At 43.1% G+C, this 72,089-nt stretch overlaps 1 long non-coding RNA gene across 1 annotated transcript; it reads right to left on the bottom strand.

The window, feature by feature from the left end:
- Positions 1-22,852: 22,852 nt before the first annotated feature.
- Positions 22,853-35,652, bottom strand: LOC132516171 (uncharacterized). Its single transcript, XR_009539277.1, has 3 exons — positions 35,330-35,652; positions 30,703-30,869; positions 22,853-24,388 (listed from the first exon to the last, which is right to left on the bottom strand). It is a non-coding gene; the product is annotated as an uncharacterized LOC132516171 (long non-coding RNA).
- Positions 35,653-72,089: the final 36,437 nt, after the last annotated feature.

Below are 72,089 nucleotides of genomic sequence, written 5' to 3'. Positions count from 1 at the left end.
TTGTAAAGTCTATTTTGTCTGATATGAGAATTGCTACTCCAGCTTTCTTTTGGTTTCCATTTGCATGGAATATCTTTTTCCGTCCCCTTACTTTCAGTCCGTATGTGTCTCTAGGTCTGAAGTGGGTCTCTCGTAGACAGCATATATATGGGTCTTGTTTTTGTATCCATTCAGCCAATCTGTGTCTTTTGGTGGGAGCATTTAGTCCATTTACATTTCAGGTAATTATCGATATGTATGTTCCTATTCCGATTTTCTTAATTGTTTTGGGTTCGTTATTGTAGGTCTTTTCCTTCTCTTGTGTTTCTTACCTAGAGAAGTTACCTAAAGAAGTTCCTTTAGCAGTTGTTGTAAAGCTGGTTTGGTGGTGCTGAACTCTCTCAGCTTTTGCTTGTCTGTAAAGATTTAAATTTCTCCATCAAATCTGAATGAGATCCTTGCTTGGTAGAGTAATCTTGATTACAGGTTTTTCTCTTTCATCACTTTAAATAGGTCCTGCCAGTCCCTTCTGGGTTGCAGAGTTCCTGCTGAAAGATCAGCTGTTAACCTTACGGGGATTCCCTTGTGTGTTATTTGTTGTTTTTCCCTTGCTGCTTTTAATATATTTTCTTTGTATTTAATTTTTGATAGTTTGATTAATATGTGTCTTGGCATATTTCTCCTTGGATTTATGCTGTATGGGACTCTCTGTGCTTCCTGGACTTGATTAACTATTTCCTTCCCCATATTAGGGAAGTTTTCAAGTATAATCTCTTCAAATATTTTCTCAGTCCCTTTCTTTTTCTCTTCTCTTTCTGGAACCCCTATAATTCGAATGTTGGTGCATTTAATGTTGTCCCAGAGGTCTCTGAGACTGTCCTCAGTTCTTTTCATTCTTTTTTCCTTATTCTGCTCTTCAGTAGTAATTTCCAGTATTTTATCTTCCAGGTCACTTATCCGTTCTTCTGCCTCAGTTATTCTGCTATTGATCCCATCTAGAGTATTTTTAATTTCATTTTTTGTGTTGTTCATCGTTGTTTGTTTCATCTTTATTTCTTCTAGGTCCTTGTTAAATGTTTCTTGTATTTTGTGTATTCTATTTCCAAGATTTTGGATCATCTTTACTATCATTATTCTGAATTCTTTTTCAGGTAGTCTGCCTATTTCCTCTTCATTTGTTAGGTGGTGGGTTTTTATCTTGCTCCTTCATCTGCTGTGTGTTTTTCTGTCTTCTCATTTTGCTTATCTTACTGTGTTTGGGGTCTCCTTTTCGCAGGCTGCAGGTTCGTAGTTCCTGTTGTGTTTGGTGTCTGTCTCCAGTGGCTAAGGTTGGTTCAGTGGGTTGTGTAGGTTTCCTGGTGCAGGGGACTAGTGCCTGTGTTCTGGTGGATGAGGCTGCATCTTGTCTTTCTGGTGGGCAGTTCCATGTCTGGTGGTGTGTTTTGGGGTGTCTGTGGACTTATTATGATTTTAGGCAGCCTCTCTGCTAATGGGTGGGGTTGTGTTCCTGTCTTGCTAGATGTTTGGCATAGGGTGTCAAGCACTGTAGCTTGCTGGTCGTTGAGTGAAGTTGGGTGCCGGTGTTGATATGGAGATGTCTGGGAGATTTTTGCCATTTGATATTATATGGAGCTGGGAGGTCTTTTGTGGACCAGTGTCCTGAGGTTGGCTCTCCCACCTCAGAGGCACAGCCCTGACTCCTGGTTGCAACACCAAGAGCCTTTCATCCACACGGCTCAGAATAAAAGGGAGAAAAAGTAGAAAGAAAGAAAGAAAGAAAGAAAGAAAGAAAGAAAGAAAGAAAGAAAGAAAGAAAGAAAGAAAGAAAGAAAGAAAGAAAGAAAGAAAGGAAGGAAGGAAGGAAGGAAGGAAGGAAGGAAGGAAGGAGGGAATGAAGGAAAGAAATAAAATAAAATAAAATACAGTAAGATAAAATAAAATAAAGTTATTAAAATAAAAAGATAATTATTAAGAAAAAAGATTTTTTTAATGGAAAGAAAACAGGAAAAAAACAACAAAAAACAGACAAAAAACCAAAAAAAACACAACAACCCCAAAAAACAAAAACAAAACAAAACAAAAAACAACAACAAAAAAACCCGGACGGATAGAACCCTAGGACAAATGGTGGAAGCAAAGGTATACAGACAAAATCTCACACAGAAGCCTACACATATACACTCACAAAAAGAGGAAAAGGGGAAAAAATAATAAATCTTGCTCTCAAAGTCCACCTCCTTAATTTGGGATGATTCGTTGTCTATTCAGTTATTCCACAGATGCAGGGTACATCAAGTTGATCGTGGAACTTTAATCTGCTGCTTCTGAGGCTGCTGGGAGAGAGTTCCCTTTCTCTTCTTTGTTCTCACAGCTCCTGGGGCTCAGCTTTGGATTTGGCCCCGCCTCTATGTGTAGGTCGCCAGAGGGCGTCTGTTCTTCGCTCAGACAGGACGGGGTTAAAGGAGCAGCTGCTTCGGGGACTCTGGCTCCCTCAGGCCGGGGGGAGGGAGGGGTACGGAGTGTGGGGCGAGCCTGCGACAGCATAGGCCAGCGTGACGTTGCAACAGCCTGAGGTGAGCCGTGCGTTCTCCCGGGGAAGTTGTCCCTGTATCCCCCCGGGACCCTGGCAGTGGCGGGCTGCACAACCTCCCCGGAAGGGAGGTGAGGATAGTGACCTGTGCTCGTACACAGGCTTCTTGGTGGTGGAGCAGCAGCCTTAGCGTCTCATGCCCGTCTCTGGGGTCCGCGCTTTTAGCCACGGCTCACACCCGTCTCTGGAGCTCCTTTAAGCAGCGCTCTTAATCCCCTCTCCTCGCGCACCAGGAAACAAAGAGGGAAGAAAAAGTCTCTTGCCTCTTCGGCAACTCCAGACTTTTCTCGGACTCCCTCCAGGCTAGCCGTGGTGCACTAGCCCCCTGCAGGCTGTGTTCACGCCGCCAACCCCAGTCCTATCCCTGCGCTCCAACCGAAGCCCGAGCCTCAGCTCCCAGCCCCGCCCGCCCCAGCGGGTGAGAAGACAAGCCTCTTGGGCTGGTGAGTGCCGGTCGGCACCGATCCTCTGTGCGGGAATCTCTCTGCTTTCCCCCCCGCACCCCTGTTGCTGTACTCTCCCCCGTGGCTCTGAAGCTTTCCCCCTCTGCCACCTGCAGTCTCCGCCCGTGAAGGGGCTTCTAGTATGTGGGAACCTTTCCTCCTTCACAGCTCCCTCCCACTGGTGCAGGTCCCGTACCTATCGTTTTGTCTCTGTTTATTCTTTTTTCTTTTGCCCTACCCAGGTACGTGGGGACTTTCTTGCCTTTTGGGAGGTCTGAGGTCTTCTGCCAGCGTTCAGTCGGTGTTCTGTAGGAGTTGTTCCACGTATAGATGTATTTCTGGTGTATCTGTGGGGAGGAAGGTGATCTCCGTGTCTTACTCTTCCGCCATCTTCCCCTCGTCCTTGAATGCAGAACTTTATTTACTGTTCTGCTGTTTGATCTTAAGCCTAATGTGTAAGATCACTGGGCCTGGGATGAGTCTTATATCTCCACCACTTCTAGCTTTACAACCTTAGATTAGCTAATTACCTCTTGGAGTCTCAGTCTCCTCAACTGTAAAATGGGGACAATCATAGCCTTTTCATAGAGTTGATAGTGAAAACTAATGAGATGGAAATCATATTTATGAGTACTTTAGCACAGTGCTTGATATGTTACCTAAATGCTAAGTATTTATCACTTGCTTATTATTATTATTACTGCAGGCAGATCTTCTCCATTATAAACCATGGTTCAGTGAACATCATGTGGGCTTTTCCAAGATTGGGGATGATTTCTTCAGAACAGATTCCCAGAAGCACAATGACTGGGTTAGACATTTATGACTCTAGATTCATGTTTGGAAGGTGACCATTCAATAACTGATCCCAGGTGGAGTGTGAGCTCTGTGGTCAGTATCAAGGCAGGATAATCCCATGAATGAATATTTTAATGCCATATAGGGCCCTGTGGATGCATCTACAGCATAATTAGCCATCATGCCCCTTGACTCTGAATCACCCTGAGCAATGCGGAATGATGGACTTGTACTCTTTAGGCAGACCAGGGGCACACAGCTGGGGCCTCAATGTCCAAATGGTCAAATTGTGCTTCCAAATGTGTTGTGTTTTGTTGACACAGTGTGTAAAAATAGAATTTGAATGTCTTTCTTTGGCCACAGGCTCTCCCTTTCTCCATGGGCTCTCCCTCTCTCTGTTTTCTTCTGTGATATGACTTCATACAGTGGGGCTGTCCACGAGCCCCTGTGACCTGCAGGGCAAGAACTGTGCCTTGTTGCCTGTGGTATCCCAGTGTCCATCCTGGAGCCTGGCAGAGCAGAGGGTTTCTAAATATGACTTTGCCAAAGAATCTGGGAGAAAGTGGCCAAACTACACACACACACACACACACACACACACATGCACGCACGCACGCACACACACACATACACACACATACAGTTCTCCTGCCTCCCTCTATGGACCCTGGCCAGGCATTTTTTTCCTCTTCAAGTCTCAGTTTTCTCATCTGTAAAATAAAGGAATTTAACTAGATGTCCTCAAATATTTCCTCTGGTTATAGAAGTCTATGTGCCTGCTACATAATTATAATGATAAATTCCTACTTTGTGCCAGGAGCTAAGAAACATTCCTTCCTCTTCCTTCAAGGAGTTTACTACCAAGTTAGGAAATGTATTACGGCTAATGATTTTATGTGCATAAATGCCAAAATAATTGGCGCTGGGCTTTATGTGATTAAATCTCCAAAGAACAGAGAGGATGTGTAGTAGGTGTGATTCATTTATATGCTAAGCATTGACAAAGCACAAACGGTCTATGAACCAGGTTCTGTCCCAGGCGTTAGGCTGACACAAAGTCAAAGAAATTGGCTATGGGGCACTAGCCGGAACTAAAAACCAGCAGGGTGATCTTGGGAAAATTATTTAATCCCCTTTAGTTTCACTTGCATATATGTAAAATTGGGATTAAATAAAGAGTTATGGATAGAATTTGGTGATTTAGTCAGTTTGAAAAATACTAGATGAATTGAAGGTGAGAAACCAGTACGAGTTGCCATTATTACAAATTTTGTTTGCCTATTGATTTTCCATGCTTAGCGTTAAGGGGTGCAGGGCAGGGCCTTTGGCACACTAGTCTTTGGTCTGGTGGTCTCTCTGAGTCCAGCGTGATTCTTCCAATCCATGCAGTAGTCAGAGTGAGCTCCCCAAATCTCATCTGACCATGTCATTTCCTGCTAAAATCCCATAGGACATGTAATTAGACTATAGGAGAAGGGCCAGGGGCTTCAGTTTGATCTATAATGTTTTATATTTTCAGCTAGGTAGTAGGTTCATAAATATTATTTATACCAGTTATACTTTGTGTCTGCCTAAAATATATTTTCTTTAATTAAAAATGCATGAGGAGGGAGTACCAAGGCCACCGTGCTCATTGATTGTGTCCTGACATCCTGCAAGCTGTCTGGAAGCAGACACAGCATCCTCCAGGGTGGCAGGAACAGGAGGGCTCTGAATCAATTTTTCAGGTCATTTGAGACTTTAAGAACACACAATTTTCCAGAAAGAAATCAAAAGTGTGTTCATGAATTGGGGTCTTTCTTTTCCATACAGCGTTTGTTGGTTTTCTAAGGGAGAAAGAAAACAAGTGGAAAAAAGTGGGAAAATTCCCCAAATGCATGCAGTCACAGCAAAGGAGAAAATGGTTCTCATTGCCCAACTTCTGCCTGAAATGCAGAGGAAGGTCCTGATTGTCTACCAGGCCCCAGGGTCCGTTCTAATTTATTGAGGGAAGGACCCAGGAGGTAAATCTCGATGTCCTCCTCTAAGCAACCTAAAATTAACTAAACTAAACTACTAAAATTAACTAAACTACCAGCTAATGAATGGAGGTGATTTTCCCAGGGTTACGAGCCCCTGCCCTCCTCTCACACCCAGCATCACCCAAGTCACTGCCACTCTAAGAGGCTGAGTGGCACATCTTGAATGTAGCATTCAGGAAGGCCTTCCTGGATGGGGTAGGATGCCTGTTTTATGCCCTGTTAATTACTGCAACAATTTATAAAATTCACACAAACAGAAAGCCCTTACAGAGATAGTGTTTCAAATGGTATTTACCTGTAACAGAATCCCCTCTGTTTGTAATTCCTGGATTTATGAGCTGTTGCACAACAAAATGGAACCATCCCTCGTCCCCCTGGTGGGCACTGGCTATGGGACCTCAAATAGGCCATGGAGACAGAAACCTACTCAGGCTTGGACTGAGACACTGCCATCCCAGACCCACCTCCAGTCCATGGCACTCCTCAGTTTCATGGCCCATGAACTTGGGAAGTGGAGGTTGGACCTCATCAGGTAAGTTTTCTTGCAGAGAAGCTTGGTGTCTCAGAGCTGGAAGGGCCTCAGGCATGAGTTAGTCCAACTGTGTATCCATCATAGGAGTCCTCCTACAACTTCTCTCTCTCTGTTTGCATACTCCAGTGACAGGGAGCTCCTTACCTGACACAGCAGCACAGACTATTGTCTTTGGTCTCTAGTCTTTTCTCTTTTTTATCCTCCCCAACCTTCCCCTTGGCCATAAGAGTGATTTTCCTAAAATTCATATCTGATCTTGTGCTCCTGCTTAAAATCCCTCCATGTCTTCCCTTTGCTTTTGAGATAAGTCCCAACTCTGTAACAAAGCCTGCGAGTTCCTGCCTGGGGTGGTGCCTGTCCTCTCATCTATCTTCATCTGCAGTGGCCCCGTTCCTTCTCTCAGCAAAGCCAAGTGACTTTCAGTTATCCCCTTGCATTAAAAGCCCACAGCAAGGGCTTCCCTGGTGGCACAGTGGTTAAGAATCCACCTGCCAATGCAGGGACATGGGTTTGAGCCCTGGTCCGGGAAGATCCCACATGCCGCAGAGCAACTAAGCTAGTGCGTCACAACTACTGAGCCTGCAATCTAGAGCCCGCGAGCCACAACTACCGAAGCCCGCATGACAGAACTACTGAAGCCCGCGCGCCTAGAGCCCATGCTCCACAACAAGAGAAGCCACCGCAATGGGAAGCCCGCGCACCACAACGAAGAGGAGCCCCCGCTCGCAACAACCAGAGAAAGCCCGCATGCAGCAATGAAGACCCAACACAGCCAAAAAAAAAAAAAAAAAACCCCACAGCAAGACCTATAAAACAAAAAGGCCAAGGACTTAACTTTGGGGCAGCAGGTGAGAGTGTGTTAGTGGAGCTGGGAGATGGTGCTTTCTCCAGCATCCAGTGTGGGGATGAGGCCATCGGAGCCCTACACAGGGAAAAGAGGAGGCTCGCAGCTCCAGAGAAGAAAGGGAAGTAGGACCGTGGCAAGAAAAGGCAGAATTAGAGGCGAGTCAGAGACCTTAGAGTAGGAGAAAGGCCTGCAGTTCTCTCTCTGTGGTGACTCTGAGCCCTGTGATGTGTGCAGTGTGGAAAGGAGCTGTCCCCTCTCCCCTGCCCCGGCCTTGAGGCCGAGGAGAGGGACCTCCAGCTCAGCTCTGCTCTCCTTTTATCTGCACGGCAGGGCTGGCTTTCAGTGAGTTTCCAGCCTCAGGGAAGACCATCCATCTATGCAAAGGTTCTAACTTTATGAGTCTTGGACACAGAGTTGCTTTCGTTTTCTCCTCGGTGTCAGAATATGTGTCCTCTGTGAGATCCGTGGGAGAGGTTCAGCTTTGCATCCTCTGATGCTGAGGATGGTTTATAGAGCAGTTACAACCTGGGGACACTGTGTACTTGGACTTTCCAAAGTGCTGGTTTTAATGCTCATTTGCTAATTTCTTTTAAGGGAAGAATTGTTTTGCGTAGAGATCTAAAGAAAAGAGCATGAACTTCAGTCCATTCCGTTTCAGCTGTTCTACTTACTGGATGTGTGGCCACAAGCAAAATACTTCCTCTCTCTTCGTCTTGTCTGTAGTTTCTGAAAGAAAATGAGGTCGTTGCTTGGAAGGGCTTTTGGAGATGTTCAAGCTTCAGAAGCAGAGACTTGATTCTGTCATTTCCTCATCTATAAGATGGAGTTCATACTAACACCTACCTCTCAGAGTTGCTCTGCGTAAGAATGAACATAATCTGTGTTGTTATAAATATTATAAGGATGAGGCTTCTGCATTTTCCATCAAACCACATTGTAAGGAGAAACTGGGAAGAAAAGTTCTAATCTACTTAAGTTGAGGTGTGGGAAAGGGAGACTTAGGATGTTTTTGGCTGTAAGTAAAGAAGACCTGACTCAAATGACAAGAAATGACAAGAAAATTTGTCATTTCATATTTTGGGACATTAGAACTATGGGCGGTTCTGGGCTTAGTGGGTTGAATTGTTTGATGATATTGTCAAAGACCCCGAGCTGAGTCTCAGTGGTCCCAATAGCATACTCTCCTGTTTCATTGTCTTCTCCCCTAAACACAGAGCCACGAGATACCTGATCAGAAAGGTATGAGAGCAAGGAAAGAGCGGGCACTGGCTATGGGCAGATATCCAGCAGTGTCTGCCCCAGAAAGGAACCCATACGTACCACACATCCAGCAGGAGGGTGGGTTGACTCAAGGTCATGACTATTTCAGAAGTAGTTCAGCCTTTGTGTAAATACTTCCTGCCTCTGTATAGGCAACATTGTATGCAGGGAGCAGTATGGCATCTTTAGACCCAACTTACCCTGGGCTCAAATTTGGCTCCACCTGGACCAGACATGAGAGCTTGGGCAGATATTTGATGGATCTGTGGTTAAGTCAGTCAAGGGAATGCAAATCAAAACCATGATGAGATACCCCTGAATACCCACCCACAAGAATGACTAAAATTAAAGACACTTTAATTTTAGGATTTGGGACAGCTAAAACACTCATACATTGCTGGTGAGAGTATAAATTAATATATACCCTACGACTGATCCAGCATTTTGTTTCAGGTTATTTTTCTAACAGAAACAAGTGGTTATGTCCATCAAAAGACATCTATAAGAATGTTCATAGCAGCATTATTCATAATAGTGCAGTCTGGAATCCACCCTAATGTCCATCAACAAAAGAATGGAGAAATACGTTGAAGAATGATGGACATGGTCGTGTGCTGCCCAGATTCCCCTTCAAAGCGGGACTTGTTGCTTTTGGGAGTGTTGCTGGCAGAGAACCTTCAGGCTGTCAACGGCTTCCAGCATTGCCCCGATTGCCAAAAGTCGCCTTTCCCGAGGCTGCCCTTCCTGGGGCAGCCGACACACACATCCACATATCCATACAGCTAAGATCATTTTAGCTTCAGGGCTCCCTGTGGGGTTGGCTGAGACAGTGCTTGGCTGTGCACAGAGCTCTGGACTTCTCCCTATTGCTGGTCCTCTTCCCTGACCCTCAGTTCCACAGCTGTCATCCCAAGGGCACTTTCTAGTGACTATACTGCGTGCTAATAATCTCTGTCTCAGATTTGGTGTCACAGAGAACGAACCTGCAGTGTATGGTGAATTCATACAATAGAATACGGTACAGCAATAAAAAGAACAAACTATAACACAGGCAACACGTGAATGTCGGATGGGAGAAGCCAGGTATGAAAGGGTATACACTATAGAATTCCATTTGAATAAAAGTGAAAAACGGCAAAATAAATTCATGGTGAAAGAGGTCAGAATAATGGTGACCCCTGGTATTAGGTACCCTTGTGTGGTACTGGAAATAGTCTATATCTTGATTCAGAAGGTGGTTATACATAGATACACATTTATACATATATATGTATATATATGTTTGTATTTAACATTAATTGACCTGTACACTTTGATTTGTGTACTTTACTGCATTGTTTTGCTTCAGTAAAAATAATAAAATATAAAATAATAAAAAAGACTCTAATGAAATTGCCTGTGCCTCCTGCTATAGTCTGTAGCTTCCTGAGGGCAGAGACTCTGCCTGGCCCAGAGTGGCTATTCAGTTAACAGTTTTTGACAGAATCAAAATGGTAGACCAATATCTTCCCAGTTTACCATTGATTTGTTGGGTGGACTTGGGAAAGTCTCTCTGCTCTATGGACCTCATTTTACAAGAAAGGAAACCAAGGCAAATAGCAAACTCTAATTCACAGGCGTACCGTGTAAATCCGATGAGCTACCTGGTGCAAAGACGCTTTGTAAACTGCAAACTTCTTCATGAGAGTTAGTACCAAGCTTCTGAAGTTGGACTGACAGAGGTAAAAAATAATCTCCACAGCTATTCTGTGTGATCTGGGGGACATTACTTAGCACCTTTGTGCCTTAGTTTTGTTTGTTTTTTTTTTTGTCTTAGTGAAATGGGGTGAAAAAATGTACCTACCTTGCTGGGTGATTGGGATAACTGAGATACTCTGAGTCACTTAGACTAGCAGCTGACACTCAGTAAGTTCTCAAAGGCTAACAGTGTTATAAGGAATTTTCCCTGGGGTAGCCTCTTTCTGGTAAAGCCTTCCTTTCCTTCCCTTTCCCCACTCGGCTTTCTTTTCTTTATCTCTTCTCTGGAGCTCACTAGCATCCTGGGATCCAATCATTTATGGCCTTAAAGAATGAGTTTCCTCAAAGGGCAACTGGCCTCCTACAAGGGAGACTACCCCACTAGGCAGCCCCACACTTCTGAAGTCAGGAAGTCTGAGTGTCATTTTTTCCACCAGAGGAGGAAAAGACATGTTAGTGGGCTCCTTGTGAAATAATCTGGGCTTCTTGACCATGGCAGCCTGGGAAGGGGGGCTGCACATGGTGAGGGGCTGGAATGGGGCTTGCCTGTGAAAACTTCTCCAGGACTGTTGAGGGCTGGAGGGCAGAACATGATCCCAGAGCAGACTCTTTCTCCCTGCAGGCTAGGCTGGGACAAGGGACCAAAGATGGAGTCAGATTCTGACTAACAGCAAAACAGCAGGCGTGACGTGGGCAGAGAGAGGAGCATTCGACAGAAGCTGGACCCCCAGCTCTCCCGATCACTAGCTATGTGACCTCAGCTTGTCACTGATCTCTGGATTTCAGTAAAACAAGAGATAGGACTAGAGAATCTGTAAGGGCTCATTCAAATCTGAATTTTGGGATTCTAAGAACTGGGGCTTGGTCAGTAGACTCAGATGAACTGAAATTTAAAAATCCATGTCTATCATTTTGGCAGCCCTGTTTTCTTGGGAAAATGATTATCACTTTTTGTCCCTTTGGGTTTTATCTGTGCTTGGTGGGTAATAGAGGTTTGCAGTAAGTACTAGTCCTTGTGATGGTTAATTTTATGTGGCAACATGATTGGGCCACAGGATGCCAAGATATTGAATATTTAGTGAAACATTGTGCTGTCTGTGAGGGGGTTTTGGATGAGATTAACATTTAAATTGGTGGACTTAGTAAAGCAGATTGCCCTCCCTAATGAGAGGGGGCTCGTCCAATCAGTTGAAGGCCTGAGTAAAACAAAAAGCCTGAGTAAGAGAGAACTCCTCCTGCCTGGCAGCCTTTGAGTTGGGACGTTGTTTTTTTTTTGTACCTTTAAGCTCAGGACTGAAATATCACCTCTACCGGGGTCTTGAGCCTGCATGTTTGGACTGAATCCAGACCCTGAGCTCTCCTGGGTCTCAGGCCTTTAGACTCAAACTAGAACTACACCATTAGCTCTTCTGGGCCTCCAGCTGGCCAACTGCAGACCTTGGGACTTGTCAGCCTTCGGAATGTGTGAGCCAATTCCTTAAAATAAATCACACACCCACACCCATATCCACACCCACAAACGCACACACGTCCTGTTGGTTCTCTTTCTCTAGAGAACCCTGACTAAGACGGTTTCCTTCCCATCTGCCTTGTCAGTTTTTCAGGGAAATCTTCATATTTTTCTTTCATACATCTTTTAGTTCTTACTATCCACTCCCAAGTAAGACAGTGGCTATTTGCAGAGAGCATAATGTCACAGCAATAGAATGCATTCCATGTGTCTTATGTTGTGTCCACTTTTATTATTTCAAGAGTTTTTCTACTTTATTTAATCGTAGGGACACAATGACCTGGGGAGATAAATAAAGCAGAAACTGTTCCCTTCCTTTTTACTTTAGCAGTGTTAAGGTATAGTTGACCTACAAGGATCTACACCTATTTAAGCGTACAATTTTGATATATGCACCTACATGTGAATATAAAGAACACACATCACAGTCAATATAAGGAACATACCCATCCCCCCCCCAAAGTTTCCTCATGCTTCATTGTAATCCATTCCCATCCCCCACCCCATCCCATGCCCAAATGATCACAATTGATCTGTTTCCTTTTTTATAATCACTGAGAAAACTGAAGACCAGAAGGTGATATGTCCTGCCTGTGTCAGGGTTAATATCCAGTCTCCTGACTCTTGGCCCAGTATTCATTCTAGAAGACTATCATCAATCATCCTCAGAAGAAAAGGAGAGGGAACCATGTACTGAGCACCCACCACATGCTAAGTCCCACAGTAGGTGCTTTATATTGTGGCTACGTAAATACAGTAGCCTGAGTATTCCTTTGGCTTTAGTGGCCTCCTCTCTGATGAGTGTTCTCCATCCCTGAGTTCTCACTAAGCGCACATATCCAAGCATGAGCTTCGATATGTCTCTCCTCTGGAGGTTTAGTAAGCTGGTTAAGTTCAGCTCAAACTGAACTCACCTAAACATAGCTTTATTTACAACCTACCTGCCCCTAGTTCACCATATGTTGTCTCTGATTCTTCTACTCAAGTGCACAAGTCAGAAATTTTGAGTCAACGTTGATTCCCCCCTTCCCTTCACCTGGGACCACTGCCACCGCTTGGTCAAGCCACCATCATGTCCAACTTGCTGTCCCTGCTTTCATTCTTGCCCTGCCCTCTACAATTCTTTCTCCAAGCATCAGCCAGTGATCTTCTTAAAGCAAATCAGATCATGACACTCCCCTTCCTAAAACTCCCCAATGGCTTCCCAACACATTTGGAATAACTGTACCTTTTCACTCAGCCTCTTGAAGTCTTACCAGATCTGTCCCTTTTGTGAACTGGTGTTGCACCGCCAACCCTGACCCCTGGACAAGCACACGAGCTCCAGCTGCTCTGACCTTCCTTTTAATGATTGACCATATCAAGCTTATCACTGTCTTAACTTCTCTGCCTAGAACATCATGCTCTCCTCAGCTAAACATGGATACTTTCTATTCTTTCCTAAGGTGTCAGCCAAGGAAAAGAAATGGTAGTCTTCACCATCTGAAATTTTCTTGTTGTTTGTTTGATAACCTGTCCATTGCTTGCCTTTCTTCTTGAGAATGAGAGTAGGAACCTTGTCTGTTTTTACTTACTGATGTATCCCCAACACCTAGAAAAATATCTGGCATATTCTAAATGCTTAATACCTATTTGTTGAATAAATGATCAAAAAATAGGCATCTTAATCATAGTAATTGTTAACCATCTTTACAGTTAAATATTTCTCCATTGCTATGTAAAAATTCAATAACTCTTCCTAATTCTTTCCACCCCTCAATGTTTTACTTGGCCCTGTGCTCTCCACAGTGATGAAACCTTTAAACGTTTTAACTTATTTATTTTCCTAGTCCCTCATGAAACCTTTCCCCCTATACTGCCAACCCCTACCTCTTGAGTTCTGCTGAGTAAATTCAGCACTTTCATTCTATGATCCCATACTTTCTTACAATATGCCTCTTCTGTTTCAATAATCCTCACTTAACTCATATGGCAATTCCCAGTCAAGCATTCATCATTTTTTTTCAGATTTAACTCTAAGATACTCTAAGATTCATTGCTCAATACTCTTTCTTATACTTGTCATCCTCTCCATCTTGAGACTTTCGTTTTAATTTAATTTTCATTTGGTTAGGGTTAGAATCTTTCTCAAGTGATTTTCTTAGCTAGGGACATAATTTTTTTTTTTTTTAGGCACATAACTCTTTGACTTCTTTAATGTTTGATAATTTCTTTCAATAACAATAGCAACAAGAGGAATACTATATTTGTAGTAGTTCATGCTGTTCCCGGGCGAAGCAGGTATGACAGAGAATGGTCAAGGGCCTTGTCTTCATGGAGCTTACATTTTTTTCTCTGGCCTTTGCACCAGTGGAATAGACCCGTTTATGCTGCAGGAATTAACACCCCTGCCCCCTTCCCCCAACCTCAAAGGCTTAAAAAAAACCTGTCTCCTTTTTGCTCATGCAAAGTTTGCTGCTGGTCCCAGGGAACTTGCTAGGGAGCTTGTCTACCACGTGAAGGCTCTGTGTTTTAAGTCTATATAAATAGAAGCTGCTCAGATCCCAGCAGCAATGGAGAGAGTGCTGGAAAGTCTCATACCACAATTAAATGCTTCTGCCCAGAAGGGACACACTCATTTTCATTGGCTGAAGGATGTCACCATGCCAAACTGCAAATGGAGCAGAGTCATGCCAAGACCTCTATGTGCCTGGAAGGCAGAGAACTGGAAATACTTGTGAGCACCATCAGTATCTAACTCAGCCTCCACTTAAAATTGGTGTTTTGGCAGAATATGGAATTGAAGTGCAATTTTTTTCCTCTCAATGATCTAAAAATTATGGTTCATTGTCTTCTATTACCAATGAGGCATATAGAAAGTTAGATTTTTTGTGTGTGTATTTACCTTTCTATCTATCTATCTATCTATCTATCTATCATCTATCTATCCATCTATATATCTATCTACCATTCATCTATCTACCTACCAATCTACCTGTATATCTGTGCTAGTTGAGGTCCGCTAAGATGACGCAAAGATAGGATTAGATAAATAAGAGAATTATTGGGACAAGAGGAGGTGAAAGCCAGGAGAAACTTTGACCACAGTGGAGGTCTGAAACCTGTGAAAGCAGAATGGTAAAGAAGGAAGGTTAAGTAAGGCAAGAGTTTTCTCTGATAGCAGCACAGCTCTAAGAAAGGTTTGGCCAGGCCTCTCAGGAGTCTTTAAAGCAAAGTTGTCCCTGGGAGGCGTCTCGCATCTCTCAGGCATGGGCCTGCCCTAGGAGCCCTGCATGCTTAGTCACTGGCTGGGAACTGTCTGCAGGAAGCAAGGCCTCGGCATGAACTTGGTGGTAGTTTCAGAGGGGCTGCAGATGGGGCCATCAGTTAATTAGGTTCCCTGCAGTTGGAGATCTGAGAGGCACATCTTCATGGCTGCCACAAGAAGATTATAAATATTTTTTTCTTTTTCTGGAGTTCAGTACTTTTGCCAGGGTATGTCTAGGTGCATGTCACTTAAGATTACTCCTGCTCAAGACAAATTCCATATGAAGTTTCCTATCTTTCCTCCTCTCAGTGAAATTTTCTTTAATTCTGTCTCCATTGTTAATTCTCCCTCCCTTTCTTGCTCCCCTTTTGGACCTCTATTCTTACATAATATATCTCCTGCTTATGTCTTTCATGTCTCTTACCTTCTCACTTATGGTCTTCAATTTATGTTGTTTTTGCTCTGTATTGTGGATTGCTTCTTATATTTAATTTTCCAAAATGCTATATTTTAAAAAAATTAACACTTAGTTTTAAATTTTTTCTATTGAATTTTAAAATTTAGAAATCATGTGTCTAGTACTAAAGGGTATTTTTGTACTTTCACAATATCTCGTTAAGAATCCTAACTATACCTTGCCTCCTTAAAAACCACCTGTTGGGAATGGTCTCCCTCCTTCACTGGCTTTTGATCCCTTTAATAATATCTGGTCTGTAAATGCTTGTTTTGGAGGGTATGCACGCAAAGCATTGGGGGGGGGCATCTTTTGGGCCAAGGGGGGTTAATAGGCAGTGGAAGATAGGGAGAAGTTTCTTTTCCAGTATGTTGTTAATGACAGATTTATTAAGATGGGGTAAGGAAGGGAGGCCTCTTTGATCTAATGTCCCAGTGGAAATGGGATGTCCTCATCCCATACTCCCCTCTGACACAGCCACCTCTGAGAATAGGTGACCTCCCCTAGAGCTACATAGAGATAGCTAGAGGAATGGTACCTCTCCCTGATCCTAGAGGATTCATCAGGCTTTCTTCCTATGGCCTCATAATTGAAGTCTTCACTGCAGATTATTCTAGGAAGACAGGCCTCTTTTCAGGTGGGGTTTTGGGTCCTTCCCTTGATATTACAATAAATGAATCCCTCATCCTAAGTCTTCTTTCCTAGTATTTGAGGTGTCAGCCATATCTGGCTTCTCCTCTAGGCTACTACAACCAGCCAAGTTTATTTTCGTGACTGATTTATCCCAGCGAGTTGGAACAGTGAAGCGATCCTGAGCACATACTCAGGTCATTATTCTGTGGAATCCCCCAAGAATTTTCCCTCAAATCTTCCCTCCCATCTTCTTATCTTCCCAAGCCTCTCTTCTTTATTTATATTGGCATGCCAACCTGTTCCCCCCAAAGAAGTCTTACAAAAGGGGGAACAATAGTTTGAATTTGCCACTGTTACCATACTTTTACTTTCCTACAGGTCAGATATCCTATCTGGTGTTGGCAATTTTCTGTTGTAAGTCTAAGGTTATCATTCGAGGGCTAGCTAAGGGAGTTGGTACCAAGTCTCTCATCATTGGAGTAGCCCCCGAAACAAAGATGGGCAGGTAAGCATAGTGGGAGAATGTATCTCTGGTGAGGGGAGTGGGTTGGGACATTTTGTAGTTGTTTGTGATAGTAGTAGTCTCATCATGAGAGGATACCTTTGAAATGCCTTTGTTGTTTAAGTTTCTTTCCTGATGACTGGCAATGTTGCCAGTGTTTCCAACCAAGAGGTATAGAAGGCAAGAATCACGTGCCAAGCTCTGTGAAAGCTATTTTATATATGTTGACTCATTCACTCCTACCACACCTCTGTGTTTTTATCCTCATTTTACAAATGGGCAAGTGGGACTCAAAGAGAAGAGATAAATGAGATGGCAGAATTGGTACGTGAATATGGTCAGGGTGATTCCAATGTCCATATGCATGCTCTATGCCACTAATCCATGCTGTACTCAATTTTGAGTTGACTTTTGAAAGGTGAACCAAGATTTCAAGAGTGAAGAAGGAAAGGGAGGGTGATCAGTTTGAGACACCAGACCACAAACAAGCAGGAGTCAGGTGTGAATGGGAAATGGGAAAGGGTCCCATGTGATTGGATTGTAAACTACAGGAGGGTTGTTATGGGAGAGGTGAGATTTGAAAGAGAGGTTAATGCCAGATGGTGAAGGATCCCATCGCTTCCAAGCTGGGAGAGATTAGGCAAATTTCTTCACCTCTCTGAGCTTTAGTCTTCTGATCTGGAAATGCCTTTCCTGATTGCATCTCTGTGTGTGTGTGTGTGTGTGTGTGTGTGTTCATGCACTCCCGTGTGTGTATGCTTATGAAGCACCTAGTAAGTGCTTAATGAAAGTTAATCCTCCCTTGCTTTTTGGGACTTGGCAGCTGGCTGGAGGGGGTTAGAGATGGGAGGAGTGGAGGGCTGGCAATGCTTAGCACCTCTGGAGGCCCTAGGTTTCTTCCAATCCCAACAACCTCTTCACATTTGAGAAATCAGTCTCAGGCCCATTTGGTGTTAATTACAGCAACCCAGGCTTCTCTGTGTGAAGGAAACAGGCCCTCATTTCTCTCATTAAAGTAAAATATGACCCATTTTTATGCCTGCGTATTTTGTTGCCGAGATTACGAGAATCATCCTTTCTGTTTATACGGAATGGAGAAATGTTACACCAGGAGGGCGGCCGGGGGCCCTGAGTCTGGGGAATAGAAAGCAGATGTTGTCCTCACTGTGATTTTCCCTTCCACCCTCAGCTTCCCTCTCCTCCCCTCTGCCTCTTCTCCTGCTTAGAAGCATAATCCTCATTTCAGATCAACATGAGGTAAGCGGACTCTAGGAGAATAAGCTCACATTTATAGAGCTCTTTACCAGGTGCCAAGCTCTATAAACAAGTTTCCCCTTTAATTCTCCCCAGAAGCTTCAGGGGTGGTTGGTATTAATCTTTTTTCAGCCCCAGTTCCCTCAAACCAGAAATGCCCAAAGTCTTCCCAGTGCCCCACGATGTGGGGAAAAACGAACCCTGCTGATCACAGATGCAATTACAGACCTTGTGCATGACCTTTCAGTCCACAGAGCTTTCACACACATCTCCTGGTAGAGCTCATCACAGGTAAAGGTGACTGGGGGTTGGAAGGTTCAGGGATTCGTACAAGGTCAAGATAAGTAGTGAGCAATGGGGACTCAGAAAGATTTTAGGCAGAGAATCGACAATGTGAGTTGTATGATTTTGAAGGAAAGCTCTGGTAACAATCTGGGGAATGGCTGGGAGGGAAGTGAGAATCTCTGTGGTCCATATGATCTCCATCACAGGTATTCAGCAATACTATTGAAGCAGGGCAGCAGCAAAAGACAATATGTAAGTGAATGAGCATGAATGATAAAACTTTATTTACAAAAACAAAAAGTGGCCGCCATCTTGCTCTATGGGAATGTACTCTTGTTGGACATATTATTTACTACTGATTAGACCCAGGCTCTGTGCAATTCTTTGTTGATTTGTGGATTTTTGTCTGCCAGAGATAAAGTAATTTATGTCTGATAGAAAAAATAATTCCAAAGGTTCCGCTTTCATTGTCCTGAAGGACATTAATTAGTTTTGTATCTACAAGAAATCTTATTCCAATATTCTCTCTGCAGCACTTATGTAATATCAATACTCAGCTCTTCAAATATTCTCCAAACCAGCTTTACTATCAGGTTCCCTTATTAATGAGTTCAATAAATCTTGAACACATGTTAACTTTATGTTAGCATGACAGTCATTTTTAATATTTTTAAAAATTAATTAATTAATTATTTTTGGCTGCGTTGGGTCTTCATTGCTGCGCACGGTCTTTCTCTAGTTATGGCGAGCGGGGGCTACTCTCATTGCGGTGTGCAGGCTTCTCATTGCGGTGGCTTCTCTTGTTGCGGAGCACTGGCTCTAGGCGTGCGGGCTTCAGTAGTTGTGGTACGCGGTCTCAGTAGCTGTGGTGCACGGGCTTAGTTGCTCCACGGCATGTGGGACCTTCCTGGACCAGGGCTCAAACCTGTGTCTCCTGAACTGGCAGGTGGATTCTTAACCACTGTGCTGCCAGGGAAGCCTGACAATCATTTTTATTTTAACTTTCTGAAAATTTTACTGCACTTTAACAGAGGAGAGATTCAGGATAAGGCTGTAGTCCAGAAAAGATACAGAGAATACAGAGATGTTAGGGATTTTTAAGAGGCATCAGTGGTAGGACTTGATGACTGATGATATGAAAGAGTGAAAAAGGGGAGAGAGAATGAATGGTTCCCAAGGTTAGCTTGATGTGGCAACGTTAATGGCAGTGCCCTTCACAGAGCTGGGAATACCATTGCTGACTAGTCTCAGAAGCCTTGGAAAGTTACATGGTCGGCAATGCATCTAGGAGGCGATGGGCAAATGGCAAAGAACCAGGGCAACCTCTAAGTCTCCTCATCCTCACTGTCTTGTTAGAAATTCAAATACTAATCTGGATAGGTTAGTATTTGGCAACCTGACGTGAGCATTCAAATAGATCATTTCCTGGAGTTTTGAGGTGCCTTTGGGTATTGCAGGAGTAGTTTTTAAGGAAGTACCTTGAGTACTGCTTAGGGGGAGAGGGGTCAGAAAGAGGAAAGCACTGGCATCGGTGTCCCTTTCCAAGTGGGGCTGTGTGGTTGGAGGATGCAAAGCCCCAGCAGAGGGCTCAGCCCTGTGCTCTGTGCTTGGTGAAGACAGATGTCCTAGCCCTCATGAGGCTTACATTGGAATCGGGGGAAGATATTACACTGTATTATAACTGCCTTTTCCTCATTTCTGGGAATTTATCTTCTAGATGTACTGCACACTTGCAATACAGAAGATATACAATCTGCATTTTCATCAGTGGGGACTGATTAAGTAAATTCCATACAATAGAATGCTAGGCTATGGTGGGAAAGAATAAGGAAGTGCTGTACATACTGATAAGAAATGATGTCCAAGGCAGGGTGTGACGTGGCCAGAGCCAGGTGAGAAATGAGTATGGAGTGTGTTACTTTTCATGTTAGAAAGGGGGGAAAGTAAGAATACATATTTTTGTTTGCCTGAAGTAACTCTAGAAGGATGCCCAAGGAACAAATGAATGTGATGACCTCTTGAGGTGAGGGAATGTGGGTGAATGGGGTGGGGCTAGAAGCCAGGTTTTCACCATTTTATGTTGTTTTGAACTTTGAATTTAGAAAAATTACCAATTATCTGTGAAGTGAAATGATACGGGAAGTGTAGGCTACCTGTAGGAGGAGCATATAACCCAGTGTGAGGTAACAGGGAAGGCCCCCTGGAGGAGGTGACATTTAATCTGATCAGTTGGAGTTGGTCGGCAGTGGGGAGGGGAGGAAGGCTTCAGTCAAAGGGAACAGCGTAGGTGAAGAGCTTAAGGGGAGAGAGTGTGAGCAGTCAAGGAACCTAAATCTGTCATGGCTGAAGGGAAACTTGAAGGCTTGACATTAATGTTGGTGGAGAGGGCTGACGTTTATTAAGGGCGAACTTCAGGTTTACCCTCAACAACACGTGCCATGGGCTTCCTACACACCAGGCAACTTACCTAACCCACCGCCTGCATCCTCTCATCCAGTCCTCACATGCTCATCCCTACTTTCCAGGTGAGAAACAGAAGCTCTGAAATTTCAGTATCTTTCCTTGGGTCATGCAATCACTGAGTGGTGGATGGTAATCCAGACCGCCTGCTCCGCTGTTTTGTCATCTGTTAAATGAGGACATTGACCTCATAGATGAGACGAAAGGCATGGGAATCACATGGCTCAGAGCCTGACACATTACAGAGATGCCCCTAATCTCACCTACTGCTAATTGGTCCCGCCCTCCACCGCCCCAAGTCCAGGCAGATCACTCTAACCGCTCAGGACAGCCTGCTGGAAAGGGCTGAATCAGAGAGAAAATAGAACTCAAAATAGGCAGTTGAAATTCTTTACTACGAGAGTAAAAACAATTATTCTAAAGAAACGAGCGGGGGAGCCTTACTAAACCCAGATCTCCTAAGTATAAGATTCTCAACCCCCTCTCTTTTCACAGCCTGGGGAAGGTCATTGAATAGCAGTGACGCTGAGCAGAGTTGCCACGAGCGCTGGCGTCCTGCCAAGCACCCTGCAGGCTTCATCCCCACGTGGTCTCAGCTGCTCCTTGCTGCAGCTGGCCCAGGTATGAGTCGTTATCCCCATATGACAGACAAGGAAGCAGAGGCTGAAGGTTAGCTTGCCCAAGGTCATGCAGGTATAAGCGTTAGACCGGGCTTGAACCCTGGTCTCTGATGGATGACAAGTTTTTTGTATTCTAACATAAAACCAGGTAATTAGGGCACAGTATGAAGAGAGCTATGATTCAACCTAAGTCTTTGGTTCAGTAAGCCTGCAGAGGAGGGTCCTGGAACCTTCTAGAAGGATGATGAGGTGTCCTTTAGTTGGAGTCCTGAAGAATAAGAAGGAGCTGTCCAGGTGGAGAGGAGACGGAAGGTGCTCCAGGTAGAAGGACCAGCATGGACAAGAGCTGGGAGGGACAGAGGTCTGTGGCTCATGTCGAACGTAAGGGGTCTAGGATGGCAGCAGGAGAGAGTGTGAGGGAGAGGGCAGGCAGACCGTTAGCAACTAGACCTGATTTCATATACGAAACAAACTTTATCTTTTCCCTGGGCAAGTCCATTGTCTCCCTCTAATCTAAAAATCAGAAGAGAGAGGCCACTGAAAAGTGTTTTCCCATTTGAACCAGCTTTGCCGTTGAAAGGACCCAGCTGGCCGGTGGCTCAGGGAGGATCATGTATCCCATCTGGACGGCCTCCAAAGAGGGGTCTTCTGAGGAGGCTGAGTGTGGCCCGCCCCTCCTTGCCTGTGAAATCACCCGCCCCATCCGCTCTCTCATTGGTTCCTTGTCCAGTCGCTGCCCCCATGCCTCGTCAAATAGCCTGGGCTCTAGGAGGAGGGCCCACCACACCGCTGCAGGGACCCCTGGTGCCCCGTGCTGACAACGCAGAGCTGGACTCCATCTGCTCTGATGATTGGGGGACAGATAAGGGCCGTTAACACCTTTCTTAATTACAGAACCCCAAAGCAGCCTGTTAGTCCCCGGCAGGCAGAGCTGGGAGGAAACGCGGAGATCCAGGCTTCATCCTATCTTATTTATTTTATTTAAATAAGTCAACATGTGAGCCCTTGGAAGAGGGCTGAGCACATAGCAAGTGCCGGGCGAGCCTTTGCTATTGTTGTTATTAGTGCTGTCATATTTGTAGGCAGAGAGGGGACTTGCCCAGTTACATGGCCAGTGTCAGGCTGAACTGGGATGGGTCCAGGCCCGGTCTCTTTCCAAGGCATCTTGCTGCCCTGGGGAGGGCTCTGAGGGCTTTCTTTCTATCCAGTGACTGATGTTTTGAGCTTTGATTTAGGATCAGTTCTAAGACACAATAGAAAGCTTATTATTGGGCTTCCTGGTGGTGCAGTGGTTAAGAATCCGCCTGCCAATGCAGGGGACACGGGTTCGAGCCCTGGTCTGGGAAGATCCCACATGCCGTGGAGCAACTAAGCCCGTGCGCCACGACTACCAAGCCTGCGCTCTAGAGCTTGCAAGCCACAACTACTGAGCTCTTGTGCCACAGCTACTGAAGCCTGCATGCCTAGAGCCTGTGCTCTGCAACAAGAGAAGCCATCGCAATGAGAAGTCTGCTCACCACAACGAAAAGCAGACCCCGCTCTCGCTGCAACTAGAGAAAGCCCGCATGCAGCAATGAAGACCCAACGCAGCCAAAAATAAATAAACAATAAATTTTAAAAAAAGCTTATTATCTGAGGAGAATGAGTGACAAAGGCTGTCCTTCTTCATACAAATATCTCTTTATTTGATCTCATCCCCATACAGCACTGTACAATAGGTATCTTCATGTTATGGATGGGAAATACACATGAGTATATACATGCCACACCTGGAGGCCTGCTCTCAGAAGATGCTCAATACATTTTAATTCCCTCAGTCCTCTGGGCGGGCGTAGTGACTAATGGAGATGTCTGCGTGGAAATTTATCTCCCACTGACCTTTCTTCCCTCCCAGAGTGAGAAATGAGAAATGACGACCAGGAGAGAGAGAGAATCACCAGCTTGGTGGGGCCCCCAGGGGGTTAGGGCTGGATGGGAGGCTGGTGGGTGGCCTGCTGCTGGGTGGGACGAGAATACATTGAGGGGCACCCATCTGTCTTGTCCTTTGACATTTGGGGTAAACTTGTACATGCTTCTCACTCAGCAAAGCATCTGTGCTATCTGCTTCCGAGAAGAATGTCTAAATAGAATCCAGGCAGGCTGGCTTGAGAGGGGTTCTGTACCAGCCTGGGAAATGTAGGCGGTGGGGGGGCCGGGGGCATCAGGATGGCCTCAGCCCAGAGGGGTGAGGCTGGGAGGGGAAGTCAAGAAGACTCTCGCTTGGGGAGCAGCCATCAAGGCCTGCGGTATTGGGTCCAGGATCCTTTCTGAAATTTGCTAAAGTCGGTTTTAGGGGAAGTAAAAGGGAGTTAGTTCTATTTTACCAGGGATGCAACTTACAAAAGGGCATGGTATAGCACACTGGTTCAGGGCCCTGTCTGTTGAGCCAGGGTTCACAGTTCAGCCACTCTTCTCCCTACTACCTGTGTGACCCTCAGCAATTCTCTTAATCGTTTTTGTGCCTCTTTCCTCATTTGTCAGATGGAAGAATATTGCTGTCACTGGTTTCATAGAGTTGATGCGAGGCCTATCCAGGAAACGCTCAGCACGGTGCCTGGCACATAACAAGCCTTAGATACATGTTGTCATAATTATTGCTATAATTTAGTACTTACTGTGTATCAGGTGCTTTACATGCATCAATCTCTTATTAAACCCTCGCAACTCATTCTCCCACAGAGAGCAGTGGTCTTAGGTGTGGACCCTGATAACCTAACTCCAAAGACTTTGTGCTTTCTCCTGGGCCAGGCTGACTCTCAAATGCTTTCAGTCTCCATCTGAAATCTCTTTCTGGAAATGTTCCCCACTTGTCCCCGTTGATTGAGAGTGTGGAGAGATCAGTGAGAAGGCTACCTTATGGGCACCCAGTGCGCTAAGACAAGCTTGGAGTCCACCATCCCATCTCCAAGGCCAGCGTTCTTGGCTGGATGAAATGGCCCCATGTACACAGACTGCTGTCAGACTCCATGGCTTGCCTCCTGTCTTGGATTGGCAGCTGTGTGGCCGCAGGTGAGTCCCATCACTTCCTCAAGTTTCGTTTCCCTCTGCCATTACCATCTTCACAGCCTCATGGTTGGCTGGGCAGCTCAAGGGGTCTCTGACATGGAGAGCTGCTCATAGATGCAGTTTTGCAGAGATTCCAAGGGGCCTCAGTTATTGTCATTCTTTGAGATGTTTCTACAATAAAAAAATGGAAAAAAAAAAGACAAACAACATTATAAAATAGGATGTGCTTAAAGTCAGACAATGATCATCCCCTGTTTCTAATCCTGCTGGAGCATGTCAGGGGCTGTACATATCACCTCTTTGGAGCCTACATGGAACATCTAATGTGGCACTTTGGGCCTGGGGGTTGGGGCCAAGGTCCTACCTGACCCCTCTGAGACACGTCATGGGTTAGATCAGCTGCTGCCCCCGGCCAGGCCTAGACTGACCTCCTTAGGTGGGGCTGTGTCTCTGTTCCTCAGAGTGTCTGGCATAGCAATGTTCGAGTATCTGTCAGACAGAAAGAAATTGACCTTCCCTCCTTCTCGTAGGATGCCTGGAGTCTCCGAGCTCCCTGCTTTTTGTCATCAACTGGCTGACCACATCTCACCATTTTCTTCTATGCCTGGTTCAGGTTCAGGATAAAGATTGCTGTGTCTGTGGTGCAATCACCACCCCCACCCCGCACACCCCCGCACCCACCGTGTGCTCTCAGCTTTTGGTATAAAGCTCTACCTACAGAGGCCTAGAGCTGCAGGGGCGTAGGAGTACAGAGATACACTCCTGGGATAGTGCTGTGTCCTGGACGTGAGAGCCGGCGACCGGAGCTGGAAGCAGCTCAAACCCGGAGAGCAGATGTGATGATGACCTAAGAGAACGAGTGACTAGCCCAGAGCCTGGCACACAGCAGTGTTTATGCATGAAGGAATCAGTGAGTGAAGCAGCCCTGGGCTCTGGCTTCCAGGACCCCCTTGGTGCACCCTCAGGCACCCGTCCTGCCCTCAGTCACAGCACTGGCCCCACATCGTGATTGTTCCTCCCTCTGATTGTGAGCACTGGTACAGGCCTGGTGTCTTGTCTCAGCATCTTCAGCTCCCAGCACTGTGTCTGGTCCATAGTGGGTGCTCCATTCCTGGTGAAGCGATGACTGAATGGCTGGTCCTACATTTCATTCACCCATGGCTGCAAATTGGAGGAAAAAAACCAGGCACCGGAGCTCACTGTCGTGATCGCAGGCTCAGTCGTGCTCCTTCCTGCGTCATGAGATTGCATTAGGTAACCCCAGGCAGCATGAGGAAAGTTCTGGGAAGGGCAAGTTGGGAGTCACGGGGAGACTGTTCAGCAAGCATCGGCTACAGATACAGCCTGGGGTAGATGAGTCAGCTCTTCAGAAGACAGAACAAAAACAGAATGGTTTGGAGAAATCATTGTTTTCTTGCTCAACTTACTCTCTTGGTCCAGAATTGGTTCATCTCTTAAATGGCCAGTGGGGTTCGTCCTCATTGGAGGAGGGACATATATTAATAGGAACCCATCAAGGTTATGTGGGGCAAAATGTTTCCTAAAGATTCTATCCTGGGGCTTCCCGGTGGTCCAGTGGTTAAGAATCCATCTTGCAATGCAGGGGACTTTGGTTCCATCCCTGGTCGGGGAACTAGGATCCCACATGCTGCGGGGCAACTAAGCCAGTGCACCACAACTGTTGAGCCTGTGTGCCACATCTAGAGAGATGCCCGTCCACTGCAACAAAGAGCCCATGAGCTGCAACGAAAGATCCCTTGTGCCACGACTAAGACCCGACGCAACCAAAAAATAAACATTAAAAAAAATATTAAAAAAAAAAGATTCTATCCTAAAGTCCTCATTTTACAGAAGAGAACTTTAAGTCTAAGAGTTAAGAAATTTGCTCAAGGCCACACGACTAATCAATAATTATACTACTTGCTATGATTTATTGAGCACTTCCTGTGAATTAGCCACTAATATTATTATGATAAGGTTGCTGGTTAAAATAACCTTATGGATTGGGTTTAATTATCCCCATTTGACAGAGGTAGAAACTGAGGCTCAGAGAGATTAAGTAACTTGCTCAGTGCTACCTTGTTAGATATTGACAGAGCTCGGATGACAATCCAAGTCTTGCAGACTCAGAGCCTGTGCTATAGAGGTTATTAGTCAGCAGAATGTATACATTGGAATCCCCTCTTTTATAATCTTTTATAATCCCTTAATTATAAAAATTATTCATGCCAGAGCCCCACTTCAGACCTGCCAAATCAGAACCTCTGTGTAAGTTCTGCTCCCTAAGTGATTCCGATGTGCTTGCATGCTTGAACACCTTGGCATAAAAAACTCACATTCTCTCAGCCCTAGGTTTTCTTATCTGAAAAACAGGGGACCCAGAGCTCTTTTCAAGGACCTGAAAGAGCTTATGCATGTGAAAGGGCCCAGCACAGTGTCCGTCAGGGGTGCTCTGTAATTGCAGACTTCCTGGTCCCGGCAACCAAGGAGTGCCTGGAGGGCCTCAGGTCTCTTGTGTGTGTACATGACCCCACTTTGCCAGAGACCCAGAACACTGTTTTCTGGGCTTCGGGGTTCAGTTTCCTGATTGTTTGTTATTATTCTTAATAGAATTCAGGAGGAGGCCATGAGTGGGCCAGACATCTGTGATAAATCTGCCAGGGTTTTTACAGGAAAGATTTCCCAAGTTCACTGTATCCTATATTTCTTGCTTTTCTTTCCACCTACAACCCAGCCAGGAAAATATCTTGCTTGAACTGAAAGAAACCAGCCTATTAGCCTCTGGTGAAAGTTGACTTAGGGAATACGAGTGTCATATAATGTAGTGACTGAGTGTGAGGATGTTCAGGGCCTTCTTTCTGAAACACTGACCTGAAAGGGAAAGGGAGTATTTGTTGCAAACCTTCCTTGTTTCAGTCCTGGTGCCAAGTGCTCCACATGTGTTATCTCATCTCATGTAGAATCTCCCTAATGGAGATGTAAGCAATATTATTATCCCTATTTTACAGATGAAGAAACTGAGGCTCAGAGAGTTTGCATGACATGACCAAGGCCCAACAGCTAAGTGAGCAGGTCCAAAGCCTACAGTCTTCTCTATACCACACCTATCCAATCAGGCCTTCTGTTTCCTCTAATATTTTCTAATAACCTTAAATTAATTTTTTGACAAAAGCAAACAAATTTTAAAAGGTTGTACCCCCCAACCCCCCAAATAGAAATCTTTCTAAGATTTAGTGTTCTTGCTATACTCGGTATCCCTGGAGCCTGGCACCACGCCTGACTCTAGTAGGTGGGCCATAAATGGTTGGTGATTGAAGGGACAAATGGGCCTGCCAGAGTCCTCCTTTCTTTCCATGGGGCCTCCCTGTGCCCGTTTTTGCCTCCACTTCAAGCTCCCTCCCATTGTGTCTGGGTCTGCTCCCCTGGGAACTTTCTTGCTTTGTGGCAAGTCTGGAGCCCAGCGCTTCCCCCTCTTGTGCTTGGTCTGTTTTAGGAATAAGCAAGCTCCTCGGGTCCCCTGTGATATTCATGGGACAAGTCACTTTTATTCTCTGGATTTCCATTCTAAGATGTTAATAATTATTAAATATATGCCCAAGCTTTAGTTTTAATACATTTAATAATAATAATAATATGTAATTTTTTCCTATGTCCCAGGTGCTCTGTTGAGCATTTCATATACAATATCTTGAATACTCACAACAACCCCATTGTAGTGGGTTGAATAGTGTTCCCCCCAAAAGAAATGTCCAAACTCTAACCCCCAGTAACTGTGAACGTGACCTCATGTGGAAATAGCGTCTGCAGATGTAATTAAGTTAAAGATCTTGGGCTGGGATCATTCTGGATTTAGAGTGGGCCTTCCATCCAATGACTGGTATCCTTATAAGAGAAAGGAGAGAGAGATTTGATATGGGGACACAGAAAGAAGACCATGTGAAGACGGGGACAGAGATTGGAGTGATGAATCTACAAGCTGAGGAATGCCAAAGATCGCCAATGGTTACCAGAATCCTGGAGAGAGGTGTGGAATGGATTCTACCTCAGCGTCTCCAGAGGGAACCAACCCTGCCAACACCCTGAATTCGGACTTTTATGTAGCCTCACGAACTGTGAGAGAATAAGTTTCTATTGCTTTAAGCCAGCAAGTTTTTGGTAATTTTTTTATACCTGTAATACAGGAATGATTTTTAATTTTATAGATATGAAAACTGAGGCTGAGAAAGAGGTTATGACTTTGTCCAAGGTTACAGAATTAGAAAATGCCCCAGACTGGTTTCTAACTCATTTCAGGGCTGGCTTCTTGGACATGCCACCTGTGCAGATTAACGCTCTGTTGTGTTTTCTTGAAATTCTTAATTTTTGAACAAGGGGCCTTGCGTTTTTATTTTGCACTGGGCCCTTCAAATTATGCAGCCGTTCCTGACTGGGTCTCTCTGGTCCTCAAATGTCTGCTCTTTCCTTTACCATCTGCAGGGTCACAGCCACGTACATCCTCGGTCTCTGTCGGTCCCCACAGCCTCATTCCCAACCAGTGTCCCCATTGTGGTAAAAGCTAAGGCCCCCAAAGATGTCCTTGTCCTAACCCCCAGGACCTGTGAATATGTTACGTGATATAGTAAAGGGACTTTGCAGACATGATTAAATTAAGAATCCTGAGATGCGGAGATTGTGCTGGAAGATCTGGTGGGCCAGAGGTAATCGTTAACAGTTCTTATAAGAGGGACAGAGGAGTTAAGAGTCCAAGGAGAAAGCAATATGATGACAGAGCAGAGATGGGAGTGATGCACTTTGAAGATGGAGAAAGGGGCTGCTAACCAAGAAATACAAATGGCTTCTAGAAGCTGAAAAAGGCAAGGAGATTCTACCAACAGAGCCTCCAGAAGGAGCCAGCCCTGCGGACGCCCTCACTCTAGCTCAGTCGAACTGAGTTTGAAGTTCCAACCTCCAGAATTGTAAAAGAATAATTTTGTTTTTAAAGCCACTAATTTTTTTGGTAATTTGTTATAGCAACAAAAGGAAACTACTTCACCCTGCTTTGAAGACTCCCTCCTACCCTCACCTTTAAATCTGCAGAAGAAAAAGGAATCATTCTGGAGGTTTTAGGGAAGAGTAATAGAACTCTAGTTCAACAGAAAAACATTCAAAACATTTACATAACATTTCTATATAATTGTAGAATTCACAAATTTTCAAAGGTTTTCAAAGATTTTCAAATTCCTTTTCTTGAGGTTCATTTAATATGCAAGAAAAAAGATCTCAATATTTACAGTTAAATCATGAAAATTATCAACGCAAAACAATAAATATTAGTTTAGAAGTCCAAAGAATATTAAGGAGTGTGTCTTTGAAAAATCTCTCCATGCTTGTTTTAATCTTTCATTATTCTGAAAGGGAATATGATTTTAATATTTGTGTTATTTAATGGTCAGATTTCTGACTAGTACATAAAAAGTAGTTAAACATTAACAGATTGCTTTAAACATGAATTTAGTATAAGCCCCCTTTAGTTAAAAAAATGAATGAAAAGCAATCATCAAAAATAAACTAAAACTAAAAAGAAAAAAAAATTGAAAAAGAAACCAAAGTCCATTTTCCTTGATTTTCAAGGTTACTTGTCACTTAGATTTTGCCCAGAGTGCCTTCCACATCTCCCACCAGCTGGCTCACACAAGCTATGCAAAGGTATGCAGCTGCAAAAGCATGAATTTCAGATTAGGCTGTGTTCCACAACTTCCTATCTGTGTGAGTTCAAGCAAGTTACTTCATTGGTCTGTGTCATATTATGTCCGTTTCACAAATGAAGAAATTAGTCCTCAGGGCTGGGTTGTAGAAGAAATGAATCAAGTCTAGCATGATGTTCTGCACATCACAGGTGTTGGAGATGATGCTGTCAAGTATTAACTGCTGTCCCCTCTTCTTTTCAGAGAGCAGCCAGCATGTTGTAGACTCACTGGAGCATGGTTGTTAGGGAAGAAACACTGATTTAAAAAAGTCACCATTAGGATTTCTAAGTAGGCATTTGAAGCTCCTAGCAGCAAACTGTCTATACAGAGGACAAACCCTGGATCAACTCAGGGCCTGCAGTTTACGCATTAAACAACTGAGGATCCAGGGGTGGTGCTGTTGTCTTACATAAAAAGAGCTCCAACCTTTCTGAGTGTGTAGAAAGATGGAAGAGCTGAAGAGGAGGGGGCCATAGAATGAGTCTCTGGTCCAAGTGTTATCTTGTCCCTCTTGAAGATATAAGACAGAGAGTGAATGCATCCCCAGATGTGTTTGATGAATCCCAAAGAAGGGGTACCGGGAGCTTCTGGCCAGCATCTGACTCCTCATTCTGGGACGTCGTGAGCCCTACAAGGATCTTCCTTCACTTTGTCCTGGATGAGTGGAGTGAAGATGTAATGGGATATTTGCTTGCTTCTTTAACTGAGCAACAGGTAAATAACAGTAGCTTAAATGAGATAAAAGGTTATTTCTGTCACCTGAAGTTTAGACTAATTGGTCCGGGAAGGAAAGGCAGCTCTGTTGCATGAGTCCTTCTTTCTCGTTACTCTGCTACGTCCTTAGGGTGATGGTTCGGTCTTCTCGAACCATCTCAACCACGAGAGCTGTGGTTAGCTCTCCTCTACCACATCTGCACTTCAGTGAGCTGGAAGGGGGAAAAAAGAAGAGGGGAAAGAGAAGCAAGTTGCTTCCTTTTCAGGGCATGACCAGTGTTATATGTCGCTTCTTTTCACATCCTATTGGCTGGAACTTTGTCACATAGTCATCCCCAGCTGCAAGAAAGGCTTGGAAATGGATTCCCTAGCTGCATGGTTATTAGACAGGCTGAAACTTATAGTATATTATAAGGTGGGACCTTATAATTAATGGGAATCAGGGTAGAATGGATATTGGGGACAATTAGTAATCCTGCTACAGAGAACCCACATAGAACAGCAGATATTTCTCCATTGAATCAGGTGGGGTTCAATCAAGGAAGTAGAACCATTATAACTGTTACGAAATAAAGGATTTATTTTAGAAACAAGACCTTACACAGTTGGGGGAGAAGCTGGGGAAATAAAGGTCTGAACTGGGAAGTTGGAGGATTAGAGGAAGGTCTCTAACCAACACTTCTGAGACCAGTGGAGGCAGACCAGTGAGGGAGAATGTGCTAGATCTTCAGGACCTCTCATCTGTCTCTCACCTCAGCTAAATACGACGACCTTAAGAGAGTGACGGCTGCTGCTTTACTTCCGCTTCTAAATCTCGCATCCTTTTCTCTTTTGACCAATTCTAACCTGAAATTGTATAGGAAAAGCTATTGTGGGAAATGTAGTTGTAGCTTAGTCAAGTTGACACAGTTACACACCACAACATTCATGTTGTCCAGAGCAGTGGAGGTGGGTATGACATTGACATGGAGCATGTCTGGGGATTGCAAGGCTGGGCGAGGGATGAAGGGCAGCAGGGTCTGCATGGGTCACGTGGGCAACACTTGTCTCTATGGAGGATGGTGCTGAGGATGAGATATCTGCCTCCCCGGCCCTCTCCCCAGTGCCTTGACATCACGTACCAGCCCCTCCATTCCAACGTTCCTCACTGCATCAGGACTAAGTTGCCATCTTGGGGCTGGTCTGGGAGGGAAGAAACTTTGACTTGAGAAAAACCTAGTTAGTTTAAGAAAAACCTCAATTTAATTATACTAGGATTTCTGCTCTTGGGCAGAATATGGGCTTAGAAGAAAAAATAGGGTACTTTGTAGAAAAATAAGTTGCATTTCTTATACACTTGAATATGTAAAGTGAGAAATTCACATATACTAAATAGGTAATCAACAAGTCTTACCTGCCTCCTTCCTTTTTGCTGGATCCAGCCAAATCAAAGGATACCATTTAATGGGGCATGCTCTGGCTTTTGCATGTGTGCTTCCTTGTTTCATGAATGCTCTTTCTTTTATCACTTTGATTGTATTTTAAGCAACCCCACAGTGCATTTCTCCTCAATGACTCAGCTCACATGAACACCTTCTCTGTTAAACTCTCCTGCCCTGCCTCCTCTGTGTGCCCTAAGGAGTTCTGTCAAATGCTTGTGTGTGTGCCCGATCCAATGTAATGTCTCCCAAAGTAAATTGTGAGCCCCCTTGCGCAGGGCCCTCATTTATACTGAGTCTCTGTGTACCAGCCCCAGGGAGCAGCCTCAGTGAACACTTGTTGACCATTTGACTGGATGGACCTTTCTCCAAATTGTGAACAAACAAATCAGATGACTGTTCTGATCTGAAAAGAACACTGTTCCCTAATTGTGTAAATATAAAGTATACACACACACACACACACACACACACACACACACACACAGAGTTCTCTGCCGATATCATCTGATGGTGTTGATAAACATATAAACCTTCTAAAACTGTATGTAACAGGAATCTATCTTTGGTTCTTCAAATGTTAACTATGAATTATAGCTCCATCTCATTTTATTTTCTCCAATAACCCTCTTCTCATGTCCTTTCCTCTTGCTTGTACTGCAGAGAAACACCTCTTACTTCAGGCATTTGTTACGGTATTAATTTCCTATGGCTTCTGTAACAAAGTACCACAAATTGAGTGGCTTAAAACAACGGAAATTTGTTATCTTACAGTTCTGGAAACTAGAAGTCTGAAATCAAAGTGTCATCAGGGCTGTACTCCCTCTTAAGGCCTTAGGGAAGAATCCTTCCTTGCCTCTTGCTAACTTCTGGTGGTTTCTGGCCACCCTTGGCTTATAGATACATCACTCCAATCTCTGCCTTTGTTGTCATGTGGCCTTCTCACTCTCTCCTGTCTTCACGTGACTTTCTAATAAGGATACCAGTTGGATATAATCCAATATGACCACATTTCTACTTGGTTACATCTGTAAACACCCTGTTTCCCAATAAGGTCATGTTCACAGGTACTAGAGATCAGATATGCAACCTATCTTTTGGGGACGTGACTCATCCCACAACTGTCCCCATAGTTTATGTTCTTTGCACCTGGAGGCAGATGTGTTCCAAGCTCAGATATTCCCAAGGACACCTGCAGCAAGCCATTGCATCAGTCCCAGTGGATCCCTGCCAGAGCAGGGCAGAATCCTGTCCTCTTGGCCTTTGAAGAGCAAAGTGGCCAGTAGGGCAGGGGGTTGAGGTCCTGCTTCTGAGTGTCCCTCACAGCCTTGTGCATGAAATTGCACAGTACTTGTTGTAACATGGTAGAAAGTACAGAGCCCTGGACATCGCATTTGCTCCATCACCAAAAAGCTGTGTGACCAGAACAAGCTACTTCTCTGAGCATCAGGTCATTACTTAGTTAGTCCTATTTGAATGAACTTACTGAGCATTTGTCATGTGCCAGAATAGGGGTGGGGTCCTGGGACACAGAAATAATTAAGATTATGTCCTCAATGAACCTGGCATCTAGGGAGGGATAAATCACTCACCCATGAGGTCCCACGAGGATCAAGGCTCTCTGTGGTTCATGTAACCTGCTGTGTGCACGTCTGCGGTGAAGGTAACTCATGGAGTTCAGGCCTGGAAGGACTTGTGACCACACAACTGCTCCTCCATTGGGCCTCCGACATCGCTAAGCACAGCCACTTGAAATTCAGAGAAAAACGTTCACTTTTCATTTACTTGTTCATTAATTTGAGCCCTGATCATGTACGAGGCACAGGGCTAGGTCCTGAAGATACAGTGCTGAACAGAGCAGGTACAGGCCCTGATCCAGGGAGCTTACAGTCTACAGGAGACACAGACATTCCACAAGGGGCAAGTTCTGACATTCCCAGGAACTCCTGCTTTGGCCTTAAAGGACAGGTAATTTTTTTAAGGTTCTCAGCCTTGAATCTTGTCTTAGTCTGCTTGGCCTGCTATAACAGAATACCACAGCCTGGGTGTTTTATAAACAAGAAAACTTATCTCACAGTTCTGGAGGCTGCAAAGTCCAAGATCAAGGTGCTTTCCTGATTAGGTGTCTGGTGAGCACCAACTTCTTGGTTCATAGATGGCCATCTTCTCACTGTGTCCTCACATGGTGAAAGGGGAAGGGAGTTCTCTGGGGTCTCTGTTACAAAGGCACTAATCTCATTCATGAGGGCTCCACCCTCATGACCTTATTACCTTCCAAAGGCCCCACCTCCAAATACCATCACATTGGGGATTAGGTTTCAACATATGGATTTGGGGTGGGGGACATAAACATTCAGTCTATTGCACATCTCAATAGATTCCAAATATACAAATTCAGTCTTCTGACTTTGTTCAAGAATCTTTCCCATCTTATTAAACTGGTCCATGTAGGAAGCAAGGATGAGACCTGCGGTTATGCTACTTGAACAAAGTAATATCTGGGAAGATACATAATAAGGGGTAAAATGTTAGCAAAGAAAAGTAGTTCTCATTATCAGGGGCCATCTGGATATATTGTGATGCCAGTGTGTGTGTGTGTGTGTGTGTGTGTGTGTGTGTGTGTGTGTGTGTGTGTGTGTGTATGACAGAGAGAGAGAGAGAGAGAGAGAGAGAGAGGAGCAAGCACATAAGCTGCTGTGTGGGTCCCTAACTCTAGACCTTGCCTTTCCTAGAAGTTTTTGGTTCGAGTCTTGGCTGGTGTTAGTGTTGTAGGAACCCCCATTGAGGTTCCTCTTCCACAAGATGCACAGGATATCTGCCCACTGAAAGTAGTAGAGACTTCACTGTTATCTAGAAGAGCACTTTCCATTGTTGGAAAACCCTCCTCCCTCCCCTTCCCTTTCCACATTCATCCTCTGAGCAACCAACATGTGCCCCATTAGAAAAGAAAAAGAAGGTGGGTCCCCTGTCCTTAAGGAGCTCACTGATGTTTGAGTGTCTCAGATAAGTAAACAGAAGATGACAAGCCAATGCAGTCAGTGCTCTGCTTGGGCATGGTGGTGCCCCGTGCTCCTCTCTGAGAGAGCAGCTGACTCAGATAGGGCACCTGGGAGGCCTCCTGGAGGAAGTGATCCTGGCTGAGTCTTGAAGGATGAGTAGGTGTTAGCAGAACAAAGGGGAAGGAAATTCCAGACAGACGACACAGTAGGTACAAAAGCACAGAGCCAGAAAACAGTAAGATGTATCCCACCCACCTGTAGACCCCAAGTGGGGGTGAGGCTCATCCAGGAGACCTTTCTTCTCTTCTCCTCCTCCTTACCTCCTCTCCTCCCCCTCTGCCAGCATTGTGGGTAAATTGTTCATCCACTCCTCAGATCCCAAGACAGGGAGGTAAACTGATGAACAGTGCTGGGGGGATCACTGTATATGAAAAGGCCATGCATGGGAGTGTGGCTCTCTGCTTTGCCCTCCTAGATCCAGGAGCAGGAGGGAAGCCAGGGCCCAGCCTGCAGGGAGGAGACCCAGCCTCTTCCCCTTTCGTTCAGGCATATGCTCGAGGACTTTCAACTCTGGCCTCTTGTCCCCCACAGTTAGCTGGCTGGTGGTATGATCCCAAGATCTGAATTTGGACCCAAGACATTCAGAAAAAACTCCAGCAAACTCCCCTTGGAGGGTTTGCGTCCAAGTCCAGCTATTAATATCGGCTTTGGTTTTTCACATGTAAGAGAGCCTAGGCAATCCTACATCCCTTAGTCTGATAAAAAACAAGTGAACCCCACAATCATTCTTAATGCCATCTTTTGTGTGTGCACTGGCATTCAGCCTTGTCCAGAAAGCCTTTCCTTACTTCTTTTTTTCCAGCTGGATCAACCAGATCTGACCCCCGACTCAAGCCAAATTCCCATAGCCTTCTTTTCTTCGTCCGCTTACCTCATTCTGTCTTGTGTTTTACTGGTGTTGACATCATCTTAGCATCTGGAGGAGGGCTCACATTGTATCTCTTTTGTATTCTCCACCACACTGAGCACATTCAGGACAAATACTTCATACGTATTTATTGGACTCCACTTTTTCCTGGCAGAGAAAGGGGAAACTAGCAACAGTGTAACTTATGGTTATGGGCCTAAGGCGACCATGATTTCTTTACTCACGCATCCAACAACTGTTCCTTGAGGACCAGGAAGGAGGCAATTTGTCAGCTGTCACAAACTACCTGTCCTCATGGAGCTGATGGTCTCCTTTAATCTGCACCACAATGGAGAAAGTTTGTTTTTACTAACTCAGTGTTTGCCAAACAGGAAAGAGAGAGACTCTGAGTGGGGAAGGCCACCAGGTCTGCAAGCAAGGAGGCAGGCGTCCTGGGAGCAGCTTCTCCACGATGCTTTCATGTCGGCGCCTGCAGCTGCATCGTGTGCCATCAGAGCCAATGCGCATCACTTGCCTGACCTTCCTCCCCATGTGGCAGCATTTCTAGGACCTGGAGGGAGATAGGCTGTGGACCAAAGCCAGGCCAGTTACCAGAGCACTTTTGCTCTTCTCTTGAAATGTGTGATGCTTTCCCCACATGGCTGAAATTGGAGGGTCCCTCCCTTTTCATAATCCTTTTGAAGAAAAACCAGAGCAACACCCGGATGATTTGTGATGACGAGGATGAGATCCACTGTTTCCATCCTCCTGACATCTGGGAGATGAGCAAAGAGAGGAACAGAGTGTTCCGTGCTGTCTCCAGTACCTTCTTCCAGGCGAGCGTTCCCTCCAGCGCTGCAGGACTGGCCCCTCCCACCCCCGGTGCCAGAAAAGAACTCCAGTCAATGGCTTCATTCCCGGTGGTGTGTTTTAGCAAACACACGGAGCATCTCCTTAGTGCAAGACCAGGGCTGGGTGCTAAAGGGACAGAGAGGAGGAGGTGCTGGCCCTGTCCTCAAAGGTAGCCCCATCTGGAGGTCCCCGGGAAAAGACAGAGCTTGAAGAGTGGGTAGATTTTCAGTGGGTGAAAAACGGAAGACATTTTAGGCAGAGGCAACAGCCTGGGCAAAGGTGTGGAGGTTTGAGAAGGTGGAGGGTGAGACGGGGTGGGGGGAGATTTCCCCAGAGGGACTGTGGCTGGAACCACTTAGGGAGAGCTTGAGTAGGAGAAGTAGATGGCTCTGTCCTTAAGGGGATGGGGAGATGCTGACATATTCCAGATTTATGATCCCTGCTTCACTCAGGGCTCCTATGGGGAAATGTGTTGAATCTTCAAAAACATGGGTGTAGCCAGGTATTATGTTTGGGCTGACAGTAAAATGGTTCCTTCCTTCCTTTTATTTATTTATTTATTTTACAACACAGATTTAGTCAACTTATTCTCAAAGCTAAGAGATGTGTCTCATTGACCCCATGGCCAGGTAACTGGGATACAGAGAAAAAATTAATTATTAAGCAACTGGAAACTACTCACAATCCCAGCTTTACCTCTTCAAAATTAATGCCATCTCTGTTCTGGGCACTGTGTTCAGAATTTTAATAAACATTGACTCTAATCCTTGTAGGCTGACAGACTAGATTAAAAACAACTCATAAACAAATGTCACCAATTATTACATTCTAAGCACTATGAGAAGAATTTTAACTTGTTGAAGCCAGTACTATGACCACGTCCATTTTACAGATGAGGAGACTGAAGTTGAACATGCCTAAGAAACTCACCTGGGCCAGCGTTTAGAAGAGACCAGATTCAAGCCCAGGCTTGTCCAGCTCCATACCATACTACCTTACTACCATCTGGACTCCCAGAGTGCCAGTTCCTTCCTTGGTCAGGGAGTGATGGACGACCTTGCCCTGCTGTGTGTACATGGGTGGTGTAAAGCTTAAGTAAGGCATGGTTTTGCAAACTGCAAAACGCATACAAATGCACACTTGTCAGGTGTGATTATCATTGAGAAAAATAATGATTCCAGATAGAAAAAGAGTATCAATAATTGAATGCTGGGGCTTCCCTGGTGGCGCAGTGGTTGGGAGTCCGCCTGCCGATGCAGGGGACGCGGGTTCGCGCCCCGGTCCGGGAGGATCCCACATGCCGCGGAGCGGCTGGACCCGCGAGCCATGGCCGCTGAGCCTGCGCGTCCGGAGCCTGTGCTCCGCAACGGGAGAGGCCCGCGTACCGCAAAAAAAAAAAAAAAAAAAAAAATAATTGAATGCTGCTTTACTTTTATAAAAATAAAATCCTTAGGGTTTTTGGTTTTATTTACTTAAATGCCTAAGCCACAGGTAACTTTGTATTTCTAAAACATTAAAAAAACGAAGACAATTTGGAAATGAGGCAATAATTTAACAGCTGATTTTTTTTTTTTTCACTCTTATTATGTGTTTGTTAACTAAAAGTTTCTCATGTGGTTGGTTGCTTTCTGGAGAAGACATGCACTAACATGTCCAGTTAGTCTTGGGGAACGTCATTTTTACTTAAAAAGGGAAATGTCTCAGACTGCAGCCACCATCTCCGGGGTTTCCAGGACTAGGTGAAATGCCGCAGGAGACCTATGTCAGCCCTTTACAAAGGGCGCTGATAGTCTCTGGATGGAGGCGCGTGGATTCAGGCTGGGCCTGCCACCAAGGGGGAGGTGAAGGGGGAGGCACGCTCTGGTCCTCCTCAGAACGCCTTCCTGGACGTCAGGGGGATGGAAAAAAAAATGGCCTTTTCTGGGAAACACAGATGGCCTGGGTACATCCCTGAGTTTTTACTTTAAAAGGATAAAAAGTGAGCCAGACCTTCAATCAGAGACATGTGGGAAGTCTCCTGCGCTCAGGGAGCCAGCTGCCCCGGAGGGCGGAGAGGCCTCCTGTCCGGGCTGGCTGATCCGCGCTCACTTTCCTCATGCCCTCCCCCAGCTCCTCCACACTTCACACCTCTCCTCAAGGCCCCCTACACCCTCCCTGTCCAGAGCAAGCCCCGAGTACCTCCGTTTCTCTCCTTCTTCCCTCTCAGTTCTGTGTCTGTCATGCAGGTAGTAAACAGACCTCTATCAACTGTGGTCTCTTTCTGGGAAAAGCCGTGTGATGTGTCCATCCTGCAGGGAGGACCCGGGGTGCAGTGAGGTGCTCTGTATAAGGTGTCATTTGGCTCGGCCAGGACAGCGCTCAGGAGAGCTTCTGCTCTTCATTCCTAGGTCAGAAGGAGAGGTGGCCCTTCCACCCACTTAGGCTTCTGAGTCTGCCTCTGCCTCTCTCCTCTGAATCTTCATGAATCTCTATGCCAGGCCATTCTTTACTTCATATTACCCTCCCATTAACCAGGCCCGGGTGATCATTGTACTAGTTGCCTACCACTGTGTAATAAATTACCCCAAGACGCAGTGTTTGTTAAAAGAACAAGCAGGTATTATTTCCCCCAGCATCTGAGGCTATGGAGGCTGGGAGGGGCATAACTACGTCGTTCTGGCTCAGAGTCTCTCATGAGGCTGTAGTTAAGCCATCGGTGGGGGAGGGGTGGGCCACTTCCAAGCTCAAGCTTACTCACCAGGCTGTTGGTGGGAAGGTTTCATTCCTCCCATGTGGGCATCCCTGTAGGGCTGCTCTTGACATAACTGCTGGCTTCCCCCAGAGTGAGTAATGAGAGAAAGAGTAAGAATGAGAGAGCAAGAGAATGAGAGAGAGAGAGAGAGAGAGAGAGAGAGAGAGAGAGAGAGCGCACTAGAGGGAAGCTACAGCATCTTTTATAACCTGATCTTGGAAATGCTATACCATCACTTCTGCCATATTCTATTGGTCACGCAGACCACCTCTGGTACAGTGTGGGAGGGGACCACACAAGGGTGTGAGTACCAGGAGGTAGGGATCATTGGTGGTCATCTTGGAGGCTGGTTACCATGGTCCCCCAGAGAGTAAATGACAGTAATGGCTTTACTGAAAGAGTCCTAATTCTTTCTATTAAAATACTGATTCCTCCTTCAAGAAGTCCTTCCCTTTTCATCATCTTCAACCTCTTCTGCTTCTGGTCTCTTCCTCAGGTCACAGCGTGGTCTGCACTCCTTGGCCTGAAGATGCCTCATGTGATGTTGTGGTCCTTGCCACACCTCCCCTGTCCTGCCCACCCTACAGCATCATCCCCGAAAGCTACCTGCCTCTCTTCGTCTATTCACCGCCACACTTCTTGCCATCTGGTTGCTTGCACTGGCTTCCTTATCTTCATCAATCTTCACTGCTACCAGGCTGTCACCTGACTGACTGACCTTTCACTGAAGAAGTAAAAGGGTCATCTGTGAGCTCCCTCCCAATGACCACCACCTGCAGTCTTGTCATGGCCTCTTGCTTCCTGAGCTCTGCCCCTGGGCTCTGCTGACTTATGGTGTTGGTTGAGCTGCATTCCTCCCTTGGCTTCTGGGTAAGGACACATCTGGGATGTCCTCAAAACTCACTGGCTCTGTGGCTGGCTCCTGTGCCTCCAGGCCCTGGGTGTGGCTGTGGTGGAGCCTCTGGGTTCTACCCCTCAGTTCCTTTCCTTATTTGTTATACTCTTACCAAATATCTCTTTACTTGGAATTTGTTTCCCCTCCCTAACTTGTCCAGCAGAAAACTCTACTTATCCTTCTGGGATAGTTACAGGTTGACTCAAGGAGGGCAACCTATAGCATCTTCTTCCTAGATCTCTCTCTTGTCAGTTTCCTTGTTTCAAATCCCTCAGGCCCTGCTTTAGCTCAGGCCTGTAATTTCTCATGTGGGTTTTTCAGTAGAACCCTTCCCACTGTTCCCTCTTAAATGGTCTCTACCTCCAGATCTGGCCTCCCCATGCTTCCTCCAAGAAGCATGCTGTTAGGATGATGTCACATCCTAGTTAAACTTTGTCAAAAGCTCCCTGTTGGGCACAGCAGAAAATCTACAACTCTTATAGGGAACCCAAGGTCCTGCATGATCTGGCTCTTGCCTGCTTGTTCTGTTACGTCACTCATCACTCTTCCTCCTTGTCTCCCTCATTTCACCTACTGGACACAGGGGACTATCTACTCTACTGCCCTTTGGGGACCCTGCTGTGCTGGTGCTCCTGACCTCAGCTCAAGCACCACTTGTGCAGTGATGCCCTGGGAACCATGGAGGGGCTTATCCCCTTTGCTGCTCAGATCCCCTCAGGACTCCCAATCCCATACACACTGCCTCTGGGACCATCTGCCTCAGGGCTTGCTCTGGCCACAGAACATAGCCTGTGGGTAGCCTGGGTGGTCCTGTCTCTAGGGAGCAGCCCTCAGCTAAGAAATATAGGAACTAGTAGGTAAATACCCCAGCTTGCTCATTCTTTAGGTGGAACAACTCTGAAAGGTGTTCTACACAGTCTCCCAGGAGCACCCAGTGAGATTAAGCCCTAGTTGCCCCCATGGTATAAGCTTCCTTTTCCTGTCTCATTTCCCCAATTCCTCATGAACGCATCCTGAGATCATCTCCTAAATAACTACCTGCACTCAAGCCCTTGTCTCTGGATCTGCTTCTGGGAGAGCACAGCCTGAGACACGTCCTTGGTTCCTGTTGCAGCTGGCATGCATCTCCACTGCAACATTCCCACATTTAAAACCATCAAGTGCTTGTTTGTGCACTAGTCTTCCAGCATGCCAGTCCCTGCGAAGCAGTAACAAAAAGATGCCATGGCTAGCAATGTGACCCATAGATGTCTGATGAATGAATAAAAGACTGGTTTTCCTAAAACTTTTCTGATTGTATTTCTTTGCTACTAAAACCTTCAGCATTGTCTAGTGGGTTAAGTCCCACTTAAGTAAGTTTCTGATGCAGACATTTATGATCTTTCCCAATGTGGCCCTAGCCTCCAATTTCAGTTTCCAAACTCAAGTCTTTTCTCAGACCAGACTTTCTGCCTGGGCTTCTCTGAAACTTCTGAAATGCAGCTCCTCTTCAAGGCCCAGCTAAGTAGCCCCGCCCTATTCTGTTCTTGCCCCCCACCCCCCCCACCCCCCAGCATGGAGCATGGTGCTCACCCAGGCATTCTACTGACCTTCCCTAAGCACGGGGTTGGTGCTCCACAATCTTGGCTGGAAAGAAACCTTTCTGCAGAGATTGGCCAAGTGTTCTATATCTTCCATGATTTTGTCCGATATAGCATTTCTTGCACCTCAAGAGGACAAAGGCCATTTTAATTTTAAGCACTTGGTATAGAGCACTGATGAAGGGCCTCCTGGTCCAGCTCTTGGTGGAAGTTAATAACAAATTCTTTCCCTCCCACCATTTCATGGATGACACGCCAGGCAGGATTTATTTAGATGCAGTCTTCCTACACTGGTAGAATGTATAGTTGTGTCTCCACAAATGAATTATTCATATAAACGTCAGAGGTGACTTTTTGCACAGGTTCAGTGAGGTATTTGTCTAAGCAATTTGTCTAGCAATTGATAAAATGTTCTACATTTAGATGCTTTTTAGAGCCACATATTTTATGACATCAAGGTAGAAGAAAATAGTCAGGTAAAGACTTGGAGATCCTTGTAACAAGCAACAGTTTAATAACTTTTAAAATCAGAAAGACCAGATTCTAATTCCAAATGCAAAGCTCTCCAGATGATCACTTTTAGTTCAGTCACTCATCCCCATTTTAGAAAAGAGGAAATTGAGGTTTGGAGAGATGTAAATGTTAGGCTGGAACCTGTACATCATAGAAGCATAATATTATTATATGTAAATATGTATGCAACTTGGTTGTCTCTGAGCTTCAGCTTCCTCTTCTGTAAAATAAGAATTATATGTAGTATATAGTATATACATGTATCATTTTCAACATAGATTAAGCCTCAGTTTCCTCATCTATAAAATGGGCATCATCCTGCTCTGTCCCTCTCGTTTGATCCTCACATACTGCGAGATAAAGCAAGTGAGACCTCTTTGTAGAGCAGTTTCCTCTGCGGTCATACTTTTCATTAGAAGACTCGAACTGTGGTAAGTCGGAAAGAACACAGGCTCTGAATTGGGGAAATCTTGGGTTCAAATCTTGCCTCTGCCACTTACTTTGATCCTTAGTTTCCTCCCCTGTAGACTGGGGATCCCTGTCTGCAGGCTCACTGGGAGGATGCCCAGGATCCTGTCTGGAGGAGAGGCTGCACATGGCAGCCCCTTTCCCTCCCCTGCCTCCCCTGGATGTGCTTCCAAGTATTTGAGAGAATGTGTAAGATAGATGTATGAGGAATATTCCCTAGAGGTAAGCACTGCAGTTTCTTGCTCTACAGTTTTCAGTTGGTGAATCACTACACCTTAACAAAATGACAGATAATGGGAAGAAAATTAGTGTTTGGACGCTTAGAGGCCTGTTCTCTTGGACGTTACAGTGGAGTCAAGAACTGTCTTTATTCCCTGATTGTCCTGGAAAAGAAAAACTTAAAAGCCTCATTTACAGTTTTATTCTCATACTAGAGAGGAACAGTGGGTTCTTTCTCCAGTCATTCCCGTCCTTAATGGGGGAGGAGCCCAGGGACATATTTTACAGCTAAGTCAAGAGCTTTTCTCCAAATTCAGATTTAAGCCTTGAGCAAAATGAATCACTATCTCACTTAGTTAAGACCATTATCTGATTTCCTAATAAAATCTCACTACAAAGGAGGACTTGTTTATCGATCAGATATTTACTTAGCACCTATTACATACCAGATGCTGATTTGGCAGCTGGGAGGGATGGATCAGAACAGAGAGAGGTGACAAGGACAGTGTGGCATGACACAAAGAGCCCTAGTTCTGGTGCTAAGAGGCCTGGGTTCACTTCTTAGTATTTGAATTTATTTTCTGTGCAACCTTGGGCAAATTACCTAACCTCTTTGAATCAGACGTATAATAAATCCCTCTGGTTTCTTTTGAGGTATGTGGCATGGTGGCTAGAAGCCTTAGGTTTAGGCAGACCTGGAATAGAATTTCAGTTATGATGCTTAGTAAAATGTAACATTGAGTAAGTCACTTCGCTTCTTTGAGCCTCAGTTTCCTCATCTGCAAAATGGACATAATAGGGCATTTCTTGAAAGACTGTTAGGATGGTTCAGAGCTAAGAGTAGCAAGTGAAAGTACTATATGAAGTCCAAGGGAAGCAGAAGGTTTTTCCAGGTCAACCTGAAATCCATTCTGAACTTCCTAGCCCTTTTTGAGGTTAATTCTTTCACTTATTACTTGATTAGAATCGTCTGAAGCAGGCTGTAGGAGGACTAGAGTCTTTGAACTTGGATTTTTCCATTTTCTATAAAACTCATTGGCTGCTAAAACCCCGAGTGAAAACAAAGGAATTTATGAAGGTAACTTCTGCAGCCTGCTTTCCCTTGCCATGGGTCCACCCTCCTCTTGGTGATGGTGCAGCTGGCTTTCTCTGCATATGTACAACTGCTTTCTCTGACTAAAGAGATCATGATCTTTCCTCTCCCAGCTCTGACCTCTCTCAACTTTTTCTATCAGGTCAAGTCAGAGAAAGCACGTCTCTCATAGACTTTCTCCCTAGATGGGCCCAGAGTTTCCATACTTTGGCTCATCTTACACAGACAAACATGTCTACTAAATCCTGGCATGCTGACCTGTGGGTAGTCTGGGGCCCAATGGCCTTTCTGGGCAGGGCACTGTGAGTCAAAAGTGGAAAATGAGAGTTGCTGGTGTCTTGGATCTAAGTGTCCCCATCCCTCCACCTGTAGAGGGCGGAGGCTCCCTGATGCTTTGCAAAGATCTTCCTTACAGCAGCATAGAGCAGGAAGGCTCCAACGGAGGTCAAGCCTGTCCTGGAGGCAGGCTGGTGGCAGAACCAGTGGCATGGTGATCCTCCCAGGCCTCTGTTTCCTCGAGCTGATATGCATGGACTATTAGAGGAGGGGTGGAAGGGGGAAGTAGTCAAAATGTGTTCGAGGCCTTGATGGAGAAGCCGACAGTGTGAAGAGGGTGGAAGGTAGAGTTGGTGTCTGTGTCCCTGCTGTCTGCAAAACGGACAGGAGAGGTCTACAGTGGATATTTGTAAAATGTGAAAGTGAGAGTTGATTCGCTGATGCAACAGGTAGGGGTATTTCTTGCCATTTACCCTCAGTTATCATGAGCTTTCACGGCACCGATTTTATAGGGTCTCGCTGTTGGCGTTTTGGGTCTGACACCTACTTGGGAGATGGTTCCGAGCTCTTCTCTGAGAGCCTCCACTTCCTCGTTTGTAAAGGAGGAATGAGGATAGCTCTTGCCTCAGATCCCGGGTGCAGAAGTCAGGTTGGATGTCAAGATGTAAAATTCTTCAAAAACTCTAATCCCCTTGGCGATTGTTAGTCACGTAGAAGGAACAAAATTAGCTGTGAAAAGCCTAAGAGAAAGGAGTCATGGGGCAGTTATATCTGTGTTGGCTCAGGATTGTGAATGGAAAATTTGGCTGCAAGTGGACCTCTTTGTTCAAAACAGAACATTCCTCTTTATTAGCTTATTCTTAAAGTGGTCCCTCCCATGGGTGTCCACTGTGGTTGTGATCTGCAGAAGCACCAGCGTGTAGACACTCACTAGGATGGCAGATTATCAGACTGTTAGTGATAGCCAGGCTGTCACCAACCAAGAGGGGGTCTTCTGTCCCACGGAGAGAGATTGATCCCAGACTCTGGTCAAGTTTGGGCCAACTGGAGCTCTGAAACTAGCTCTCAGGGGTCTTAGAAATACCTGGGGAAGAAATGAAAAAGGTCTGTTTTCTTTGAGCTTTTGATAGCCTCTATGTAACCCTTCTGCTCCTTTTGAAACAGAGGTTTGTTGTGAGTTCATAGAATCATAGAATTTTGGACCTGGGTGGTGGTGGAAGGACTTTGAGGCCATGCAATGCAATTCTTTCATGGTACGGTAAAGAAATTTGAGTCTAGAGTCTAGCCTGAGGTTGCACAGTCGTGTCCTGTTGGGAGACAAGGCTGGGACTCTTCTTCTTTCCTGCTTCTTAGTGAAGGTCTTGTAACATACCAAGGAGTGGATCCAAGCCCTCCTCTTATGCTTTAGGTAACCCCTCCAGGCTTGTAGGGGCAACTTTACATCAAGTTTCTTAGGAAGAATGAGCAAGTGAGCCTTTTATAGCCTGGGGCTTCCTGATACCCACATCTTCTGAGTCTGGTGGCCACTCTGGGGCCTCTGCCACTCTCCCCAGCTCCTACCCTGCTCTGGGACTTAGGCTAAGGTGAGGCAAGGAGGGGTGAAATGTGGCCAGGACACAAAATGTAACTTCCTCCTGGGCTGGCATTTGCATGGCCCTCAGAGTGAGTGCCTTCTTTTCTTTTTTTTGATTAAAAAAAAATTAATTGAAGTGTAGTTGATTTACAATGTTGTGTTAGTTTCAGGTGTATAGCAAAGTGATTCAGTTATATACATATTCTTTTCTCAGATTCTTTTCCATTATAGGTTATTATAAGATATTGAGTATAGTTCCCTGTGCTATACAGTAGTTCCCTCTTGCTTATCTATTTTACGCATAGCAGTGTGTATCTGTTAATCTCAAACTCCTAATTTACCCACCCCCTCCTTTCCTTTGTGGTAGCCATAAATTTTTCTATGTCTGTGAGTCTATTTCTGTTTATAAATAAGTTCATTTGTATCTTTTTTTTTTAGATTCCACATATGAGTGATATCATATGATATTTATCTTTCTCTGACTTACTTCACTTAGTATGATAATCTCTAGATCCATTGTATATATATACAAACCACATCTTCTTTATTCATTCATCCATTGATGGACATTTAGGTTGCTTCCGTGTCTTGGCTATTGTAAATAGTGCTGCTATGAACATTGGTGTGCATTGGTGTGCATGTATCTTTTCAAATTACGGTTTTCTCCAGATATATGCCCAGGAGTGGGATTGCTGGGTCATATGGTAGTTCTGTTGTTAGTTTTTTAAGGAACCTCCATACTGTTCTCCATAGTGGCTGCACCAATTTACATTCCCGCCAACAGTGTAGGTAGGTTCCTTTTCGCACCTAGGTTCTTCCCTTGCCTCACCTCAATGTTGGTCTTGACCTCTTGGCTGGTCCTCAAACGTGCTGTGCCCTCTCCTACCCTGGGGACTTTGCTGTTCCTGCTGCCCCTGCGTGGCTCCCCTCACTGCCCTTTCTGGGCTCCAGAGTCACTTCAGAGGGAGCTTCCCTGAGGTAAGGCAGCTTGGGATGTTCATTTTTTTAGTAAATATTTTCTACTTTTATTTATTTTAACATCTTTATTGGAGTATAATTGCTTTACAATGGTGTGTTAGTTTCTGCTTTATAACAAAGTGAATCAGTTATACATATACATATATCCCCATATCTCTTCCCTCTTGCATCTCCCTCTCTCCCACCCTCCCTATCACACCCTTCTAGGTGGTCACAAAGCACCGAGCTGATCTCCCTGTGCTATGTGGCTGCTTCCCACTAGCTATCTATTTTACATTTGGTAGTGTCTATATGTCCATGCCACTCTCTCACTTTGTCACAGCTTACCCTTCCCCCTCCCTGTATCCTCAAGTCTATTCTCTAGTAGGTCTGCGTCTTTATTCCCATCTTGCCCCTACGTTCTTCATGACCTTTTATTTTTTTCTTAGATTCCATATATATGTGTTAGCTTACGGTATTTGTTTTTCTCTTTCTGACTTACTTCACTCTGTACGACAGACTCTAGGTCCATCTACCTCACTACAAATAACTCAATTTTCTTTCTTTTTATGGCTAATATTCCATCGTACATATGTGCCACATCTTCTCTATCCATTCTTCTGTTGATGGATGCTTAGGTTGCTTCCATGTCCTGGCTATTGTAAATAGAGCTGCAATGAACATTGTGGTACATGACTCTTTTTGAATTATGGTTTTCTCAGGGTATATTGGGCTGTTCATTTCTATCCCCTCCTCTGGCTTTATTTTCCACCACAGCCCTCAAAACTCCTGACCTGTTTGTTTATTGTCTCTCCCCTCCATTCAGTGTGAACTAACATCATTCAGCACATGCACACACACACACAGAGGAGACCCCACCCCCCATGCCTATCTGTTGACTGACAGGATGCACGGGAGACAAGTTTCTTTCCTCCTCTTTCAAGACATTATTTTCCCTTCCTCGGGATCATTCTGGCCAAATCTTTAGTTTCAGTGACTCTACAAGAATTGCCTCAAAATACCTGCCCTTAAAGTGCTTTGATGGACCAAATTCCTAACACACACTCAGACCTCTTTTAAAACATTTGATTTCGTCTAACTTTTTATACTAAAAACATTCTATAATCCCACAACCCACCTCCTAGAGGCTAGATGTTTACTGAACTTGTTCCTTGTATTTGGCATGCGTCTGTTGTCTGTTAAAACTCCAGGGAACTGGTCGTACCTGCTGGCTGCTCCTCTGCCAGAGGAAGTTTCCTCCTCTGTCCCCCCAGGGATCCTCTGGTGGAGCAGGGAGACCCCTCCCCTCCCTCTCCCCACCCAGAACCAGGCTTCCTCCGCCGCTGCCGCCTGTACAGTGAGATTTGATCTTCTCACTGGGGCATTTCCAGTCCTTTCTGCCTCTCCTACCCTAAGAAGACTTTGCTCAGCCAGACTTGGCCCTTCATTAGCCTTCAGATGTCTGTGTGTGCGGTCCTGTCCCTTAGAAACCTCATCTGGTCCCACGGCTTCAGCTCCTCCCCCACCCAGCCCAGTTCTTTGTTTATGGGCCGTAACTTCAGCTTGGGTTTCAAACTGCCTGTTGGCATCTCTTTCCGTGAGCTCTGCCAGCAACTCAAATTCAACTCAGTTAAAGCCTGCCTTGATGTTTCCTTCCCACGTTGCCCTCCCCACCGCAGCCCTTATTCCTATCAGATGTCCCACCATTTTCCCAGACTCTCAAGGGTGAAAGCTCAGAGTCTGGTGCTTTTCCTTTCCCTTTGCCACTCACACCTAGTGAGTCACCACACTCAGTCATTCATCCTGATAGTAGCTATTGATAGTATTGGTTAATCACAGACCCACCACATGTAAGATATATTTTCTACAATCGCCGAAATAAGGCCGTGGGTTGCTTAGGGTACAGACGAAGCTGGTGCACAAAGGGACCCAGGAATTCAGTGGTGTAAATAGAGTTGATGTTTATCCCTCTTCTGTGGAGGAAACCTGGCTGGTAGGTCAGTCACCTGTGTGGTGTGGCTTTGTGACCGCTCTGGTTGCTTCCATTCCCCGACCTGCAGAAAGGATGAGAGAGGTCCTGGGCAAAAAGCTGAGCCTGTAGAATTGAAAGGAGCACATCTTACTTCTGCTCGGGTCCCATCATTCTGAGCTGAGTCACGTGACCATGTGACCACATTTGGCTGCAAAGGAGGCTGGGAAATGGGGCCTCCAGCTCATGACCATGGGTGCCCCGCTAAAAAGGGATGGGGGTTCTATCATAAAAGGAAGAAAAGGAGAATGGCTACTGTTAGGTACTGTTGCCCCCATTTTAAAGATGGGGTGCTGAGGCCTAGAGAGCTGAAGTGACCTGGCCTAAGGTCCCAGTACATGTCAGGATTGGCTCCCACGTCTAACTTGAGTTTCTCTTACCCCACAGGACCGCTCAATGAACAGCACAGGTGTGACTAGTAATAAGAGCTATAACCCAGAGAAAGAACATGTGGGCCTGACTTTCTGGGAGGGTTTCACAAATGAAGAAGGTCTTGAAGGAGGGAAGCTGGGGCCTGGCTACATGGAGGAGAGGGGAAAGGGAAATGTGATTTCTCCTCAGCAGTTGGTGTCTAAGCCAACTTTTGGTTTAGTCACTTCAAATCAACAACCATTCCTCCAGTGCTGCTTCTGTGAAAGGCTGAGTTTGGAGGAAGATTCAGTGACAAAATCTGTGTCTGAGTCCCCATCAGCCACCACCCAACTGCCTCTCTGGACCCGCAGGCCCTCTGTAACCCAGCCCTGCCTTGGCCTGAGCCTCTCTCTTACCAATCCTTCACTTGCATGGTCTTACCACGTGCCCACACCTAGAATGCTCTGTCCCCACCTCCTCCTGGACAACAGCTCTTTGTATGTCCTGTTCGTGGGGGAGGGTCTTCTCCTGGAAACACCCCCTGACCCCATTCTTCCCCTAGCTGGGTTTGGGGATACGCAAAGGAATGTGCTGTGATTGCATCCCCTTATAACCAGACTTAGAAAATGACTACACAGAAGATACTTGTAAGTTTGGCTCTTCTGCTAGAATATGTGCTCCATGGAGAAGGCCCACAGCTTTTCCATCCCAGTGCCTCCAGCACCTAGTACAGGGCAAGGAAGAAAAAGGACTAGACTCCTCGTAAGACTGCAAATTTCTTGAGGACTGGTCCAATTTTTTTTAAATTTATCGTTTCTTTAATTCAGTAATACAAAAAATAACTCATAATCTGCAGATCAGAGTCAATGTTTTAGCTGGTTATATTAGTTTGCTCTGGCTGCCATAACAAATTATCACAGACTGGGTGACTTAAACAACAGGAATTTATTTTCTCAGAATTCTGGAGGCTAGAAGTTCAAGATCAAAGTGTGGCATGGTTGTTTCTTCTGAGGCCTCTCTCCTTGGCTTGCAGACGGCTGTCTTCTCTCTGTGTCTTCACGTGCTCTTCCTTCTGTTTGTGTCTGTGTCCTAATCTCCTCTTCTTATAATGACACGTCCTATTGGATGAGGGCTCACTCACAGGACCTCGTTTTACCTTAATCACCTCTTTAAAGAGCCTGTCTCCAAATGCAGTCATGTTCTGTGGTCCTGGAGGTTAGGATGTCAACATAGGAATCTGGGGGGACACGATTCAGCTGATAACACTGGCATAAACTGTTGTGTAGCAGAGAAGAAAGAAGAATAAATTGTGACCAGAAAGGACAGGGTGACATTCATGGGGGCTGTAAGCAGAAGTCTGGGGACTGTGGGCTCCTTGAGAGAGAGATTGTGGCTCATTTCTTTCTGTATCCCACATGCCCAGAGTGGGGTACAGTTTATAGAAGATGCTCTTAAGACAGCCAGGAATACACAAGCAAGTACGGGAAGGAGCTAGCATTGGATCTAATAGCGCTGCTATTTGGATAGCATAACTGCCAGCAGGGTGACTGCTCTTTGTGGTTATTTTGGGTCCTCTTCTCCACAGCAAGGTCAGAGACCAAAGCTCCCCGTTTCTCATTTGCCTGCAACAACAGCAATTGGGATCAAAATTTTCCAACCTAATTAAACATTTGGGTGGTTGGGACCCACCCAAGGAAAACAAGAGTATGCTCAATCAAATCTTTTATTTGGAAAATGTTTTTCAGCTGAGAGACCTGGGCTCCATGTCATTGCTAGGCTCTAGGATTCTGTTGCTAAAAGTCAGGGGAAAATACAACAACTTAGACTTAAAAACTATAATCCCCCGGATCTGCTAAGTTCTTTACAGTTTTAACAAAGGGGCTTGACTTCCATGATTTGATTCGACCCTTGAAACAACCCTGTGAAGTGGGTAATATAAAGAGAATGGGGTGTCAGGTCGTGGGTTCTAATCCCAGCTCTACCACTTCTCGGCCTTGAGAACTTGGGAAAGGTGAGACATTTCTTTAAGATCTGATTTTCTCCTTTGTGTGATGGAGATGATAATGCCTACCTCTTATGATTGCCTTGAGGCCTGATTGATATCAGGTTTTAGAGGGAGCCTAACAAATAGAGCAAAAGCTTGAACCAGAATTTGAACCCTTGTCCTCCCTCTCTTTCCTTTTTCTTTTGTAAAATAGAAAGGATAGTTACTATCTCATAGAATTGTTGTGGTGATGAAGTGAACAATGCGCATATATAATACATGCTCAGTAAAAGGTAGTTAAGGCTATTCTTTTCAGACCCTAATACGTTTTTTAAAAAATGAGATGTTACTAGCTTCCTTCTGAATGTTTCAAACTTCAAATTAACCTTTGACTTTGAAAAAAATCTCACAATTTCCAATTTCAAGAGAAATTGACAGATGCATAGAAGCAATACCAGATTGGGAATTAAAAGCCTTGGCTTGGGTTTGGTTCTCGTGCTGAGACAGGCTGGGACCTGGGGCCCTTTACTGGAGTGCTTGCACCTGGACAAATGTCACCTCAATCAACAGAATACAAAGAAACAACAGGGGACTAAAAGTAATTGCATGCGCACACAGTTGGGGCAAATTTTGAACAATGAGATACGAGAAGGCCAAAACCCAACTGCCACCTCTGTGGTGTCAGGAGCAAAAGCAGGGTACTGTGCCTGATTCCTGCACACAGCACCACCAAGGGGGTGGGCACACCACCTAAGCCACCCCTACAGTCTGACCCACCCATCCGCCCCTACTTTCACCCCATTTAAGGGACCAGCCTGCCCTCCTTGAGAGCAAGCAAGGGCACCTGTCTCTTGTTCTCACTCCCTTGTGCTGCAGCACCATGAGTCCCAATAAAGCCTTGCCTGAATTCCTCATCTGGCCTCTAATCAATTGATTAAAGAGTCCAAGGACCCAAGTCAGCAACGCTTACTTGCTGCGAGCTCTTAGGTAAGTCACTTGCCTTTTTCTGGGCTTTGGGCTCCTCATGTGTGCAATGAGCGACTGGACTAGACGAATGTTCCTTGCAGTACCCAAGAATCTATGTGTTGTTTGTAAATTTTTTGCCCAAATCCAGTAAAAATCCTTAGCACTTAAAAGGGGAAATTTAATCGGAATCTTTTTCTGATTCATGTGAACTTAACCAAACAGAACCCTACTTTCTAAGAGCTCTTTGATGTTTAAGCTGCCTTAAGGATTCTTTTTTTTTTTTTAAGGGGTATTTTAAAAGTTTTTTTCCTTAGAAACGGGAAATCAGGTTTTGGCAAGAGGGAAAGAAATTCGAACACACCAAGGCTTGGGGGTGGGGGCAGTTGGTTTGTTTTGAGTGGGCAGAATTTGAGAGGGTTCCTGAGATTGGCAAGAGATGGCCTGGGCCACCCTTGCTCAGCCTCCCAAGGGTTTGCCGACTTGAAAGGCTGTGTGAACTTCTGGGGCAGTGACAAGGGAGGCATGCCTGAAGCGTTTCCCAAGGCTTTAAGGACTGGCTGAATGTTTTCTTTTCCTCCTCAGCCCTGCACCTCACTGCTTTCTCTTTCGCGATATTTGGCAATCGCCAAATACCTTAAATGGTCTCTAAGGAAAATATTTTTTCACTAGATGATCAGTTTTCCTTTCAAGAAAAAAAGAGAAAGAAAAGAAAAAAACAGACCGACACAGGATGAGTGCGTGTGGCAGAGTCAGGGTTCAGTTACGTCTTTGAAAACTCCTGAAATCTCTGTGAGTCAAGTGATTTTAGCAAGTGAAGTAGTCATGCAATAGGCAACTGAGGTGGCAGCCGGAAGTCCCAGGTAGCCCTCAGCAGCGGGACTTGGACAGTTAGTTCTCTTCACTCTTCCAAGGGGCAGTTTTTCATCTACAAGTGGAGGAATGAGGACTGTTTCACAGCACTGCTGATAAGATCGCATGAGACAATGTATATTTTCAGCCTCTGAAATAGAGGCACAAGGAATGCCCCTCATTCCTGATGTTCATAAGCTGATTTACTGGCTTCAGTGGATGGGTAGTGTTTTGGCTGAATGACCAGTCTGTCCCTTGTCCTTCTGCAAAGCATTGGTGTCGATGCTGCAGGCAGTGAGAGGTGGTGTGCTGGGGAAAAACGTGCTGGGCCAGGAGCCAGATGACCTAGCCTCTAGCTTCTTTTTAATTGTGGTTAAAAAACCACATAATATAAAGTTTACTCTCTTAATTTTTAGGTGTACATTTCAGTAGTGTTAACTATATTCACATTATTGTGTAACAGATCTCTAGAACTTTTTCACCTTACAAAACTGAAACCCTAGACCCATCGGACTGCTCCCCATTTCCCCTCCCCCCAGCCCCTGGCAACCACCATCCTATTTTCTGTTTCCATGATTTTGACTACTCTAGAAAACTCATGTAAGTGGAACTGTACAGTATTTATCTTTTTGTGACCGGCTTATTTCACTCAGCATAACGTCCTCTGGTTTCATTCATGTTGTAGCATGTGACAGGATGCTTGTTTTTAAAGGCTGAATAGTATTCCATCATATGTATAAACCACATTTTCTTTATTCATCTGCGAGTGGGCATTTGGGCTGCTTCCACCTGTTGGCTATTGTGAATAATGCAGTAATGAACACAGATGTGCAAATATCTCTTCAAGATTCTGCTTTCAGATCTTTTGGGTATATACTCAGAAGTGAAATTAAATGGTATTGCTTGATCATATGGTAATTGTTTTTTAGTTTTTGGAGGAAACTTCATACTCTTTTCCGAATTGTACCATTTTACATACCCACCAGCCATGCACAATTTCTTCATATCCTCGCCAACACTTGTTATTTTCTGTTTTGTTTTTGTTTGTTCGTTTGTTGTTTTTTTTTTGTTTATTTTTTTAGTAGTAGCTGTCCTAATTGGTTTGAGGTAATATTTCACTGTGATTTTGATTTGCAGATGACCTAGCTTCTAATGTGCTGCTATCTCCTTTACTTGATTGCCCTGTGACCCTGGTGTAATATTTATTCTCCTTGTTTCAAGGGTGCCTGTGATAGGCCTATCTAGAGTGATGACCAGGATGCAGGCTATGAGTGGGCAAGGCTCCCAGGTTTTCTAGGGCTGCCTAACAAAGTACCACAATTCGGTGGCTTAAAAAACAGAAATTTATTGTCTCATAGTTCTGGAGGATAGAAGTCCAAGGTCAAGGTATCAGTAGGGTTGGTGTGAGGGAGAATCTATTTCATGCCTCTCCTCTACCTTCTGATGGTTGCTGGCAATCATTGGTGTTCCTTGGCTTATAGACACATCACTCCTATCTCTGCTTTCATGTTCACATGACATTTCCCCTGCGTGGGTAATTATGTCCAAATTTCCCCTTTCACAGACACCCGTTATTAACTCAATTACTTCTGTAAAGCCTCAATTTTCATATAAGGTCACATTCTAGGTACTGGGGATTATGATTTTGGGGGGACATAAATCAACCTGCAACATCAAGCATCTCCTAGCTTGCATCCAGAGGTTACTGGAAACATCTGGGAGCTGAAGAGTCAGACCTGGAATCACAGAAAGTGAGGACCCCACGGGGAGAAGTCATAATCCCTTCAACTCTTCCTAGAGGCCAACAGTATAAAAGAAATGTCCAAGCCAGGCAAAAGCTCGGATCTGGGAATGAGAGTCAGGTCCTAAGCAAAATTAAAGGGGCTGGAGCAACTGCTATCCTTTGTGTTGGTGGCTGTGGGCGAGTGGGTCTGATTTAAAGGCACAGGATGGTTGATAGCAGTGGGCTCTTTGTTAGCCAATATCAGTTGTTCAGGAACAAAACCACAGGAAGTGTTGGGATGAGACAAATCTGTTGCTAGCTTCCGCCTACAGGCTGGTGCAGCCTGGGACTTGACCATGGGCTGTGTGTGATGGAGTTGATGGTAGAATCAGATATGCCAAGAGTTTGACTGGAGGCTGGATGTTTATTGGGTTGCAGAGCCCCTGTGATGTCTGTGTTACTAAAGGTCACCCAGATTTTGAAGGCTTTTATTGGTCTAGTGCTAGTTTGGTCCAGTGGGCCACCCCATGACATTATGCTGCCTAACTTGAACTCTGGCTGTGGATATAAAATATGTAGTGGATGCTGTAATGTGCCACCTAAATTCCTCTTCACCAATAAATGACTTTTCTCCCTAGTGGCTGAAAATGCTTCTGGCTTTCTCTGGAAATTACCCTGGCTTGGAGAGAGTTTCCTCACCGAAAGCCATAACCTCCTTTCTGGGGTAGCCTGAATTCAATGAGTGCTTGATGCAAAAAGCCCACTGCTTTTTCTGAAGAATGGGTAATTCTGAAGGGCTTAATTATGAGCTTGCTGTGGAAACAGCTGAAGCCTGGCTTTTCCTTCTACCCAGACCTGCATCCTTTCCTTCCCGTCCACAGCCATAGATCTTGAGTATGCCTTCATGAACTTCCTGCATGCTAATTTCCGTCTTGGAGCCCCCCTTCCAAAGAACCTGCAGCATAATATCTTCCAAATAGAAGAGGCCTGAACTTGAAGATGAACATTCCAACTCCACAGAGAAAGGCCCTGGAAAAAGAAATGACTGTAACTGGCGTTTGATTGTAGTCAGAACATTTTTCTCTCATAAATTAAATAGGGAATGGACAGATCCAAGCTCCAACTTTCAAAGACACATGACTAGGGAACATCTTTTTGGCTTTGATTCAAGATCATGAGTACTCGAAGAGAATGGCATTATAGTGGAAAATAGTCTAACTGTATATTTGTTTAAAGATATTTTCTTAATCAGGGAAGTCACTTTCACCAAAAAGCAGGCATACACAGGGTTGTTACATCTGGCAGGTGTGAAAAGCAGGGGTTCAGACAATGTTTTCTGCCTAGCCTGTGGGCCATGCACAAAGAAATGGGCGTTCTTTGGCCCTGTTTCTGCGTAAATGCATCCCATCTGGTGTGAACTTCTCAGAACTTGGCAGAGCTACTTTCTAAGAAAAGAAGAATTTAAGAGGGGCTTTTGCAAAGTCAGCAAGTAGAACTTGCAGCTGTTTAAAAGATGTTTTGGCAGGGCTGGGGGTGTGGGGCAGTAATAACTGACTGGAGGTGGGGATGTGATTAGAAATTTCCCACCTGCAGAGGTAGACAAATAGACATGTACTAATCTTTATTTACATCAAGATGAGATGGGTCTTAAGTATCCTTTACTTTAAATACAAATGATTAGACACACAAGCCTATGTGCTCATAGGCATAGACATAGACACCATGAACATTTCTAGTGTTCCCAGGTTGGAATCAGGCCTCATGGATAACTAATCCTTATTTTAGGCCATAAGAGCCCTAATTCTTTTTTTTAAATTGTGTTATAATTGACTTATAATATTATATGAGTTCCAGGTGTATAACATAGTGATTTAATATTTTTATACATTGTGAAATGATCACCATGGTAAGTCTAGTTAGCATCTGTCACTATACAAAGTTATTACAATATTTTTGGCTATATTCGCTATGTGGTACATTACATCCCTGTGACTTATTTTGTAGCTGGAAGTTTGGGCCTCTAATCCGCTGCACCTATTTTGCCTGTCTCTCCAACCACCTTCCCTCTGGCAATCACCAGTTTGTTCTCTGTATCTATGAGTCTGTTTCTGTTTTATCTATTTTGTTTTTTAGATTCCACCTGTAAGTGACATCATATGGTATTTGTCTTTCTCTGTCAGACTTAATTTTACTTAGCATAATACCCTCTAGGTTCATCCATGTTGTTGTAAGTGGCAAGCTTTCATTCTTTTTTTTTTTTTTTTTTAGTTCAATAATTTTTTTTTTTATTGGAGTATAATTGCTTTACAATGGTATGTTAGCTTCAGCTTCACAACAAAATGAATCAGTTATATACATACATATATTCCCATATCTCTTCCCGCTTGCGTCTCCCTCCCTCCCACCCTCCCTATCCCACCCCTCCAGGCGGTCACAAAGCACCGAGCTGATCTCCCTGTGCTATGCGGCTGCTTCCCACTAGCTATTTACCTTACGTTTGGTAGTGTATATATGTCCATGCCTCTTTATCGCTTTGTCACCGTTTACCCTTCCCCCTCCCCATAACCTCAAGTCCATTCTCTAGTAAGTCTGTGTCTTTATTCCTGTTTCACCCCTAGGTTTTTCATGACATTTTTTTTTAAATTCCATATATATGTGTTAGCATACGGTATTTGTCTCTCTCTTTCTGACTTACTTCACTCTGTATGACAGACTCTAGATCTATCCACCTCATTACAAATAGCTCAATTTCGTCTCTTTTTATGGCTGAGTAATATTCCATTGTATATATGTGCCACATCTTCTTTATCCATTCATCCGATGATGGACACTTAGGTTGTTTCCATCTCCGGGCTATTGTAAATAGAGCTGCAATGAACATTTTGGTACATGACTCTTTTTGAATCATTCTTTTTATGGTTGAGTAGTAGTCCATTGTATATATGTATACACCACATTTCCTTTATTCATTCACCCATCGTTGGACACTTAGGTTGCTTCCATGCCTTTGCTATTATAAATAATGCTGCAATGAACATAGGAGTACATGTATCTTTTCAAATTAGTGTTTTATTTTCTTTGGATAAATGCTCAGAAGTGGAATTGCTGGATTGTAGGGTGGTTCTATTTTTAACTTTTTGAGGAACTTCCATATTGTTTTCCACAGTGGCTGGACCCTCCAACGGTGCGTGAGTATTCCCTTCTCTCCACATCTTTGCCAAAACTTGTTACTTCTTGTCTTTTTGATACTAGCCATTCTGACAGGTGTGAGGTGGTATCTCTTTGAGATTTTGACTTGCATTTCCCTGATGATGTGTTATGCTGAGAATCTTTTTATCTGCTTGTTGGCCATCTGTAGGTCTGCTTTGAAAAAACGTTTATTCAGGTCCTCTGACCACTTTTTAATTGTTTTTTTTTTGTTTTTCTTTTTTTGATATTGAGTATTATAAGTCCTTTATATATTTTGGATATCAACCCATTATTAGATATATTTTTTGCAAATATATTCTCCAGTTCAGCAGGTTGCACTTTGATTTGTTGATGGTTTCCTTTACTGAGCAAAAGCCTTTTAGTTTGATGTAGTCCTGTTTGTTTATTTTTACTTTTGTTGCCAAAAACAAAAGGAGACAGATCCAAAAAAATGTTGCTAAAATCAATGTCAAAGAGTTTATTGCCTATGTTTTCTTCTAGAAGTTTTATAGTTTCAGGTCTTACATTTAAGTCTTTAATCCATTTTGAGTTTATTTTTGTATATGGTGTTAGAAAGTGGTCCAGTTTTCTTAAGGCCATTTATTGAAGAGATCATATTTTTCTTGTATACTCTTGCCACCTTTGTTGTACATTAATTTGCCATATAAGCAAGGGTTTATTTCTGGACTCTCTGTTCCATTGAGCTACCTGTTTCCATGCCAGTACCATACTCTTTTGATTACTATAGCTTGGTAGTATAGTTTGAAATCAGGGAGCATGATATCTCCTGCTTTGTTCTTCTTTCTCAAGATTTCTCTGTCTATTTAGGGTCTTTTGAGTTTCCATATGTATTTTAGGATTATTTGTTCTAGTTCTGTGAAAAGTGAAAAATGCCATGAGTATTTTGATAGGGATTTCATTGAATCTGTAGATTGTTTTGGGTAGTATGGACATTTTAACAATATTAATTTTTCCAGTCCATAAGCACTGTATATCTTTCAATTTATTTGTGTCATCTTCAATTTCTTTCATCAATGTCATAATTTTCAGAGTGTAGTTGTTTTTCACCTTCTTGGTTAAGTTTATTCCTAGGAATCTTTTTCTTTTTGATACAATTGTAAATGGAATTGTTTTCTTAATTCTCTTTCTGATAATTTATCATTAGTGTATAGAAATGCAACAAATTTCTGTATATTTTGTATCCTGCAACTTTACTGAATTCATTCATTAGTTCAAAAAGTTTTTTTGGTGGAGTCTTTAGAGTTTTCTATATATAGCGTCATGTCATCTGTAAATAGTGATAGTTTTACTTCTTTCCAGTTTGAATGCATTTTATTTCTTTTTCTTGCCTATTATGGCTAGGACTTCCAATATTATGTTGAATAAAAGTGACAAGAGGGGGCATCCTTGTCTTGTTCCTGATCTTAGAGGGAAAACTTTCAGCTTTTCACCATTAAGTAGGATATTTGCTGTGAGTTTGTAATACCTGACCTTTATTTTGTTGAGTTATGTTCCCTCTATACCCACTTTGTTGATAGTTTTTTTTTTAATTATAAAGGAATGTTAAATTTTGTCAAATGCTTTTTCTGTATCTATTGAGATGATCATATAATTTTTATTCTTCAGTTTGTTAATATGGTGTGTCACATTGATTGGCTGTTAAGTCACCCTTGCATCCCTGGAATTAATCTCACTTGATCATGGTGTATGGTCCTTTTAATGTATTGTTGAATTCAGTTTACTGATATTTTGTTGAGTATTTTTGCAGTTATATTCATTAGGGATGTTGGGCGGTAATTTTCTCCTTTGATAGCATCTTTATCTTGTTTTGGTATCAGTGTAATGGTGGTTTTGCAAAATGAGTTTGGAAGTATTCCTTCCTTGGCATTTTTTTTTTTTTTTTTTTAAGAATAGCTTGAGAAAGATAGGTGTTAACTCTTCTCTAAATATTTGGTAGAATTTACCTGTGAAGCCATCTGGTCCTGGACTTTTGTTTGTTGGGAGTTTTTGATTACTGATTCAATTTCATTACTAGTGATCAGTCCATTCAGATTTCCTATTTCTTTGATTCAGTCGTGAATGATTGTATGTTTCTGGGATTTTATCCCTTTTTTTTAGGTTGTTTACTTTGTAGGCATATAATTTTTCATAGTATTCTCTGATGAATCTTTGCACTTCTGTGGTGTCAGTTGTGATTTCTCCTCTTTTATTTCTGATTTTGTTTATTTGGGCTTTTTTTCTTGATGAGTCTGGATACTTTTTTTTTACTTTGTTTATCTTTTCAAACAATCAGCTCTTAGTTTTATTGATCTTTTCTATTGTTTTTTCAGTCTCTATGTCATTTATTTCTACTTGGATCTTTGTTATTTCCTTCTTTCTACCAACTATGAGCTTAGCATGTTATGTTTTTAGTGCTTTGAGGTGTAAAGTTAGATTGTTTGAGATCTTTCTTTTTTCTTAATGTAGGCATTTATCTCTATGAAATTTCCTCTTAGAATAGCTTTTGCTCTATCCCATAAGTTTTGATAAATTGTATTTCCAATTTCATTTGTCCAAAGATATTTTTTGATTTCTCTTTTGACTTCTTCTTTGACCCATTTGTTGTTCAGGAGCGTGTTGCTTGATTCCATTTATTTGTGTATTTTTCTGTTTTCCTTCTGAACCTGATTTCTAATTTCATACCGTTGTGATAAGGAAAGACGCTTGACATGATTTCAGTCTTCTTAATTTTATTGAGACTTCTTTTGTAAACTAACATGTAATGTATCCTGGAGATTGTTTCATGTGTACTTGAGAAGAATGTGTAACTCTGCCACTATTGAATGTTTTATAAATGTCTGTTAAGTCCATCTGATCTAATGTGTAGTTTACGTCAAGTGTTTCCTGATTGATTTTCTGTCTGGATGATCTATCCATTGATTTAAATGGGGTATTAAAATCCCCTACTATTATTGAATTGCTGTCTATTTCTCCCTATAATTCTGTTAATATTTGCTTTATATATTTAGGCTCTCCTATGTTGGGTACATAAATGTTTACAAATATTATATTCTCTTGTTGAATTGACCCCTTCATCATTACATAATGCTGTTCTTTGACTTTTGTTAGTCTTTGTTTTAAAGTCTATTTTGTCTGGTATTAAGTGTTGCTACCACAGCTTTTTTCATTTCCATTTGCAAGGAATACCCTTTTCCATCCCTTCACTTTCAGTCTGTGAGTGTCTTCTTTAGGTTTGAAATGAGTCTCTTGTAGGCAACATATATATTGGTCCTTTTTGTTTGTTTTTATCTATTCGACCACCCTATGTCTTTTGATTGGAGAATTTAGTCCATTTACATTTAAAGTAATTATCGATAAGAATGTACTTATTGTCATTTTGTTAATTGTTGTGTATCTGTTTTGTTGTTTCTTTGTTCCTTTCTTCTTCTTTCTCTCTTTTCTTATGATTTGATTGTTTTCTTTAGTGTTATGTTTAGATTCCTTTCTCATATTCTTTTGTGTATTTACTATACATTTTTTCTTTGTAGTTACCATAAAGTTAACATATAACATCCTATGTTTATAACAATCTCTTTTAAGTTGATAATAACTTAATTTTGAACACATTCCAAAGCTTTATAGTTTTACTTCTCCCTATTTTATATTTTTGATGACACATTTTACATTTTTAAAATTTTGTGTATCCCTTAACTAATTTATTTTACATTAAATTAATTTTACTACTTTTGTCTTTTACCCTTTGTACTTGCTTTATAAGTGAACTTTTTTATGGATTTACTTTTTTGGTGAGATTTTCACTTTCATATGTTTTCTTATTACAGTAAGTCCCCTACATACAAATGAGTTCCATTCCGAGAGTGCATTCATAAGTCCAATTTGTTTGTAAGTCCAACAAAGTTAGCCTAGGTATCCAACTCACACATTCAGCTATATAGTACTGAATTGTAATAGGTTTATAATACTTTTCACACAAATAATACATAAAAAACAAACACAAAACATTTTTAATCTTACAGTATAGAACCTTGAAAAGTACAGTAGTACAGTACAATAGCTGGCATACAGGGGCTGGCATCAAGTGAACAGGCAAGAAGAGTTACTGACTGGAGAAGGTAGAGGAGGTGGGAGATGATAGAGCTGAAGTATCATCATCAATAGTAGACGGAGGGCAAGCTACAATTTCACTCATGCCTGATGTTGATGGCACAGGTTCTGGTTCCTCGCTGGATTCAATTCTATCTACCCTCTTGAAAAACGTCTGGACGTCAGTGACGTCTGGATAGTCTCTTTTTTTCTCATCATAGATGACACAGTAGCACTGGATTGCATTCTGAACGGCTGCTGCAACCTTCATCTTCTGTTCTACATTTGGGTCCTGTGCTTCAAAAACTAACAGTGCCTCCTCAAATAAAGAAAATCCCCTTGCCATTTCCTATGTTGTGAATCTCTTCAGTTCTTCAGTTACTTCTTCCTCTTGTCTCTCTTCATCCTTTCTCTGAGCTTCCAATTCCATCAGGTCTTCATTAGTAAGCTCCTCATGTTGCACAGCAACAGTACTGTACAGTAAAGTACACAAAAGCACAACCAGTTGTAGAGGATGTATGCACGTGAAAATGTGTGCCAGACATGTGAACTAACTTATGTGATTGGACATGCAAACTCATGTTTGCTTCTTTGAAAGTTTGCAACTTGAAGATTTGTATTTAGGGTACTTGCTATATTAATTACTGCCTTTTCTTTTTAGCTTAAAGAAGTCACTTTAAAGTTTCTTGTAAGGCTGGTTTAGTGGTGATAAACTCCTGTAGCTTTTGTTTATCTTTAAAATGCTTATCTCTTTCAATTCTGCATGATAACCTTCCCAGGTAGAGAATTTTTGGTTGACAGTTTTTTCCTTTCAGCTCTTTGGATACGTAATGCCACTCCCTTCTGGCCTGTAAATTTTCTGCTGAAAAGTCTGTTAATAGCTTTATGGGGTTCCCTTTGTACATAATAAGTTGCTTTTTCTTGCTGCTTTCAAGATGATCTCTTTATCCTTAACTTTTACCACTTAATTATGTGTCTCAGTGTGTTTTTCTTTAGGTTCATTGTATTTGGAACTCTCTGGGCTTCCTGGGCCTTGATTTCTCTTTCCTTCCCCAGATTAAAGAAGTTTTCAGACATTATTTCTCAAATAATTTTTCTAGTCCTTTCTCTTTCTCTCTCTTCTCCTTCTGGGTCCCCTATAATGTGAATGGTATACTGTTTGGTATTTTCCTAGAGATCCCTTAAGATATCTTCAGTTCTTCTAATTCTTTTTTCATTTTAGTGCTCTAGGTATCTTCCACTGCTTTGTTTTCCAGTTTGCTGATTTGTGCTTTTATTTTATCCATTCTGCTGTTTAACCCCTCTATTTAATTTTTCAGTTGTTATAACTTCTGTTCGATACTTTCTTATATTTTCTATTTTTGTTGAAGTTCACACTGGGCTCATCCATTCTTCTCCTGAAATTGGTAAGCATCTTAATGGCCATTACTTTGAACTCTTTATTAAGTAGGTGCCTTATCTCCATTTCATTAAGGGAATTTGCCTTGTTCTTTGGTTTGGAACATATTACTGTCTCCTCATTTTGCCTGTCTCTCTGTGTTTGTCTATATGTATTAGGTGAAATGGCTACCTCCCTCATTCTTGAAGGAGTAGTCTTGGGTAGGAAGAAAATGTTCTGTGTGGCCTAGAAGTGCAACCCCCCTGGCCTCCAGAGCCAGGAACTCTATAGGCTTCTCACATGTCAGCTGCACACACCCACTGGCTGTGATAGGGCCATGGCTGCTTTGTGGGGAGGGTAGGGCTCAGGGCACTTGCCTGGCCTGGTTGTCAATTGGCCTCTGCATGGGGAGGGTGGGGTTTGTTTAGCTTGCCTGTTCCATTTGTGGCTTGGTCTCTGCACAGGGTGGGTGGGGCTCAGATTCTTGTCCAGCCTGGTTGCAGCTTGTCTGCTGAATTGAGGTGGTGGGGCTGGGGGTGCTTCCCCAGCCTAGTTGTGGGTCAGACTCTGTTTGGGGTGGGCAGGGCTCAGGGTGTCTCCTGGCTTGGTCGTTGCTCTGCTGCTGTTCAGGGAAGGTGGGACTCAGGGTGTTCACCCATGCTGATTGTGGCTCAGTCTCTGTGCAGGGTGGGCAAGGCTCAGGGCACCTGCCAAGGCTAATTACTGCTTGGGGTGCTTGCAGACCCAGCTGTGGTCTGTGCACTGTTTGGGGTGGTAGGGCTCAAGGCACTATCCTGGCTCAGTTTCAGTAGAGCCTTAATTCTTGATAATGCCACTCAATGCTCAAAACCTTCCATGGCTGTACATTGGTTAACAGTAAAGTCCCCTTTCTTCAGTTGAGGATCAAAATCTTCCATGATTGAGACCTGTGGAAGCCCTTGATGCTGCCCACTAGTATTTCTTGTCTTCTCCTTCCAGTCACATGGGTGATTGTCCTTCCAGCATCTTGACATTAGCCAAATCCATGAGGTTTGATTTGGCCAATAAAATGTGAGTAAAATTGACATAGGTCATTTCTAGGTGGAAATGTTTAAGAGTTGGAGAGCCATTCTCCATGGTTCTTCTTCCCTTGCTCCAATGATCATGGAAGTATGCATCGAAATGGAGGTGCCATAAAACCGAAGAATCCTTGAATGCTGAACCAATGTGGAGAAAAGCTATCCTAGATAGGTATTCGGACGGACAAGGGATTTTTCTGTGAGCTAGAAATCACTTTTATTGTGCTTTAGCATTGACATTTGGGACTGTTATTGCAGTACAACTTAGCTTCTCATGATTGGTAACAGAATTCTCTCTCCTGATATAGCTTTACCTGTAGCTACTTTCCTTACTGGGAAGAACAAGGATTTTGACATCAGAAGACTTACTCAGTTTTCACCTTTAGAGGAAGGAGATAAATAATATTTGCCATACAGAGTAGTTTTCTTGTCCCAGAGTAGGTCAACATAAAATATTTCATCTCTTCTCTCCACCCCAGCACTTCAGCCACATCAGAATACTTGCTTTTGCCTCCATATACCTGGCATTTTTAGAAAAGAAATCTCTCCTGAATTCTTTATCTTAAACCTGAGTTTTTGATAAATAACAATATCGTAGGGGGCAGTATTGGGAGCCAGTCAGAAAGCAGCCTGACGTTTATCAAAGGAGTTGATCTGGGCTTTTTAACAGAAAAGTAAACATTCCTGAAAGGCAGAAAGATGAATAGATTAAGCATATGAATTAGGAAGATAAATGCCCTAAAGCTAAGCTCTCTCACATGTATAGACTGTTATAGTTAATGAAAAGTGAACACTTCAGTAGCTTTTACTTACAAGACTTCAGTAGTGTACTACATTTAGTCATTCATTCCAAAAAATTTACTAAGTTTTTACCACATGCCAGCGGGTGCTTTAGGCACTGGGATAAAGCAATGGATAAGATAGACAAGGACTCTACTCTTTAAGTATTTGTGTTTTAGAAAGGAGAGATAGAGAGTAAAGAAGTAGACAATAGCTACTTTCAGATGGTGATAAATATTATGAAGGAAATAAACCTTGTATGGCAGAGAGGAGTAGTGCTGGTGATTATTTGGTTTGGGTCATCCAGAAAACCTCTTTCACGCGTGATGGGTGTGCTGAGCACTGAAGCTAAGAGCCAGCCAAGGTAATGTCTTGGGGAAGAGGGAAAAGCAATTGAAAGATTTTGGTGTGTGAAAGGGCCTTAAACGGTAAGAAGGGAGGGCATGTGACTGGGCAGTGGAGGAGAGTAAAGGACAGAACATATAGGATAAGGTGAGAGAGGTAGGCATGGGACAGAATATGCAAGGCCTGTGGGCCACCATAAAGGGTAGGAATAAAATTCAAATGGCAATGAGATGATGTGAAACCATTAGAGGATTTTTCTTTTCATTTTTTAAAAAATGATGTATAACTGACATACACTAAGCTACAGGAACTTAAAGAGTACAATTTTATAAGCTTTGACATATGCATGCATCCGTAGAACCGTTTCCACAATCAAGATGGTAGATGTATCCATCACCACCAAAAGTTTTCTTGTACTCTTTTATAATCTCTTCCTTCTGGTATCTTGATCCCCTACCATCCCAGACTACCACCGATCTGCTGTCACTATAAATCTGTTCACTTTAAAAAGAACTTTACCTAAGGCAATCATATAGTGTGCTCTTTAAGAAAAAGCTAACTTATTTTACACAACATAATTATTTTGGGATTCATCCATTTTGTGTCTTCATGTTTTATCACTGAGTAGTTTTCCATTGCGTGAATATACCACAATTTTTATATCCATTGACCTGTTTGTTGATGGATGTATTATTTTTTTCTAGTTTTTGGCTATTGCAAAGAGAACTGCTAGGAACATTCATGTACTTTGTATGGGTTTGTGTTTCATTTTCTCTTGGGGAAATACCTTGGAGTGGAATGGCTGGATCATGTGGTAGCTGTATGTTTAGCATTTTAAGAAGCTGCTGAATTGCTTTCCAAAGTGGTTATAGCATTTTATATTCCCACCATCAGTGTATGAGAGTTCTAGTTTTACAAACCTGTCAACACTTGGTATAGTCAGTCTTTTAAAATTTTAGCCATTCTAATCGATGTTTAGTGGTACCTTACTGGATTTTAATTTGCATTTCCCTATGGCTATGCTGTTGAGCATCTTTTTAAATTTCCATTAAAAAAAACTGAAGTATAGTTGATTTACAATATTGTGTTTCAGGTGTACAGCAAAGTGATTCAGTTTTTATATATATATTCTTTTCCAGATTCTTTTACCTTACAGATTGATACAAAATATTGAATATAGTTCCCTGTGCTATACAGTAGGTTCTTTTTGGTTATCTCTTTTATGTATAATAGTGTGTATATGTTAATCACAGACTCCCAATTTATCCCCACCCTCCTTTCCCCTTCGGTAATCATAAGTTTCTTTTTTATGTCTGTGAGTCTGTTTCTGTTTTGTATGTAAGTTCATTGGTATCTTTTTTTTTTCAGATTCCACATATAACTGATATCATATGATATCTGTCTTTTTCTGTCTGGTTTACTTCACTTAGTATAATAAGCTCTATGTTCATCCATGTTGCTGTAAATGGCATTATTTCATTCTTTTTTATGGCTGAGTAGTATTCCATTGTATATACGTATCACATCTTCTTTATCCATTCATCTGTTGATAGACATTTAGGTGGTTTCCATGTCTTAGCTATTGTAAGTAATGCTGCAGTGAACACTGGAGTGCATGTATATTTTTTCAATTATGGTTTTCTCCAGATTATGCCCAGGAGTGGGATTGCTGGATCATATGGTAGTTCTATTTTTAGTTTTTTAAGGAACCTCCATACTGTTCTGTTGAGCATCTTTTCATGTGCTTATTTGACATACATATATCTTTTTTCTGCAGTGTATGTTCAAATCTTCTGTTAATTTTTAAAAATTGGGTCCTTTGTTTTCCTACTATTGAGTTTTGAGAGTTCTTTTTGCATTTCAGATACAAGTTCTTTATCAAATTAGTGCTTTGTAAATAAATATTTTCTCTCAGTCTCTGACCTTTCTTTTCATTCTTTTCATTCTCTTAACAGTGTCTATCAACTTATCAATTTGTTCTTTTATGGATCATGGTTGTATTGTCATAGCTAAAAAATCTTTGCCTGACCCAGGGCTACAAAAATTTTTTCCTCTGTTATCTTCTAAAAGTTTAATGGTTTAGGATTTTTAAAAATTTCACAAATATTTATTCACATTTTCTTTATCCCTTTATTCATCAACAGACACTTACTTAGGCTATTTCCTTGTCTTGGCTATTGTGAATAATTTTACAGTGAACATGGGGAAACATCCCTCTTTGAGATAGGGATTTCATTTCCTTCAGCTATATACCCAGAAGTAGGATTGCTGGATCATATCGTAGTTCTATTTTAAATTTTTTGCTGTAGTTCCATACTGTTTAGCTAAGTGGTTGTACAAGTTTACATCCCCACTAACAGTGCATGAGGATTCTCTTTTCCCTGAATCCTTACCAACACTTACTTCTTGTCTTTTTGATAATAACCATTCTAACAGATATGAAATAATAATCTCATTGTGATTTTGATTTGCATTTCCCTGATGGTTAGTGATGTTGAGCACCTTTTCATGTACCTTGTGGCCATTTCGTGTACCTGTATTTCTTCTTTGGAAAAATGTCTATCCAGTTTCTTTGCCCATTTTAAAATCATATATATTTTTTTCTATTGAATTGCATGAGTTCCTTTTACACCTTGGTATTAACCTTTTATCAGATATATATTTTGCAGATATTTTCTCCCACTCCACATGTTGCCTTTCCCTTTGATTTTTTTTTTCTTTTGTTGTGTGGAAGATTTTTAGTTTGATGTAGTCCCATTTGTTTATTTTTGCTTTTGTTGTTTGCATTTTTGATATCATATACAAAAAATTATTGCCAAGATCAATGTGAAGGAGACTTTTCCTCTAGAAGTTTTATGGTTCTCAGGTCTTACATTTAAGTCTTTAATCCATTTCAAGTTAATTTTTGTGAGTGTACAGTTTAGGTTTTACATTAAGTTTTCACACGATCTATTTGAGTTCATTTTTCCTATATTGTATGAAGTATAGATAAAAGTTCACTTTTTTGCATATGAATGTCTGCTTCAGCACCATTTTTTGAAAAGACTATTCTTTCTCCATTGAATTGCCATTTGATTCTCTGTTAAAAAATCAGTTGTCTACATATGTGTGGGTCTATTTCTGAACTCTATTTGATTCCATTGATCTATTTGTTTATTTGTCTATGACAGTATCAAATGTCTTCATTATAGTAGCTTTATAATGTCTTGAAATTAGATAGCAATAGCCCTGCAATTTTGTTCTTCATCAAAGTTGTTTTGACTATTCTAGATCATTTCCATTTCCACATGACTTTTAGAATCAGCCTGTCAAGTTCTGCAAAAAACCCTGCTGGGATTTTGGCTGGGCTTTTGGTTGGGATGTGTTGAATCAACAAGACAAAATGGGGAGAATTGACATTTAAACATCTAAACCCTGAATAGAATTTATCTCTCCGTTTATTTAGTCTTCTTTGACCTCTGCAATATTTTGTAGTTTTAAGTGTATAGGTTATTCACAGTTTTTGTCAGACTTAGTTGTATTTCACATTTTTGATGCTTTTGTAAATTGTATCTTTAAAACTTTCTATTTATGATTGTTTATTGCTAGTATATAGAAATACAATTGATTTTTTTTTGTTCTATTTCACAAATACAATTTTTATTCTATTGGGTCATTTTTTTGGTCTTTTTTTTTTAACATCTTTATTGGAGTATAATTGCTTTACAATGGTGTGTTAGTTTCTGCTTTATAACAAAGTGAATCAGCTATACATATACATATATCCCCATATCTCCTCCTTCTTGCGTCTCCCTCCCACCCTCCCTATCCCACCACACTAGGTGGTCACAAAGTACCGAGCTCATCTCCCTGTGCTATGCAGCTGCTTCCCACTAGCTATCTATTTTACATTTGGTAGTATATATAAGTCCATGCCACTCTCTCACTTCGTCACAACTTACCCTTCCCCCTCCCCATAATACAATTGATTTTTGAATATTGACAGTGTATTCTTCCACTTTGCTAAACTCACTTAGTAGTCTTAGTAGTGTTTTTGTAAAGTATATAGAATTTTCTACATAGATGGTTATGTTATCTGTGAGTAAAGACAGTTTTATTTCATCTTTTCCAATCTAGATGCATGATATTTCATTTTCTTGCTTGATTATGCTTACAAGACCCTCCAGTACAATGTTGAATTGATGTAGTAAGAGTAGACATCATTGTCTTGTTCTTGATCTTAGGAGGGAAAGCATTCGGTCTTTTACCATTAAGAATGAGTCCAGCTGTAGGTTTTTCACAGATGTGCTTTATCAGATTGAGGAAGTTCCATTCTTTTCTTAGTTTGCTAAGAGTTTTTACCAGAGATGGATGTTGGTTGTTGTCAAGTGCTTATTATTATTATTTTTTGGCATTTATTGAGATGGCTATATATATTTTAGTTTGTTCATATAGTGAATTACATTAATTAATTTTTTGCATACAAAAACAACCTTGAATTCCTGGGATTGATCCTACTTGGTCATGATACATTGACTTTTTTAATATTTTTAAATTCAATTTGCTAAAATTTTGTTTATAATTTTGCATTTATGTTTATGTGGCCAATTACATTTAATATGATTACTAACATACTTAGGTTTAGGTCTGTCATCTTGCTATCTGTTTTCTATTTGTCCCATCTGTTCTTCACTTCCTTTTCCCTTATTTTCTGCCTTCTTTTGGATGGGGTATTTTTTTATGATTCAGTTTTATCTCCTTTTTGACTTGTTAGTTAGATCTCTTTGTTTTGTTATCTTAATAGTTACTTTAAGGTTTGTAGTATACAGAGCAGCTTAGTATTCCCCTTGGGAAACCTGGAAAAGAAATAGAGAAGGGCAGTCTTGTTCTCTTCCCTGGGCCCCATGATCTTTTCTAGTGGGCCCAAAGGCCAGGGATGCCTTGGGTTCCAGTGCTTTGGGTGAGTATGGTATACCCAGTGTAAATTTTGTAGTCACTGGGGCAGTTTATCCTGTTTTTAAAACTCTAGTCAGCTTCTCTCTGACCATCAGACAAAGGAGATTATGGGAGAAGCCACATATCAAGAGGCAGCCCCTGGAAATCTAACAGGACAGTTGATGGAGCAACGTGGAAACACAAGGGTAACAGCAGACAAGGGTTCCAGAAGCCTGGCTCAGACCTGTCCCTGTGCTCCTCCCAGGTGGAGCCACCTCATTGCTCAGAAGCAATGCTCTTCTCAGCAGAGACCTCCCACCCATCTACCCAGCCTGGCTTATGGTATATGTTGGCACAGTTTGGCAAAACTCATAGATTTTAAAGTGCTGGTGGTGTGAACTGCTGAGAACCTTACAGACTGAGTCTCTTTCAATTCCTCAAGAGTTCTACACTCTTCATCAGCAGGCCTTTGCCCATGTGGTCATCTCAGCTTGGAGCACTCTCCTCTTGTTTCTGACTCCATGTGCCTAGATCCTAGAGATTTCAACTGAACGTGAATCTTTCTCCAGAGGGTTTTCCCCACACTCTCCCCACCTACACACCTAAAGTGTTAGATTGCCCTCCATATGCTTCTGTTTCATCCTCCTCCCATCTCAGATAACGCCCGTTTCCTTACAGAGCTTATGGTCCAGTGGGGAGAGAGAAAAAGAAATGATGTCTGTTGACATCTGTTACTGACTCGATGCCACACCTTCTTCAAAGTTCTGCAGACAGACAATAATATGGTGGGATGGATAAATGAGTGAGATTGTTAGTAAGGCAGGTGGATTGTCTGCACAGTGAGAACTGTGATCCTGAGAGGGGCTATCCTGGAGGTTTTGGAGTATTCAAAAGTTTGAGGGACAAGAGAGTAAACAATCCTTAATAGCACAGATAGAGTTAAGGCTGTTCCCCTCCACATCTTCCTGAAGTTTTCCCTCCAGCTGCAACTCTAAGGCATCCAATGACCATCTGTGATGTGGATAAATCCTCACCCCCACAACCAGGATAATCATTATCTTGACTTCTAACAGCATGTATTAATTTTGCCTGTTTTTGTTGGAATTATGTAGTATATATGTCTTTTGTGTCTGATGAACTCTCTTTTTTATATGACCCAGGAGTTATGCTTCTTATATGTCATTATAAAAACATACTAAGGGGCTTCTCTGGTGGTGCAGTGGTTGAGAGTCTGCCTGCCAATGCAGCGGACACGGGTTTGTGCCCTGGTCCAGGAAGATCTGACATGCCGCGCAGCAGCTG

The sequence above is a fragment of the Lagenorhynchus albirostris genome, chromosome 2 (assembly GCF_949774975.1).
Source record: "Lagenorhynchus albirostris chromosome 2, mLagAlb1.1, whole genome shotgun sequence".
In the NCBI taxonomy this organism is placed as follows: domain Eukaryota; kingdom Metazoa; phylum Chordata; class Mammalia; order Artiodactyla; family Delphinidae; genus Lagenorhynchus; species Lagenorhynchus albirostris.
This window is presented reverse-complemented; position numbering and strand designations above follow the sequence as displayed.